This window comes from Lactuca serriola, chromosome 2, assembly GCF_051521515.1.
Source record: "Lactuca serriola cultivar US96UC23 chromosome 2, Lser_US96UC23_V15, whole genome shotgun sequence".
Taxonomy (NCBI): domain Eukaryota; kingdom Viridiplantae; phylum Streptophyta; class Magnoliopsida; order Asterales; family Asteraceae; genus Lactuca; species Lactuca serriola.
The window spans coordinates 90,414,111-90,486,199 of NC_136409.1; the positions used below are offsets into that span (position 1 = coordinate 90,414,111).

Genomic DNA, 72,089 nt, shown 5'->3' on the forward strand with positions numbered 1-72,089 from the left:
TAGTTTTCTGAATTAAATTAATTCATTATTCACAATTCCAAATAGAGAAAAGCCATATTCTCTCTGACAGATCTTCGGGTTTTCATCCCAGATTGTGAGTCTACTTTTCTATATGTGTTTCAATACTTGTTTAATGCTTGTTAACAACAATAACATGTTTAGATATCAAGATCCGGGAGTTTACCGCCCAAGATCGTTCTTGGGGAGTAAACTCCAAAATGGAACATTATGGCTTCCTAGTCCCGATACCTTGTTAGACAACTTGTTTAGGAGATAGGGTATGATCTTTATAGGCCAAAAAGCATCCAAGAAACACGAGTTCTAGGAGTTTACGGCCAAGGAACTCCCTTGGGCCGTAAACCCCTTTTCAAGGGCAATTAGTGCCCTAAACTCCCCCTTATGCTTAAAGACCTTTACCCTAAATTGCTTGTGCTTATTTTAGGCATCAAAAGACATCAAATACATAAGTTTCTAGGAGTTTACGGCCAAGGAACTCCCTTGGGCCGTAAACCCCTTTTTAAGGGCTTAAGTGCCCTAAAACTTTCCCCAAATGCTTAAGGACTTTAACTACTAGTACTTGTGCTTGTTTAGAACACCAAAAGCTCATCAAAATCACAAGTTAGTAGGAGTTTACGGCCAAGAACTCCTCTTGGGCCGTAAACCCCTTTTTGTGGGACAAAAAGCATTCCAAGCTACCCTTAAGCCTTTAGACAATTTACCTTGCACCTTTGGGACTAGAATGGAGAGTAGAACACATCTAAACCACTCCTTGAAAGGAGTTTACGGCCAAGGAACATGACTTGGGCCGTAAACTCCAAGTGAAGGCACCAAAGTGTGCCTCTTGTCCCCATTAGCCTTAGATAAATTCATGGATGCCATTCTTGATGTTTAAGTGCCTCAAATCAATTAAATTCCTAGAGTTTACGGCCGTAAACTCTAAGGTGAAGGACCTTAGGCCGTAAACTCCCATATGGAGTGTTCTAAAGCCTTAAAACTACTTCATGTGTTATTCCAATAAAGCTAGGAGTGTTCTAGGATCAAGATAGCACCACAAAACACCCAAAAACACCATTTGAGGAGTTCACGGCCATAAACCCATGAGTTTACGGCCGTAAACTCCAAGGTGTGGGGTTTGTTGGATGGTGAACTCCTATACAAGGCTATTTGATGTTTCAAACCCTTTTGCCTTGTCCCATAGCAACTTAGATGCAACCATTTGGACCATAAACACTCATAAAAGTGTTTAAATGTTTTCTAAGTGTCTTAACTTATTTATTTAAGTTATTATATGTCTAATTAGTTATATATATGTTTATTATATGATAACTAGGCTCGTGCGTGTAAACCAGTCTCCGTTTGTCACCTAGCACGGTAGCCGACCCTGCAAATCAAACGACTCACCACAAGTGAGTTCATACCCCTTGAATCAACCTTTGAAATGATTTTAAGTGTTGTAAATACTTTATGGGGGGGAATACAAGTCAAATACTTATAGTTATTGCTTCAATCACATGTGATTGCATTTAATCACATGTGATTAATAACTAGGAAAACAACGATTTTTACCACTGTTCAAACTGTTTTTCAAACTGCTTTATTATTGAAATGTTTTACAAACTGTTTTACTATCCAAACTTATTTATAGACTGTGATTCAACAAATGCTTCTTATACTTAAACTGTTTTATCAACTTATGCCTTCAAAATGTTTTATAGGTCAACATCAAGTCGATCTTCTCTTGAAATTATATTACTGCTTCAAATGTTTTATGAAAACTTATTTATGCCTTTATATATCCAATTGCATGCCCATATATGTATAGATGTATAAATAATGTTTAAAGGACTTAGGAAGGCCATCCGCCCTATTTCCTTTTCGCGCCTTGAGATGTGGTCTGGTGGGATTTCGGGTGACCATCCGAAGGTCGTTTCCATATTACTTATATATCATATATACATGTATAGACATAAAAGTACTTCTATATTCATACTCATCAGTACATCATTAGCTGGTTACCATCGGGGTAACGCAGGATCATAGATATACAGATATACTAGAAACAATACATATACAGATATACTAGAAACAATACATATACAGATATACTAGAAACAATACATATACAGAAATACTAGAAACAATACATATACAGATATACTAGAAGCAATACATATACAGATATACTAGAAACAATACATATACAGATATACGAGAAACAATACATATACAGATATACGAGAAACAATACATATACAGATATACGAGAAACAATACATATACATAAATACGTAATAATTGTGATCCACTGTATCGGGCATGCCTTAAATGTCATGGCCCGAGTTGTAGCCAGAATTCTCTTGGAGGGAGAGCGTGAGTTTGCGTATAGATCTATACTGGATTGACTATCCTACACCTTGCTGCTAGCTACAGCCGGACCTGCAGGTCTGCGGGTGCCAAACGTCATTTCTTATTACGACCGTTCATTATGTCGTTGATTATCAGTCGATAGCATGGTGCAATTAATCACAATATACCTTAATATAAATCCGGTTTAAGGTAGTAGTATTTAGTACAGCAGTAGTCTTAATATACGAAGCTACAGTACTACAATGATTTACCCATTACATATTTTAGTGATAATCTCACTTAAGCATTAATGTACAAACTATATTTTAATAAATGATAGTTATATTTGGGTAATCACACACGTTACAACAGAAAAGTTTACAAAACAGCCTAGCCTTGGTAGAAGGTTACTTTTATAGAAAATATAGGATTTTCTGAGTGATTCAAACTTTTACAAACACTTTCAAACATTTACTTACATTTTTACAACTTATACATTGAGACAGGTTCAAACGTTTTTACAAGAAACATTGACACTAAAATACTTATGAACTCACCAGCTTAATGCTGATAAACTCTTTCAAAATAACTTGTATTCTCAGGTCATCAGTAGACAGGTACCGAGGCCAGCTTTTGAGAAGATGGTGTGCATTCAAGACTCATCTCATATTATTTTGTGTTTCATTATTTTTGGTGTCTATAACTGTACAGAACACACTTGTATTAAAATTATATATTTAATGCAATGGATGATGTTGTTTGCTTATTTACATTTACTGTGTTGTGATACTGTACATGACGTCCTCCGCCCCGGAACGTTTCCGCCGTTCTTGGTTTTGGGGTGTGACACTTGCTAACATTTTCGTTGTTAGCATTCAGGTGAGCCATGACGGCTGCTACGGCTGCCGAGACCGCAGCTTGGAACATAGCTTCATCGAATAAGAGAGTAGGTTTCTTGCTTGTGGACTGGTTACGCTTCTTCGGGGGCATGGTTTTTCCTACACGAAAAGGAATACAAGATAATAAGAGACGATGGATAACCCTGGACATAGCTGTCCTGACTGTATTAGGGATAAATTTTTCCCGTGCCTCGGGGACTGGTTGTTTGAGTGTCGACCTACATCCCTATGATGTAGTCCTGGTGTACAAGGTAAGAGTATGAGTAGCAGAAAAAGGCCATAAGGTGCGTGTCGTTCCTACTAAGTTACCTTTATACTAGGAAAGGTTTCACTCTCCGGCCTGGAGAGATTTGAGAACAGTTCGGAACGAAGATCGCGGGAAGAAAGGCTCATGAAGGCTTATGGCTAAATACTCTCAATAGAGGTGTGGGGATCCGCTCTAATCGTGTGACTGGCAATGGGAAACGACGATTTACCTAACACATAGCGTGAGTAGTGTAACCACTAACTCACTAAATTGTATTATTTTACGGGTGTATTAGCATGACGAACACGAGGAAAAGACACTTCTCGGGTTCCATGTACTGGCTCCCTCTGTCTGCCTCGTATCTTTAGCTGGTATCGACGTTGGTTTCCTTCGAGTAGTTACCTAGGGTTCTTCTCTTGTGAAGACATATTGAATTTCTACTCCTCCTCACTTCCGAATCCGACTCCGGGTGTCATCACTTCATGATGGATGACTGGAAATTTCGGAAGTTTAGGCGAATTCTAATATCCCTAAAAAGATATAAGCACTTGGTGAATTCAATAGTCTCAACCCAGTTCATTTATTTCCGAACAGGAAATCTTCTCAATGAACCTCTTCTGGGTCTGCATCAACTCTTCTGTCAAGCACTGAAGTGGATAGGGTTGTCTACAGGGTTCGTGCGAGAATGGAAATGTCTAAAGAATCCTAAGAGATTATTAACATTTCACTGGATGATCCATATCGAGTCCTGCTACGATTACACAAGGTATACAAATCATATATAGCTTAGATCCGATAGGCCTTCGAATATGTGATACTACTCTATATCCACATCCCAACGAGGAAAAGGAAGTAGGGAGAAACCACACATTCTTAGCCTATGGGATCCTTATTACATATAACCTCGGGAGTATACCCTCTGTAGTTGTAGGTATATCAATGGATCCTATGGATCCTAAAATACCCTTATGGTATTTTAATTTCTTGTTTGTGTTCTTATCTTCTGAACGTGGTTCTGGGATTAGTGTGGGTCTTTTAGTGTTCTAAAATACTCCTATAGTATTTTAACTTTATGTTTGGCTCTAGCAATCCTAGTTGGTAAGTTTCAGACCTGTTGCAACACCACTATCACTCTCAAGCACATGTTCATCGCATCTCGAATAAATGTAGTTCATCAGGTTACATTTATTCCAGCTTACGATTACATAACTGCCTAGGTTTGACGGTAATGCTCAACATCCGAAGACTTTTATTATTGTTCTTCTTGTGATACTTGTGTTCGAGTGTTTAGATTTTGGATATTCTTATACTTTGGTGAAATATGGTTATATTTTAAAGTATAATTCTTGGTCAGAGTGTTTTATCCCTTTTGTATTTATAGGTTGTATATCTTTTATGAATTGATATACTTAGCTCACTATAAACAATGCTCTGATACCAATCTGTTACACCCCAAAACCGGAACGGCAGAAACGTTCTGGGGTGGATGACGTCATGTCAAGTATCACAACACATGCATTATAGTAATCAAAGTACAACAAAACATTGCATTACTAGTAATAGTTTTACATGGTTTACATTACAATATATCAAACTAATACAAGTAAATAATATAGGTGCAACTTGGTACTAAACTGTCTTCGCCAGACGCTCCGGGGATGTACCTGTCTAATGCTGACCTGAGAATACAAGTTATTTGAAAAGCGAGTATCGACATTTTTACAAATGCTGGTAAGTTCATAAGCATTTAGTGTCATTTTATCCAAATAACTTTAAATAAAGTTGTAGTTTTAGAGTGTCCATTTCATTAGTGTCTTCTCTAGAAAATCCTATATTTTCTTTAATAAAAGCAGTCTTCTACCAAGACTGGACGGAGTTATGTGGTAAAAAGTAGTTTTCCCTTAATCGCTATCATTATCAAAATACATAATTTGATTATTAAAGAAAGCAAGAGAAATCAGGGAAATAACATATGCCTCAGCAGTGAAGACTGCTGACTAAGGCAAAGGAATCATAGACTCCAGGAGAGTATCGAACAAACGACACGCCTAGCTCAGTCTAAGAAAGAGAGACACAGATCCCAGACGGTACCAAATGAAAGGTACAGCTAGCAAGGTCTAAAAACAGAGGATACCGACCCCAGACAGTATCAAATGAAAGATACAGCAAGCAAGGTATAAAAACAGTGTGACTCTGAGAGTGGGTTTCCAGCATATAGTGTAAATTGCTGGTGAAATACCGTTACCTTAAGGCCATGAATTATAAGGTAACCTGGGATACTCGCAACCATACTAACCGACACTAGAGTACCTGACGCCCTGCAAGCGTCTATAAAATGTGACATTTGTCACCCCTTGGCTCGGTAGGCCATGGACTGTAGCTAGCAGTCAGGGTGCGGGGGTGTCAATCCCGTATAGATCTATACACACAATGTCCGTTCTCCCTACAGGAGACTCTGGTTACCAACTAGACGACGGAGAAGGCCGTGTCCCGAAGATGCATCCCAAATAGTGGGTAGTGGGTTTCCAATATAAGTGTTGAACTAGAGGTAGAGACTCATAACTGAACTGACTGGTGCAAACCTATATGTCTATGCTTGTATACAAAATATATAACTAATGAATCAAACGACCTTCGGACGGACATCCGATCCCACCAGACCACATCCCGACGAAGAAAAGGAAATAGGGCGAACAAGCCTTCCTAAGTCCTTCAACCATTATTTATATGCATCTATACTAGCAGAGGCATACATCCAACTACGTTTGAGTGTGTAACAAGTGGGAAACATATCGTGAAGTATAATCAAATTGTGATGTATAACCAAATCGTATGGAATAATCAAATCGTGGGGTGTAAACAATCTGTGTGGAATAACCGAATCATGAAGTATAAGCGTACAGTGTGGATTATTCGAGTCGTGAAGTATAAGCGTACGGTGTGGAATAATCGAATCGTGAAGTATAAGCGTACAGTGTGGAATAATCGAATCGTGAAGTATAAGCGAACCGTGTGGAATAACCGAGTCGTGAAGTATAAGCGTTACCAAATATAAGTGTATCACGAAGTGGAAGCGTTATCGAGTAGGAGTTTAAACTAAGTAAAAGCGAAGCAGCGGTAACTAACAAGTAAAAGTAAAAGTATACGACATGAAAGAGAACTTTGATCAAAACCTTGGAAAAACCTTTATACTTAAGAAAATCACAACTTGGTATTTGTTGGTAAAATAAGTTGTAAACCTTTAGAAACTCTTTGGAAACCTTTCATAAACCAGTTTAAAAATGAACTTTGGTAAAACAGTATAAGTAAAAGATTTGAATAAGTGAAAACATTTTAGAAAATCATTTATAGTATCATACTCGGTAAAACAGTTTACAGTGTGGTAAATCCTTGTGCATGCGGGTTATCAATCACATGTGATTGATATGATAACTGGCATGTTTAACTTGTATTCCCCCCTATAAAACATGTAAAACATTTAAAAGGTTCATTCAGGGGTATGAACTCACCTGGTGTAAGTGGATCCGACGAAGGTGCCGGTTGGGTGCTCGGTGTCAAGTAAAGACTTGGACACACTTAGTGACCTATTTAACACATGATAACATGTGTTCACATACAATTAGTACATTTAATACTAATTAAACAAGTATATGCACTATAAGGAGCGAAAAACACTTTGGTTAAGTGTTTGGTGTGTCCTGGGTAACATCTAAGGGTTTGAATGACTTAGGAATGGAGTTTACTCTTCAAGAGTAAACTTTATACACTTAGTTTACGGCCCTGGGACAACTCACCATGAGTTTACGGCCGTAAACTCATGGTGAGGGTGTTCTAGGATGCTTAATGGTCTCATATCAATTGTGGAATTTTCCTAAGTTCGAATCTAAAAGGTATGAATGGATTTAAGGCATCATATGGACCATTTGAGGAGTTTACGGCCCTAAGCAAGGGAGCTTACAGCCGTAAGCTCCTATACACTCATTCTTTTGATGTTTTGAAGTCTTAAATGGTAGAGGATAAAATTCTAAGCATTTTTCCAAGTCAAATGGGGAGTTTGGGTACCTTTTAACCCCTTTATAGGAGTTTACGGCCCAGGTACCCTTTCATGAGGGGTTTACAGCCGTGAACTCCTTATGGAGTTGTTTTAATTGAGTTTAAGGTCCCTAGCTTGTTGGTGGTTGATTCTAGAATTTAATCCAAGGCCATTGGTGTGTTTAAGGACATTTTTAACACACAAATGTGAGTTTACTCCCCATGAAGAGGAGTTTACGGCCCAAGCATGTTCTTGGGCACTAAACTCATGTTTACTCTTCAAAAACTCGTTTCAAGGTGTTCTAAGTCCGAATATGTAAGCCTAAAAGTCATATCAGAGCCTTAGGGGCAATTTGGGTGGGTGGGGGGGGGGGTTTGGGGCTTAAAAACCCCATTAAATGGTGTTCACGGCCCAAGAGTGTTCTTGGGCCGTAAACACATGATTTTGTCCCTATTTTATGTTTTAAACTCGAATTTGCAGGCTAGATAAGTTATACAACGAGTTAAAATAGTTTACCTACTCGTTTGGGGCTCGAAACGGACGATTTTTGGCTCGAATTTAAGTTGTAGAGAGAGGGAAAGAGTGGGGAGAGTGTAAAAAGTCTCTAATGGACTCCACTCACCCTTATATAGGGGTTGGAGTTGGGGCTCAGTGGGATTCTACCCGATACTGCCGTTAGACGGGGCTTTTGGTCGCACCCGATTTAGTGGTCGTAATAATAAAAACTAACTTTTTCCAATTAAATGGAAATGTATATTATGTGTTTTTATTTATCTTATCACGACGTTAACGACATAAAATATAAATAAATAAAATATTTATTTATTTTACGACCTCAAATTAACGGAATTTTTATACAGTGGAATATTCCGTCAACAGAAATGGGGTAATGTAACGGAATGAACTTTGGGTTGTCACATTAATGATGATGGATTTGTGGAGGTCAGTTATAAGAAAGTGGCAGGTAACAATAATGGAGAGGGCACCAGCAAATCAAAGGAAGGCTATTCTCAATTGAATAATCAGAGATATAATGGGAGGAATGGTATTTATAACAGGGGTAATAGTTTTAGAGGCAATAATGGGTATAGAGGTGATAATGGATGAGGGTAGAATGGGAATTGGAATAATAAAGGGGTAGGCCATTGGAATTTAGAAAAGAATAGAAGATATGAGAAGTTTGTGTATGGTCAGAATATGGTGGGTAATCAGGGGATAAAGGAGAACAAGAAGCAAGGGTATGCTATAAGAATGACAGTAATAAAGAGGAAGGTAAGATGAGTAGTGATAGTAAGATCAATTGTAATGAAGATTGCAGTACTAAAAACAGCTTTGAAATTCTGGGAATGATTGATAAGGAAGTTATGGATAGAATGGAAGAAGATACTAAGGGGGATAAAAATGGTGTTTTTCAGGATGGAGATAAAGTTGTTTCAAATGATGATGTTGCTGGGAAAATGAAGAATAAGCAGGAGCCTTCTAAGTTTATTGGGAAGGGTAATGAAGGGAACGATAATAATAAATTGAAGGAAAACATGAAGAATCAGGGGAGTAGTAAAAGCAATGTAGGGAATTCTCAGGCATTTGAGGAGGATGATGCCAAAAATTCTACTTGTTTCCAATGATGTCATTAGGGTGCTGGAATGTCAGAGGGTTGAATAAGGCTATTAAGCAGAAGAAGGTTATTGATGTTATCAGAAGTTATAACCTTGGTATTTGTGCTGTGGTGGAATCACATGTTAGGGTCTTAAATCTTAAAAGTGTTTGTGCTAAGACCTTTGGTCAATGGGATTGGGTTTCTAATAATAGTTGTTGTGAAGCTGGAACTAGGATAATTGTTGGTTGGAATCCCCGAATTTTTGATGTGATGGTGATATCACAATCTAGACAAGTTATTCACTGATATGTTAGACTCTGTGAGTCTAATTACTGCATGTATTTGTCCTTTTATATGCTGCTTCGAATTATCTTGATAGAAGATCTTTATGGGATAATTTGAAGAAACATAGTTTGGTGGTTAAGAAGGAAGCCTGGGGAATTTTAGGTGATTTTAATGTTGCTTTAAAGCCTTCGGAATATTCTGAAGGATGTTCTAAAACTCCTAAAGGAGTTGAGGATTTTATTGAGTGCATTAACTTTATAGAAGTGGAGGATCTGAATTCGTATGGGTTTCAATTTACTTGGAATAAAGCTCCTGCTGGGAATATGGGTCTTTTGAAGAAATGAGATAGAGTGATGGCCAATCTGAAATTTGTTTCTGATTATCCTTTAGCTCATGCTGTCTTTAAGCCATATCGAATTTCGGATCATTGTCCTGCCATTTTAAATATCCCTAAGGGTAAAATGAGATGGAGACCTTCTTTCAGATTTGCTAATTTCATTACTGAGAAGGATGAATTCTTACCTTCGGTCAAAGAAGTTTGGGATGTGAATATTGATGGTTTTTTTATGTTTAAGGTTTGCCAAAAGTTGAAGAACCTTAAAAAGCATTGTAGGGAGCTTTGCAATAAATACAGGGGTTATGGGAAGAGAATTCAAAAGTTAAGAAAAGAGCTGGAAAGTAAACAAACTGAAATTGATCTTAATCCTTTTGATGGTAAGATTAGGGAGGATCATGCTAATATTCTTTTTAAATTTAATGTTGCTTGTAATGATGAAGAAAAGTCGCTTTTCCAAAGGTCTAAAATCAAATGGATTCAGGAAGGGGATAATAATACGAAATTTTTTCATAGTATTGTGAAGAGAAGGGGCAATAGAAATCAAATTAGGATGATTCTGGATGAAGATGGAAGTTGGGTTAGTGGGATTGCTATGAAGAATAAGTTTGTTTCTTATTTTAATAATTTCTTGGGCTATAAAGATATTGATGTTGTGCCGGATTTAAATGATGAATTTTTTCAAAATAAATTGGACAGAAGTGTGGCTGTTAATATGATTAGAGTTGTGACTGATGAAGAGATTAAAATTGCGATGTTTGAAATTGATGACAATCGTGCCCCTGGGCCTGATGGATACTCCTCAAAGTTTTTCAAAAGTGCTTGGAATATAGTTGGGCCGGAGGTTTGCAAAGCAGTGAGAGAATTTTTTTGGATGAGCAAACTGTTAAAGGGGATAAATGTTACGAGAATTGCATTGGTTCCTAAAGTGGATATCGGAAGGTTTCAGATTTTAGACCTATAGCTTGCTGTAACACTTTGTATAAGTGTATTAGTAAGATTATAGTGAATCGAATCAGAAACTGTTTGGGTGATATTGTTAGTAAGAATCAATCAGCTTTCATTCCAGGAAGATCGATTTTGGATAATATTCTTCTTGCTCAGGAGCTGATGGTGGGATATAAAAATAAGAGGGGAATTCCTAAATGCACCTTAAAAATTGATATTCAAAAGGCATATGATACGGTGGATTGGGATTTTCTTAATAGAAGTCTACAAGGATTTGGATTTCATCCGATAATGGTTCAGTGGATTATGGCTTGTGTTTCTTCTCCGTGGTTTATGATTAATTTTAATGGTGAAGATCATGGGTATTTTGAAGGAAAGAGGGGTCTTAGGCAGGGAGATCCTCTTTCTCCTTACTTATTCACTATAGTTATGGAGGTGTTTAATATGATCCTTGGAAAGCATATAGGAGAAAGCCAGAACTTTAAATATCATAATAAGTGTGAGACTCTCAAAATTTCTCATTTATGCTTTGCAGACTTGCTTGTCTTTTCTTATGGTAATGGGAATTCGGCTAGAGTTATAAAGAATGCTCTTGATGAATTTAAAACAGTTTCAGGGCTGAAGGTGAGTATGGAAAAAAGCCAGATTTACTTTAGTTGTGTTAAGCCGAATATGAGAAGGATTATCTTGGGTATTCTTCCTTTTGATGTTGGGAAATTTCCATTTAAGTATTTGGGTGTTCCTATGTGTGTTACTAAGCTTTTTGATAGAGATTGTAAAAAGTTGATTGGAAAGATTAAAATGAGAATTTTCAATTGGAAAAGCAAATCATTATCGTTTGCTGGTAGGTTGCAGCTCATTAATTCTGTTTTGACATCTATTCATGTGTATTGGGCTTCGATTTTTAAAATTCCCATTGCTACTATCAAAGAGATTGAAAAGATGTGTAGAAGCTTCTTGTGGGCAAATGGTGAAAAAGTTAAAGGGAAAGCTAAAGTCAAATGGAATGATATTTGTAAACCTAAAGCTTATGGCGGATTGGGGGTTAAGAATTTAAGGAAATGGAACGATGCTTTGTTAGCTAAACATGTGTGGAACGTTGTTAATAACAAAAATTCTTTATGGGTTCAATGGGTGAAATCTAATTATATTGGAAACAGGAATTTCTGGGATATTTTGCAGAAAAAGAGCATGAGCTGGACTTGGAAGAGATTCTTGGAGATTAGGAAAATTGTTAGACCTCAAATTGTTGCTTGTGTGGGAAATGGGCGGAACACTTCTTTATGGCATGATTGGTGGCATCCTTAAGGTATTCTATGTTCTATCATTTCGAGAAGTCATACGTGTATGGGATGTTTTGTATTGAGATTGAATAGTGTTTGAGACAAAAACAATAAAAGGATAGATTTGATAAACAAAATAGACCTATAGCTTGTAAATCTGAAGACAAACTAAGACCTATTAGTTTGAATTCAATCAACTCAAGGATCACGTCTAAAAGATGATAATTTGTGAACTATGACAATAATTCAAAGTGACAAAAGGGTTCTTTGATTAAAATCCGTCTATTATCTTTCCCATGCATAAACTTGGCTTTATATGAAGCCTTTATTACAAACTTGGTGGTTACAAGCCAACCAACCAATTATTCATTAAAACTAGTAAATGAAATTTAAGGAAACTCTTGAAATAACACAAAAAAAACGACCAAGACACTTGAGAATAAAAAAACGTCTATGCTTCATTAAGGACTCATAAGAAGCATTAAGGAGCCATAAGAAGCATTAAAGTGTAACCCTAATCCACCAAAGAGTGCTAAAAACGGCCAGGAGGCTTTATGAAGCAAAAAAGTAACGTTTTTAGGACTTATGAACCCTTAAAAATGTTGCCCTAGCCTTCGTGCAACCCTAATTCAATTTGTGGGTTACCATGCATAACCCAACCATTGAGCCCAAGCCACCTTCTAGCCCACTAATAATCACTAATCCGTCACCTTTTAGGCTTTCATAATCCATGCATGGATCATCCCCTCCCCCTTTGAAAGGAATTGACCTAAATTCATCAAGTCCATCATCATCAAGATAAGGTGAAAGATCTCCCACATTGAAGGTAGCATGCATTCCATGGTCTCCTCCAAAATCCACATTGTAACCATTATCATTTTCAAAATTTGTCACTTCCACACATGTATCAAGAAGAGATTGGGTTAGCAATGGGTTTAATGACTCGTCTTTGGTTAGTGATGTTCTTGTTTATGATACATATTTTTGGCCGGTTGATTGGGTTGATAAATTTCCTGGTCTGAAGGATGCTCCTATGTTTTGTATTGAGCCAAATTTGGGGATGTTGTTGGATGGAGAGATAAGGATGGTAATTGCAAACAATTTTCTTGCAAACAGGTGTGGGGTGATATTAATAATTTTGGAAGTAAGGTCCCTTGGCATGATATTGTTTGGTATGGTAATTGCATTCCTAGAAATTTGTTTATTTTATGGATGGCCATTTTGAATAGATTGAAAACTCAGGATCGAGTGAGAGGTTGGGAAATTTCAGGTAACCTTCTTTGTCCTTTTTGTAATGTTATGCCTGATTCACATAATCATCTCTTCTTTAAATGTGAGTTTTCATCTTATTTGGAGGTATTTTTGTGATAAGATGAGTATTAATCTTGTGATGGATAACTGGAATGACCTGATCCTGAAATTATGCAAATTGTTTTATAAGAATTCTGCTGCGAATTTGATAAATAAATGTGTTCTGACGAGTTGTGTTGCCCATATTTGGAAGGAAAGGAACTCCAGAATTTTTAGTAACAGGAGAATAACGGCTGAGGGATTGATTGCTTGTGTTGAAAATGAAATCCAGATGAAGCTGTTGGGATTAAGGAATAAGGCCAAGTTGGTAAATGATAAAGTCTATAAGGTATGGGGTATTTCTGGAATGAATAAAACATAAGTGATGGAGGTCAGAATCTGGATTGTAAAGTTGCTGATTGGCAAGTTTTTTCTTTGGGGATGGCAGCGAAGGAATTCTAATGAGGGTAATCTTTTTGCTGGAACTTGGTGGGGGCAATTTTGGAATAAATGTTTATACAAAGGAATTGACGGAATTTGTCAATGGTTGGAGAGTTTACTCTCTAATCATGAGACTTGTACCTATGGGATTTTCTATTTGGATATGATCTTTTATGAGATTATTCAAATAGAGAATCCTAGACATGTGATTGATGCCATGTCTAGTATGAAACTTATTCGTAAATTCCGATGGTTTGGTGTTAGTTTGTGGTTTTTTGGTTTATGTATATTATGCAGGAAGTTGCTGCATTGGATGGAGATGGACATCAATTATATGAAGAAGGAGAATTTCCTGTTGAAGACTAAGTGGAGGATGAAGGAGTGGAAAAGGGATAGAAGAATTGGGATTAATTTTTTCTTGGGTGTTCTTTGTTTTTGCAATTTTGAGTTGTTTAGTACTATTATATATTTGTGGTTTTATTTTGTTTATAGTCGTATGAGGATTGTGGGTTTAGAGGGTTTTTTTAAGGGCCTTACCCCTTGCTTTGGTTCTTATATTTTTTGGCGTTTTTGGTGGAGCAAGGGGGTGAAGTTACCTTTTTTCCCTCTTTCAATAAGTCTTTGGGCTAGCTTTAAGGATTTTAGGATTTATTGGGCTTTTGGGTGGTTATTTTTAGTCATTAGGAAGTGGCTTGGAAGTTGGTTATGGATAGGTTGGTTAGTTTTGTATTTTGCTTGATTTTTGTTTGCTTTGTTTTGTATTCTTTTATTCTTTTTAATAAAGTTTGCTGAGCTTTGGCTCTTTCAAAAAAAAAAGTGTTCAACAATGCTCATCAATGCTTTGCTAAATTGCATAGACTTGTAATGTGGAACCCAAGAATGAAACAATGCTCATTAAAGCTTTGCTAAATTGTATAGACTTCTATTGTGCAACAAAAGAATCAAACGATGCTCATCAAAGCTTTGCTTAAATTGCATAGACTTCTATTGTGAAACTCAAGAATTAAATGATGCTCATCAAAGCGTTGTTAAATTGCATAGCCTTCTAATGTGGAATTCCATAATGAGACAATGCTCGTCAAAGCTTTGCTGAAATTGCATAGAGTACTATTGTGGAACTAAAGAATAAAGAAATGCTCATCAAAGCTTTGCTAAATTGAGAAGACTACTTCTATTGTCGAACTCAAGAATAAAACAATGTTCATCAAAGCTTTGCAAAATTGCATACACTTCTAATGTGGAACTCAAGAATTAAACAATGCTCTTCAAAGCATTGCTTAAATTGCATAGACTTCTATTGTGGAACTCAAGAATTAAACAATGTTCATCAAAGCTTAGCTTAAATTGCATAGACTTCTATTGTGGAACTCATGAATGAAATGATGCTCATCAAAGCTTTGCTAAATTGCATAGACTTCTAATGTGGAACTCAAGAATGAAACAATGATCGTCAAAGCTTTGCTTAAATTGCGTAGACTTCTATTTTGGAACATAAGAATGAAATAATGCTCATAAAAGCTTTTCTAAATTGCATGGACTTCTATTATGGAACTCAAGTATCAAACTATGCTCATCAATGCTTTGCTAAAACTGCATAGACTTTTATTGTGGAACTCAAGAATTAAACAATGCTTATCAAAGCTTTGCTAAATTGCGTAAACTTCTACTGTGGAACTCAAGAATGAAACAATCCACATCAAAGCATTGCTTAAATTGTATAGACTTCTGTTGTGGAACACAAGTATTAAACAATGCTCATTAATGCTTTGCTAAAATCAATAGACTTCTAATGTGCAACTCAAGAATGAAACAATGCTCTTCAAAGCTTTGCTTAATTTTCATAGACTTCTATTGCATAACTTAAGAATGAAACAATGCTCATCAAGGCTTTTCTAAATTGCATGGACTTCTATTGTGGAACTCAAGTATCAAACCATGCTCATCAAAGCTTTGCTAAAATTGCATTGACATTTATTGTGGAACTAAAGAATTAAATGATGCTCATCAAGGCTTTCCTTAACTTGCATAGACTTCTATTTTGGAACACAAGAATTAAAAGATGCTCATGAAAGCTTTGATAAATTGCATAGACTTCTATAGTGGAGCTCAAGAATAAAACAGCGCTTATCAAAGCTTTGGTAAATTGCACAGACTTCTAATGTGGAACTCAAGAGTGAAATAATGCTCATCAAATCATTGTTTAAATTGCATAGACTTCTATTGTGGAACTCAAGAAGAAAACAATGCTCATCAAAAGTATGCTAAATTACAAAGGCTACTTCTATTGTGCAACTCTAGAATTAAACAATGCTCATCAAAGCATTGTTAAATTGCATAGACTTCTAATGTGGAACTCAAGAATGAAACAATGCTCATCAAAACTATGGTAAATTACGAAGCCTTGTTTAAATTGCATAGACTTCTATTGTGGAACTCAAGAATATAACAATGCTCATCAAAACTATGCTAAATTACAAAGGCTACTTCTATTGTGCAACTCTTGAATTAAACAATGCTCATCAAAACTATGCTAAATTACGAAGGCTACTTCTATTGTGCAACTCTAGAATTAAACAATGCTCATCAAAGCATTTCTAAATTGCATAGACTTATAATGTGGAACTCAAGAATGAAACAATGCTCATCAAAGCTTTTCTATAATTGCACTGGCTTTTATTATGGAACTCAAGAAGTAAACAAGGCTCATCAAACTTATACTAAATTACAAAGGCTACTTCTATTGTGCAACTCTAAAATTAAACAATGCTCATCAAAACATTCTTAAATTGCATAGACTTCTAATGTGGAACTCAAGAATGAAACAATGCTCATCAAAGATTTGCTTAAATTGCACAGACTTTTATTGTGGAACACAAGTATTAAACAACGGTCATCAAAGCTTTGCTAAATTGCGAAGACTACTTCTATTGTGGAACCCAAGAATTACACTATGCTCATCAAAGCTTTGCTAAATTGCATAGACTTATAATGTGGAACTCAAGAATGAAACAATCCTCATCAAAGCATTGTTTAAAGTGTATACATTCGTATTGTTGAGCTCAACAATTAAACAATGCTCATCAATGCTTTGTTAAATTGCATAGACTTCCAATGTGGAACCCAAGAATGAAACAATGCTCGTCAAAGCTTTGCTAAATTGCAAAGACTTCTATTGTGGAACTCAAGAATCAAACACTGTTCATCAAAGACTTGCTTAAATTGCATAGACTTCTATTGTGGAACTCAAGTATTAAACAATGATCATTAAAGCTTTGCTAAGTTACATATACTTCTATTGTGGAGCTCAAGATTTAAACAATCCTCATCAATGATTTGCTTAAATTGCATAGAATTCTATTGTGGAACACAAGATCTAAACAATGCTCATCAAAGCTTTGCTAAATTGCGTAGACTTCTATTGTGGAACTCGAAAATTAAACAATGCACACAAAAGCTTTGCTTAAATTGCATAGACTTCTAATGTGGAACTCAAGAGATAAAGAATACTCATCAAAGCTTTGCTAAATTGCATAGACTTCTATTGTAGCAAGAATGAAACAACGCTCATCAAAGCTTTGCTTAAAGTGCATAAACTTCTATTGTGAAACTAAAGAATTAAACAATGCTCATCAAATCTTTGCTAAATTGCAAAGGTTACTTCTATTGTGGAATTCATTAAACAATGCTCATCAACGCTTTGCTAAATAGCATAGACTTCCAATGTGGAACTCAAGAATGAAATAATGCTCATCAAAGCTTTCCTAAATTGCATAGACTTCGTGGAACTAATAAATCAAACAATGCTCATCAAAGCTTTTCTTATATTGCGTAGACTTCTAATGTGGAACTCAAGAATTAAACAATGCTATCCTGATTCTTTCTGACGGTGGTGCGATCTAGCTTAGATTCATCGGCGCTGCTTTTCCGACGAATTTCTTTTAATCGGTGAAGCAATTTCTTTCCTAATTCTGTTGATTTAATGGGAGCATCTTCCAAGTCGGATAGATTGAAGGACGTGAAGGTTAAACCTCCGGATAAAAGTGCTGCAGTTCGTTATACAAAAACTGAAATGGAGGTGAATGATCTTGTTCCTCCTGGGGTAATTGAACAATCATCTGCCACGATCTATAAAGCTCGTCGCAAACCAAGTGTGACTGGAGCTGTTGCATCTGGGATTAGCAAAGCGGGATGGAAAATGGAGGGGAAATCTTTCAGGATTAAGAACAGAGCTAGGAAGAAGGTGGATAAATTAGCTCCGATGGATACTGAAGAGTTCTTCAATGAAGATGGTTCAGAAGAGGAAACGGGAGAAGAATCGGAATCTGTCTCAGTTTTTGAGTCGGATTCTAACATTTCTATACCGGGATCTGATGGGAAGGAGAAGGAATTGAAGAAAGGGTTGTCTGGTGATTCTAAAAAGGTAAGTTCTCATGTTATTTCTATCCCAACTGGTAATACTGCTAATTTGATGAAAAATTGGGATGGGTTGATAATGAATAATGAAGTTTTGAGTCCAATCTCTGAATTGAAGAATGTTACTAGTGAAATGGTTAATGTGAACCCTACCATATCGGTGATGGATGTTAAAATTCAGAATAACTCTAATAGGGAAGATAATGAAGTTGTGAAGATAATAACTGATGGGAAGAAAAGGGCTAATAATAATGAAGATTTCATTCCAGGAGTGGGATTTCAGTTTCTGAATGAATTGAAGGAAGAAGGACAGGTGGGAAAGGGAGTTGATAAGGGTATAATTCAGAATATGGATATGGATGATTTGAAAGTGGATAAGACGGAGAATAAGTTGGGAGATGATAATGAAGAAGAGAGTTCAGAAGATGAAGAGGGGGAAGTTAATTCAAGTGAGGAGGAAACTAGTGAAGATGAGGAAATAATGATGGAAGAGGAGGATATTAATAATATTAGTAATGATAATAATGGGAATTTGGTTGCAGGCACTGTTATTAATAGTATTAATACCTTTCCTTCTATTTTGGGAGCAGCTAAAATTGGAAATTCGATGGAGAAGGATGTGCAGGGGAATTTAAAGAACTCTTATGCTGGTGTGTTAAAAGGGAATAGGCATAAGGGTAAGATTGATGTTAGATATATTCCAGGGGAAAAAGGTGAAGAAGATGGTCCTGTTATTATCCCAATTGAAAATCTAAAAAATGCGAGTATTCCTTATGTGAATACTTTATATGGATATATGATTGATAAGAAATTGGCTTTTCCAGTGATTCAAAAGGAGGTAAGAAGGCTATGGAAGAATGTGGGTCTTGAAGAGGTATTCATGAATAATAAAGGATTCTTCTTTTTTAAATTCAGTGATGAACAAGGGATGTTATCTATTCTTGAAGGAAGTCCATGGCTAATGTTCAATAATATGCCTTTATTTCTACAAAGATGGAGACCAGGTTTGACTTTAACTAAAAATAGACATAATAAGATTCCGGTTTGGGTCAAGATTTATGACTTACCTTTGGAGGTTTGGAGTGGGGATAATCTGTGCATTATTGCTAGTAAATTGGGAATTCCTCTTGCGTTTGATTCTTTTACTGAGGAGATGTGTTTGGAACATAAAGGGAGAAATGCTTATGCCAGGATCCTTATCGAAATATCAGCTGATAAAGAATGGAAAAGAAACATTGATATCTCAACGTGGGATTTTGTTACTAATTCTGCTGTTATTCAAAGCTTTGATGTGGAATATGCTTGGATGCCATCTAGATGCAGTCATTGTAAAGTGTTTGGGCACATAGATAAGGTCTGTATGGCTAGTATGATGGGTGCTAAATCTATGCAAAATGGTGGCAGTGGGATTAGCAAGGAAGATAAAGGGAAAAATGTGATTGATGATGAAGGATTTACAGAATTTACTAATAGGAAAAATAAAATTATTAAAGATGGAGAAGGTACTAGCAATTCTATGTGGAAAGCTGCTAATATAGGTAATCAGAAAAATAAAGGGAAGAGTAATTTCTCAAGAGTGGGGAATAAGTTTAGGGGACAATATGGGAACAAAAGTGGAAATGGTTGGGGACAAAATGGGAATTGGAATAACAAAGGAGTGGGGCATTGGAATTTGGAGAAGAATAAAAAATTTGAGAAGGTGGGTTCTGGACAGTATAATAATAATGATCAGGTAAATAAAGGAGACAAAAGACAGGTGACTATAAAGAAGAATGTCAATGATATGGCTGAGATTAAGAAGAGTGATAAGGAAACTGATAGCAGCAATAAAAATAGCTTTGAAGTTTTGGGATTGATTGATGAGGAAGCTATAATTGGAATGGAAGAGGATGATAAAAGAGATAAAATTGGTGTTCAATTTGATGATCTGAATTGCACTCTCTCTGCTACTGATGACAACAGATTGAAATATAATGAGATTCATAACATGGGCATTAGCAGTGAAGATCTTGTGATGGTTAATGCTGAAAAGAAGATGGATAGCAAGAGGAATAATGATAGCAGTAGTATTAGTGGATTATCTCAGGCATTTGAGGTGGTAAATGCCAAAAATCATGTTATTAGTCAATGATGTCGATTGGTGTATGGAATGTTAGGGGGTTAAATAAAGCTGTTAAGCAAAAAGAGGTTATGGATGTTATAAGGGATAATAAGCTGGGAATGTGTGCTGTTGTTGAATCCCATGTCAAAATTTCAAATTTAAAGAATGTGTGTAGTAAATCTTTTGGAAACTGGGATTGGGTTTCTAATAACAAACAGTGTGATGTTGGTACTAGAATAATTGTTGGATGGGATCCAAAATTATTTGATGTTATGGTTTTATCTCAATCGAAACAGGTGATTCATTGCTTTGTCAAATTTTCTGGTTCTAATTATAGCATGTTTTTTTCCTTCATCTATGCTGCTTCCGGTTATATTGAAAGAAGGGTTTTATGGGAAGATTTGAAAAAATTCAGCTTAACTGTGAAAAAGGAAGCTTGGTGTATTTTGGGTGATTTCAATGTTGTGTTAAAAGATTCCGATTATTCAGAAGGATGCTCGAGATGTCTGAAAGGAGTTGATGATTTTCGAGAATGTATCAATTTTATTGAAGTTGAAGACTTGAATAGCACTGGGTTTCAATTCACTTGGAATAAATCGCCTTCTGGGAATAAAGGAATTTTAAAGAAGCTGGATAGGATTATGGTCAACACGAAATTCATTTCTGATTATCCTTCAGCTTATGCTGCATTTAAACCATACAGAACTTCTGATCACTGTCCTGCTATTCTTTTCATTCCTAATGATAAATTGAGATGGAAATCTTCCTTTAGATTTGCTAATTTCATTGCGGATAAAGAAGAATTTCTGCCTATGGTGAAGGATATCTGGTCCTCAAATATTGAAGGCTTTTTTATGTTCAAAGTTACTCAGAAACTGAAAATGTTGAAGAGTCAGTGTAAACAGCTGTGTAGTAAATTCAGAGGGTCGGGAAGGAAAATTAAGGATCTAAGGGAGCAATTGGGAAATATTCAGTTGAAAATTGATCAGGAGCCGTTTAATGCTTCATATCGGGAGGAGCATGCTAATATTCTTTTTGAATATAATGTTGCTTGTAATGATGAAGAAAAGCTGCTTTCTCAAAGATCTAAGATCAAATGGCTTTCTGATGGGGATAATAACACTAAGTTTTTTCACAGTTGTTTGAAAAGCAGGATTAACAGGAATCGAATTTTGATGGTGCTTGATGAAGACGGAAGATGGATCAGGGGGAAGGCTATGAAAGAGAAATTTATTAATCATTTTAAGAATTTCTTGGGATGTGAAGTTGCCACTGATTTGTCTATACTTAATAATGAGTTTTTTATTAATAAGTTGGATAAAAAAGTGGCAATGAATATGATAAGAGTGGTCACAGATGAAGAAGTTAAAGTAGCTATGTTTGATATTGCTGACAATCATGCTCCTGGTCCTGATGGGTTTTCCTCTAAGTTTTTTAAGAGTGCTTGGAGTATTGTTGGGACAGATATTTGTAAAGCTGTGAGGGAATTTTTCTGGACAGGAAAATTATTGAAGGGTATTAATGCTACTAGGATTGTGTTGATTCCTAAAGTGGAAGAACCAAGGAAAGTTACTGATTTTCGGCCTATTGCCTGCTGCAACATTTTTTATAAATGTATCAGTAAAATAATAGTAAACAGAATAAGGGGCAGCTTAAGTGATATAGTTAGTCATAACCAATCTGCTTTTATTCAAGGAAGATCAATTCTTGACAATATTCTCCTTGCTCAAGAATTGATGGTGGGATACAAAAATAAAAAAGGAATGCCTAAATGTACCTTAAAGATTGATATACAAAAGGCCTATGATACTGTTGACTGGAAATTTCTTAATAGAATTCTTCTTGGATTTGGATTTCATCCTGTCATGGTTAATTGGATTATGGCATGCACTTCTTCCCCTTGGTTTATGCTGAATTTTAATGGTGAAGACCATGGATATTTTGAAGGAAAGAGGGGGTTAAGGCAAGGAGATCCTCTATCTCCCTACTTATTCACGTTGGTTATGGAGGTTTTTAATCTAATCCTGGTGAAGAAAATTGAAGAAAGCCAATGTTTCAAATTTCATTGCAAGTGTGATTCTCAGAGGATTACACACTTATGTTTTGCAGATGATTTGTTGGTGTTTTCTTTTGGTAATGGCAATTCTGCTAGAGTCATAAAAGCTGCCCTTGACGATTTTAATTCTGTTTCTGGTTTGAAAGCTAGCATGGAAAAAAGCCAAATTTTTTTTAGCTGTGTGAAGCCAAACATGAGAAGGATTATTTTGGGAATTTTACCTTTTGACATTGGTAAAATTCCTTTCAAATACCTTGGGATTCCCATGTGTGTGAATATGCTTTTCAAAAGAGATTGTTTTGCTCTTGTTGATAAGATTAAATTGAGAGTGTGTAATTGGAAAAACAAGATGCTTTCTTTTGCTGGAAGATTACAGCTCATAAATTCTGTCCTGACTTCTATTCATGTGTATTGGGCTTCAATTTTCAAAATTCCTATAGCTACTATTAGGGAGATTGAAATGATTTGTAGAAACTTTCTGTGGGCTAATGGAGAAGTGGTTAGAGGAAAAGCTAAAGTTAAATGGAGTGATGTTTGTAAGCCAAAAATAAATGGGGGGCTGGGAATTAAAGACTTAAGATTCTGGAATGATGCTTTATTAATTAAACACATTTGGAATCTGATTAGTAACAAGAATTCTCTGTGGGTTCAGTGGGTGAGAGAAAACTACATTGGTGATGGAAATTTCTGGGAGATTTGGCAGAAGAAAAGTATGAATTGGACTTGGAAAAGATTTTTGGAATTGAGAAAAACTGTTAGACATCATATTGTCTCATGTGTTGGTGATGGTAGAAATACTTCTTTATGGCATGATTGGTGGCACCCAATTGGCATATTAAGTACAATTATATCAAGGAGGGATTGGTTTAGAAATGGATTTAGTGAAAATTCTTTAGTCAGTGATGTTTTGACTAATGATACTTATAGATGGCCTGTTGATTGGGTAATTAAATTTCCTGGTCTGAAAGATGCTCCCATGTTTTGTAATATTGGTAATCAAAAGGATATTACTGTTTGGAGGGATATGAATGGTGTGAATAAAAAATTTTCTTGCAAGCAAGTTTGGAGAGATATCAATAATTTTGGAAGTAAAGTCAATTGGGTTAGCTGTGTTTGGTATAGTAATTGTATTCCCAGGAATGCATTTATTTTATGGCTTGCTGTTCTGAATCGTCTGAAAACTCAAGATCGAGTTAAATGCTGGGAGAAATCAGGTTCTTTACTATGTCCTTTCTGTTTAAAAATTCCTGATTCTCATGACCATCTTTTCTTTCAATGTGAATTCTCGCATAGTATATGGAAACATTGTTGTTCTAAGGCTGGAATTGACATATCTTATTCTAATTGGAATGATCTTGTTCTTAAATTGTCTTCAGTCTTAAATTCGAGATCTATTGAGATTTTGATCAAAAAATGGGTGTTTGCTAGCTGTGTTTCTCACATTTGGAAAGAAAGAAATTCAAGAATTTTTAGTAAATTGAGAAAATCGAATGAAGGAGTTATTTTGTGTATTGAGAAAGAAATTCAATTGAAGTTATTAGGGTTGAGGAAGATGAATGTTATGGTCAGCAGGGAAATTTTACAGATATGGGGTATTTTTGGAAAAAATTGATGGGTTTTTTGAATTTTTTTGTTAGGAGTAGCTGTTGTGATCCTGTTTGTTTTGAGGATTGGGATAATATGGAGATGTTGAATTGTTTGACTGTTCTTATGGGAGGTTTGTATTGGGGGTTTTTTCGGAATGATAGGTTCAAAGGAATTGACGGGTTTCAAGGAATTGACGGATTAATTCACTGGTTTAAGAGCTTGCTCTTGAATTTTGTGATATGTACCTTTGGGATTTTTTGTTTGGATATGATCTTAATTGAGATTATTCAAATGGAAAATCCTAGACATGTGATTGATGCCATGTCAAGTATGCAACTGGGTTTGATAATATGGTGGTATTGTGTAGTCCAGTGTGGGTTTTTTTTATGTTTGCAGAAAAGGAGTTATGAAGCTGATTATGAAGCTGTTTGTAGTGAATTTGGATAGTACGAATGTTTATAGCAGGAAGGCCATTATGTTGAGTCACATTTGGAGGATGAAGGATATGATGCGTGTATGGGCTTGATTTGGTGAGTAGGGTGGTGTTTAGGTAAATTAAGAGAGAATAGTAACCACGAATGATATGTGAATGGAAAGAATTGGATAGATTAGTAACAACTCAAGACCTATTAAGTTGTATACCGGTGAAAACAATCCAAGACCTATTGGATTGAGTTCGTATCAAGTCAAGAACACGTCCTAACAAGATAATTCGTGAATTATAACAATAATTCCAATTGAACAAAGGCTTTTTTTCTTAAAAATTCGTCTATTACTTTTTCCATGCATAATTTGGCTTTATATGAAGCCTTTATTACAAATTTGGTGGTTACAAGCCAACCAACCAATTATTCATTAAAACTAGTAAATAGAAATTAAGGTAACTCTTGAAAGAACACAAAAACAACGTCCATGAGACTTGTAAATGAAAAAAAAACGGCTATGCTTCATTAAGGAGCCATAAGAAGCATTAAGGAGTCATCATAAGCATTAAAGTGTAACCCTAATCCACCAAAGAGTGTCAAAAACGGCTAGGAGGCTTTATGAAGCAAATAGTAACGTTTTTAGCACTTATGAAGCCTTAAAAATGTTGCCCTAGTCTTCATGCAACCCTAATTCAATTTGTGGGTTACCATGCACAACCCAACCATTGAGCCCAAACCACCTTCTAGCCCACTAGTAATCACTAATCCATCACATTTTGGGCTTTCATGATCCATGCATGGATCATCCCCTCCCCCTTTGAAAGGAATTGACCTCAATTCATCAAGTCCATCATCATCAAGATAAGGTGAAAGATCTCCCACATTAAAGGTAGCATGCACTCCATGGTCTCCTCCCAAATCTACCTTATAAGCATTATCATTGACACGTGACACCACTCTGTAAGGACCTTCAGCTCTTGGCATCAACTTGTTTTTCCTTTTGTTAGGAAAACGTTCTTTCCTCATATACACCCACACCAAGTCACCATCTTGAAAGACACGTGGTTTCCTATGCTTGTTGGACTTCTGTTTGTACAACTCATTCACGGCTTCAATCTTCTCACGAACTTGTTGGTGTAGTTTCATCATAGCCTTCAACTTGTCATTAGCATCCTTGTGAACCAATTCATCCTTTGGCAATGGAATCAAATCCAAAGGCATGTAAGGATTCACACCATACACCACCTCAAAAGGAGAGTGACCTGTAGCATAAGTAGGAGAACGATTATAGGCAAATTCAGCATGTGCAAGTTTGATGTCCCAATCTTTTTGAGTTTTGCTAACCAACCCTCTCAACAAAGCACCCAAAGTTCTATTAGTCACCTCCGTTTGCCCATCCGTTTGTGGATGATGGGATGTACTAAAAAGTAACTTAGTACCGACTTTCCTCCACAAAGTGTTCCAAAAGTAACTTAGAAACTTGGAATCCCTATCAGAAACAATTGTTTTAGGAATACCATGCAAACGAACCACCTCTTTAAAGTACAAATCAGCCACGTTAGATGCATCATTTGTTTTATGACATGGCACAAAGTGAGCCATTTTTGAAAACCTATCCACCACCACCATAATGGAATCCTTCCCCCTTTGAGTTCTAGGCAAAGCCATAATGAAATCCATGGACACATCTTCCCAAGGACGAATAGGAACCGGCAAAGGAGTGTAAACACCATGCTTGAAAGTTGTTTTTGCCATATGACATGTAACACACTTGCCCACTATGTTGGTTACATCCCCCAACATCTTCGGCCAAAAGAAATGTTCTTTAAGCACCTGCAAAGTTTTGGTAATGCCAAAATGACCAGCCAAACCACCGCCATGAGCTTCACGAATCAACAACTCCCGTATTGCATGTTTTGGGACACAAAGGCGATTGCCTTTGAATAGAAAGCCATCTTGAATCACAAATTCACCATTAGGAGCACCTGCACATTTCAAAAACATATCTCCAAAGTCCATATCAGATTGATAATGGTCCTTTAGAGTTTCAAATCCCAAGAAACGAACATCCAAAGTCACCAACAACGAGTAACGCCTCGAGAGTGCATCAGCCACCACATTGCTTCTACCATCCTTGTATTTGCATGAGAAATGAAAGGATTGCAAGAACTCCACCCACTTTGCATGTCTTGTGCTCAACTTTTGTTGCCCATTGATGTACTTTAAGGATTCATGATCAGAATGCAAAATAAAATGATTTGCACGCAAATAATGACTCCAATGATCTAAAGCACGGACAATAGCATAAAACTCCTTATCATAAGTGCAATAATTCAAACGAGCACCACCCAACTTTTCAGAAAAATAAGCAATAGGACGTTTGGATTGGATCAAAACAGCCCCAATACCAACTCCACTTGCATCACACTCCACTTCAAATGGTTGAGAAAAATCAGGAAGAGCCAAAATAGGAGCATCACACAACAATGCCTTGAGTTTCTCAAATGCCTTTTGAGCTTCTTCTCCCCATGCAAAGACTCCTTTCTTCAAACAACCTGTTATGGGACTTGCAATGGTGCTAAAATCACGAACAAATCTTCTATAGAAAGAAGCAAGACCATGAAATGATCTAACTTCAGAAATATTAGTAGGAATAGGCCATGACTTGATGGCTTCAGTCTTGGATGGGTCCACAGACACGCCATTTCTTGACACCACAAAACCCAAAAATGCCACTTCTTCCACCAAAAACGAACATTTTTCTTGCTTCCCATAGAGTTTTTGAGCTCTAAGCGTCTCGAAAACCTGTTTTAAGTGCACCAAATGATCCTCCAAGCTCTTGCTATATACCAAGATATCATCAAGGTACACAACCACAAACCTGCCCAAAAAAGATTTTAGCACTTCATTCATTAGTCGCATGAAAGTGCTAGGTGCATTAGTTAGACCGAAAGGCATCACGGTCCATTCATACAAGCCATGTTTAGTTTTAAAGGCTGTTTTCCATTCATCCCCTTCACGCATACGAATTTGATGGTAACCACTTCTCAAATCAATTTTTGAGAACACAATAGAACCATGCAACTCGTCCAACAAATCATCAATTCTAGGAATAGGAAATCGGTATTTTATGGTGATGTTATTAACGGCCCTACTATCAACACACATCCTCCAAGAACCATCTTTTTTTGGAACCAACAAAACTGGAACAGCACAAGGACTTAGGCTTTCACGAACATAACCCATTTTCATGAGTTCATCAATTTGTTTTTGCAACTCTTTTGTCACCTCCGGATTACATCTATAGGCAGCTTTATTGGGCAAAGGAGCACCCGGAATAAGGTCAATTTGGTGTTCGATACCACGGATTGGAGGCAAACCCGGTGGTAATTCGCTTGGAAACACATCTTGAAACTCCAAAAGCAAATCAGCAATAGCGTTTTCTCCATGCACCATCTTCTCCACCTTTGCATGCTCTTTGGCCACAAGCATGTAGATAACATCACCTTTGTCAAGAACTTGCTCCACCTCCCTTTCACTAGCAAACATAGAAAGATTAGGTTTTTTTACTTGTTTAGAATTCATGGACCTTATGGCCGTTGGGGACATGGGTTTTAACACAATTTTTTTATTATTGTGTTTCAACTCATATTCATTGCTCCTCCCTCTATGTAACACGTCCCTATCAAATTGCCAAGGACGCCCCAACAAAATATGACATGCATCCATAGGAATAACATCACACAACACTTCATCTTCATAAGACCCCATAGTTAGACCAACTCTAACCTGTTTTGTCACCTTTATTTTGCTTCCATCATCCAACCAATGAAGAACATATGGTTTTGGGTGGTTTGTAGTAGACAAACCCAATTTGATCACCATTTCATTAGAAGCAACATTAGTACAACTTCCACCATCAATAATCAAACTACACCACTTGTCTCTAACCAAACATTTGGTGTGAAACAATTGGTCTCGTTGATCCATATCAGCCACGGTTTGAACCCCTTGAGTTTTAAGGGTTCTAAGCACCAAAACTGTATCATACACCGGTGCTTCATACTCTACCTCCTCCTCTTCTTCCTCTTCTTGTTGTGTATCATAAAAAATACCCGCCAACCTCTCTTCTTCCTCCAACTCTTCACGACATTCAATGGCCTCCCTTAAAGTCACCACCCTTTTGTTTGGACAAGCATTTTGGTAATGACCAAAACCTTGACACTTGAAACATCTAATTTTCGCCAAACTAGTTTCTTTGGTACCACTAGTAAGTTTAGGAGCAACGGGAACACTACTAGAACCAGAAGGAGTAGAAACAGAATTTTGTCTATTGCTAGACTCGGGCTTGGACCACGACTTTGACTTGGGACTTTCGAGACTTGAACTTGAACTCCCACCATAACGTGCTTTGGCCTGCCCCTCCAACTTCAAACACAAACCACAAAGAGTTCCAAAATCAGCATAAGGATACAACTCCACAACATTGGCAATGTTGTAGTTCAACCCTTTTAGAAAACGAGTCATTTTTTGTTCTTCAATTTCTTCAATATCCCCCATCAAGGTCAACTTCTCAAATTCATCAATGTATTCTCCAACACTCATTTTTCCTTGCCTCAAATCAGCAATCTTCTTGTAAGTGGCAATTCTATGAGTAGAAGGAACATATCTCTTTCTTAGCTTTCGTTTTAGAGAAAGCCAAGAACAAATTTTTTCTTTGCCTTCACGGGTTCTCTTGGCCTTAAGCCCTTCAAACCACAATGAAGCACCACCACTTAGCTTGAGAATGGCATACTTGCAGCTTTTTTCATCATCCACTTCTTTGAACTCAAACATTCTTTCAATCTTCCTTTCCCACTCCAAGTAGCGTTCAGGATCAGTTCCACCAACAAATTCAGGCAATTCAGACACCTTGAATTCTTCCACAACCCTATGTTCACCACGGCGGGGTTGCCTTCGATTTCCACCTTCTTGGATGTTTCTTAATGCTTCACGAAGATTTTGTAGGAACTCCGGATCATCAAAATCCATTATGCGCTCTGATACCACTTATGATGCGTGTATGGGCTTGATTTGGTGAGTAGGGTGGTGTTTAGGTAAATTAAGAGAGAATAGTAACCACGAATGATATGTGAATGGAAAGAATTGGATAGATTAGTAACAACTCAAGACCTATTAAGTTGTATACCGGTGAAAACAATCCAAGACCTATTGGATTGAGTTCGTATCAAGTCAAGAACACGTCCTAACAAGATAATTCGTGAATTATAACAATAATTCCAATTGAACAAAGGCTTTTTTTCTTAAAAATTCGTCTATTACTTTTTCCATGCATAATTTGGCTTTATATGAAGCCTTTATTACAAATTTGGTGGTTACAAGCCAACCAACCAATTATTCATTAAAACTAGTAAATAGAAATTAAGGTAACTCTTGAAAGAACACAAAAACAACGTCCATGAGACTTGTAAATGAAAAAAAAACGGCTATGCTTCATTAAGGAGCCATAAGAAGCATTAAGGAGTCATCATAAGCATTAAAGTGTAACCCTAATCCACCAAAGAGTGTCAAAAACGGCTAGGAGGCTTTATGAAGCAAATAGTAACGTTTTTAGCACTTATGAAGCCTTAAAAATGTTGCCCTAGTCTTCATGCAACCCTAATTCAATTTGTGGGTTACCATGCACAACCCAACCATTGAGCCCAAACCACCTTCTAGCCCACTAGTAATCACTAATCCATCACATTTTGGGCTTTCATGATCCATGCATGGATCAGGATAAAAGAGAGTACAATAAAGGAGGGATACAAGGGCTGAAAGTTGACAGAAGTTGCTGGAATGAGTTCTTGATGCTTTTGCAGTGGATTTTGGGTTATATTTTTTGTATTTTTTGGTACTTTAATTTTGTATGTAGGATGTTTGGGTTTGATCTTTTATGGGGTTATTTGTTAAGTTTTCACTTTTGGACTGTGGGTTTTTTTAAGGGCCTTACCCCTTGCTTTGGTCTTAATGGTGATTGGTGGGATGGTTTTTGCAATGGGGTGAAGTTACCTTTTTTCCCACTTCTAATAAGTCCTTGGTGTAAGCATATGAACATTAAGGTTTTTTGGGACTTTTGGAGCTTAGTTGATATGTTTAAAAAGTGGATGGGGAGTTGGTTATGGCTAGGTTGGTTTGGTTAGGGGTTTGTTTGTTTTTAATTTTTTATATGTATTTGTATTCTTTTATTCTTTTTAATAAAATTTGCTGAGCTTTGGCTCTTTTCAAAAAAAAAAAAAAAGAGTGAAATAATGCTCTTTAAAGCTTTGCTTAAATTGCATAGAGTACTATTATGGAACTCAAGAATAAAGAAATGCTCATCAAATCTTTGCTAAATTGCAAAGACAACTTCTATTATGGAACTCAAGAATTAAACAATGCTCATCAAAGCTTTGCTAAATTGCATAGACTTCTAATGTGGAACTCAAGAATGAAACAATGCTCTTCAAAGCATTGCGAAAACTGTATAGACTTCTATTGTGGAACTCAATAATTAAACAATGCTCATCAAAGATTTTCTAAATTGCAAGGACTACTTCTATTATGGAACTCAAGAATTAAACAATGCTCATCAAAACCTTGCTAAATTGCATAGACTTCTAATGTGGAACTCAAGAATGAAACAATGTTGATCAAGCTTTGCTTAATTTGTATAGACTTCTATTGTGGAACTCACAAATTAAACAATGCTCTTTAAAGCTTTGCTAAATTATGAGGACGAATTTTATTGTGGAACTCAAGAATTAAACAATGGTTATCAAAGCTTTGCTAAACTGCATAGACTTCTCATGTGGAACTATAGAATGAAATAATGCTCATCGAAGCTTTGCTTAAATTGCATAGACTTCTATTGTGGAACTCAAGAATTAAATAATGCTCAACAATGCTTTGCTAAACTGCGAAGACTACTTCTGTTGTGGAACTCACCAATTAAATAATGCTCATTAAAACTTTGCTAAATTACATAGACTTCTAACGTGGAACTCAAGTGTTAAACACTGCTCATCAACGCTTTGCTAAATTGCATAGACTTGTAATGTGGAACCCAAGAATGAAACAATGCTCATGAAAGCTTTGCTAAATTGTATAGACTTCTATTGTGTAACACAAGAATCAAACGATGCTCATCAAAGCTTTGCTTAAATTGCATAGTCTATTGTGGAACTCAAGAATTAAATGATGATCATCAAAGCTTTGCTTAATTGCATAGCCTTCTAATGTGGAATCCCATAATGAGACAATGCTCGTCAAAGCTTTGCTTAAATTGCATAGAGTACTATTGTGGAACTTAAGAATAAAGAAATGCTCATCAAATCTTTGCTAAATTGAGAAGACTACTTCTATGGTTGAACTCAAGAATAAAACCGTGTTCATCAAAGCTTTGTTAATTGCATACACATCTAATGTGGAACTTAAGAATGAAACAATGCTCTTCAAAGCATTGCTTAAACTGCATAGACTTCTATTGTGGAACTCAAGAATTAAACAATGTTCACCAAAGCTTTGCTTAAGTTGCATAGACTTCTATTGTGGAACTAATGAATGAAACGATGCTCATCAAAGCTTTGCTAAATTGCATAGACTTCTAATGTAGAACTCAAGAATGAAACAATGATCGTCAAATCTTTGCTTAAATTGCGTAGACTTCTATTTTCGAACATAAGAATGAAATAATGCTCATAAAAGCTTTTCTAAATTGCATGGACTTCTATTATCGAACTCAAATATCAAACTATGCTCATCAATGCTTTGCTAAAATTGCACAGACTTTTATTGTGGAACTCAAGAACTAAACAATGCTTATCAAAGCTTTGCTAAATTGCATAGACTTCTACTGTGGAACTCAAGAATGAAACAATCCTCATCAAAGCATTGCTTAAATAGTATAGGCTTCTATTGTGGAACTCAAGTATTAAACAATGCTCATTAATGCTTTCCTAAAATCAATAGACTTCTAATGTGGAACTCAAGAATGAAACAATGCTCTTCAAAGCTTTGCTTAATTTTCATAGACTTCTATTGTGTAACTTAAGAATGAAACAATGCTCATCAAGGCTTTTCTAAATTGCATGGACTTCTATTGTGGAACTCAAGTATCAAACCATGCTCATCAAAGCTGTGCTAAAATTGCATAGACATTTATTGTGGAACTAAAGAATTAAATGATGCTCATCAAGGCTTTCCTTAACTTGCATAGACTTCTATTTTGGATCTCAAGAATTAAAAGATGCTCATGAAAGCTTTGATAAATTGCAAAGACTTCTATAGTGGAACTCAAGAATTAAACAACGCTTATCAAAGCTTTGCTAAATTTCACAGACTTCTAATGTGGAACTCAAGAGTGAAATAATGATGTTCAAAGCTTTGCTTAAATTGCATAGAGTACTATTATGGAACTCAAGAATAAAGAAATACTCATCAAATCTTTGCTAAATTGCAAAGACTACTTCTATTGTGGAACTCAAGAATTAAGCAATGCTCAATAAAGCTTTGCTAAATTGCATAGACTTCTAATGTGGAACTCAAGAATGAAACAATGCTCTTCAAAGCATTGCTAAAACTGTATAGACTTTTATTGTGGAACTCAAGAATTAAACAATGCTCATCAAAGATTTTCTAAATTGCAAGGACTACTTCTATTGTGGAACTCAAGAATTAAAAAATGCTCATTAAAACCTTGCTAAATTGCATAGACTTCTAATGTGGAACTCAAGAATGAAACAATGTTGATCAAGCTTTGCTTAATTTGTATAGACTTCTATTATGAACTTACAAATTAAACAATGCTCTTCAAAGCTTTGCTAAATTGCGAAGACGGATTTTATTGTGGAACTCAAGAATTAAACAATGGTTATCAAAGCTTAGCTAAATTCTATAGACTTCTAATGTGGAAGTAAAGAATGAAATAATGCTCATCGAAGCTTTGCTTAAATTGCATAGACTTCTATTGTGGAACACAAGAATTAAATAATGCTCAACAATGCTTTGCTAAACTGCGAAGACTACTTCTGTTGTGGAACTCACCAATTAAACAATGCTCATTAAAATTATGCTAAATTGCATAGACTTCTAACGTGGAACTCAAGTGTTAAACGATGCTCATCAATGCTTTGCTAAATTGCATAGACTTGTAATGTGGAACCCAAGAATGAAACAATGCACATTAAAGCTTTGCTAAATTGTATAGACTTCTATTGTGTAACACAAGAATCAAACGATGCTCATCAAAGCTTTGCTTAAATTGCATAGACTTCTATTGTGGAACTCAAGAATTAAATGATGCTCATCAAAGCTTTGCAAAATTGCATAGCCTTCTAATGTGGAATTCCATAATGAGACAATGCTCGTCAAAGCTTTGCTTAAATTGCATAGAGTACTATTGTGGAACTCAAGATTAAGGAAATGCTCATCAAATCTTTGCTAAATTAAGAAGACTACTTCTATTGTCGAACTCAAGAATAAAACCATGTTCATCAAAGCTTTGCTAAATTTCATACACTTCTAATGTGGAACTCAAGAATGAAACAATGCTCTTCAAAGCATTGCTTAAATTGCATAGACTTCTATTGTGGAACTCAAGAATTAAACAATGTTCATCAAAGCTTTGCTTAAATTGCATAGACTTCTATTGTGGAACTCATGAATAAAACGATGCTCATCAAAGCTTTGCTAAATTGCATAGACTTCTAATGTGGAACTCAAGAATGAAACAATGATCGTCAAAGCTTTGCTTAAATTGCGTAGACTTCTATTTTGGAACATAAGAATGAAATAATGCTCATAAAAGCTTTTCTAAATTGCATGGACTTCTATTATCGAACTCAAGTATCAAACTATGCTCATCAATGCTTTGCTAAAATTGCATAGACTTTTATTGTGGAACTCAAGAACTAAACAATGCTTATCAAAGCTTTGCTAAATTGCATAGACTTCTATCGTGGAACTCAAGAATGAAACAATCCTCATCAAAGCATTGCTTAAATTGTATAAACTTCTGTTGTGGAACTCAAGTATTAAACAATGCTATCCAAGGAACTTTTTCGCTTTCTCTCTCTTCTTTCTCTCTCTTCCCCTGATTCTCTCTAACGGTGGTGCGATCTAGTTTTCGGTTCATCGGTGCTGCTTTTCCGACGTATTTCATTTAATTGGTGAAGCAATTTCTCTTCTATTTCCGTTGTCCTAATGGGTGCATCATCCAAAGCGGATTGATTGAAGGAAGTGAAAGTTAAACCTCCGGATAAAAGTGCTGCTGTCCGGTATGTTAGGACTGAAAGTGGATGTGAATGAGTTAGTTCCTCCTGGGGTTATTGATCAAACTTCAGCTACGATCTATAAAGCTCGTCGTAAGCCAAGTGTGTCTGGAGCTGTTGCGTCAGGGATTGGTAAAGCTGAATGGAAAATGGAGGGGAAAGCTTTCAGAGTTAAGAACAGAGTTCGGAAGTTGGTGGATGGGTTATCATCGATGGATGCTGAGGATTACGACAATGAAGAAGGTTATGAAGAGGTATCGGGAGATGATATGGAATCTATATCAGCCTGGGATTCGGATTCTAACATTTCTATTCCTGGATCTGATTGTAAAGTGAAGGGATTGAAGTATGGTGGTGCTGGGGAGGTGAAAAATGATGGAGCTCAAGTTGTGTCTATTCCTTCAGGTAACACTGCTAATTTGATGAAAAATTGGGATGGGTCGAAATTGAGTAATGATTTACAGGATCCTAATTTGGAATTGAAGAATGTTACTAGTGAAATGATTAGGGTGAATCCTAATATTGCGGTGATTGATGTCAATAAACATGATAGTTCTAAGTTGGTTGAAAATGAAGTTGTGAAGTCTAGAGCTGATGGGGATAAGATTGTTATCAGTAATGAAGAATTTATTCCGGGGATTGGCTTTCAATTTCTTAATGATTTGAAGGTGGAGAAGTCTATGGGGAAGGATTTAGACAGTGAGAAGAATCAGGAAATGGATGTTGATATGTCAAATTTGAAAAAGCAAGTCAATGAAAAGGAAAGTAATACTGATGATGGTTCTTTTGAAGAGGAGGGGGAAAATGATTCTAGTGAGGATGAAACTAGTGTAGATGAGGAAATTGAAATGGAAGAAGAGGCTAATGCTAAGATAAATATTGAAACTAGTTGCAAGATTAAGTCTGGTACTGTTATCAATAACATTAATATGCTTCCCTCTATTTTGGGGGATGCTAATAATTGCAAAAGGGTGGAAGGTGAAATGCAGGGGAATTTGTTGAATTCTTATGCGGGTGTGCTAAAGGGTAATAGACATAAGGGTAAGATTGATGTTAGATTCATTCCAGGGGAAAATGGTGAAGATGTTGGACCTGTAATTATACCGATTGAGAATCTGAAGAATGCGAGTGTTCCATATACTAATACTCTATATGGATATATGATTGATAAGAAGATGGCGTTTCCTGTGATTCAGAAAGAAGTTAGAAGGTTGTGGAAGAATGTGGGTCTGGAAGAGGTATTCATGAACAGCAAAGGCTTTTTCTTTTTTAAATTCAGTGATAAGTAGGGGATGTTATCTATTCTGGAGGGTAGTCCATGGTTATTGTTTAATAATATGCCATTATTTCTTCAAAGGTGGAGACCAGGATTGACATTAACTAAGAATAAGCATGATAAAATTCCGGTGTGGATTAAAATTTTTGATTTGCCTTTGGAAGTATGGAGTGTTGAAAATTTATGTATAATTGCTAGCAAGATAGGGATTCCACTGGCTTTTGACTCTTTTACGGAGGAAATGTGTTTGGAACATAAAGGAAGGAATGCTTATGCTAGAATTCTTGTTGAAATGGCAGCAGAGAAGGAATGGAGAAAGAAGATAGATATTTCTACATGGGATTTTGTTTCTAATTCTGCTGTGATTCAAAGTTTTGATGTTGAATATGCTTGGATTCCTTCTAGATGTAATCATTGTAAAGTTTATGGGCATATGGATAAAGTTTGTGCTGCAGCTATGAATGTTGAGAAAGTGGTTAAGAATGGGGATGAGAGGAACTTAAAGAACAATAAAGGGAAGGAAGTGGTTAGTGGGGATGGATTTACAGAAGTCAGTCATAAGAAGGTGATAGGTAGCAATAATGGTGAAGGCACTAGTAAGGCTCAGGAGGGTTATATTCAATCGTATAGTCAGAGGAATAATGGGAAGAAGGGGAATTGGAGCAGGGGTAATAATTCAAAAGGCAATAATGGGTATAGAGGTGGTAATGGTAAAGGGCAGAGTTGGAATTGGAACAATAAAGGAATAAGTCATTGGAATTTAGAAAAGAACAGAAATTATGAGAAGTTTGCTAATGGGCAGAATTTGTTTGATAGTCAGGGGTTAAAGGAGAATAAAATGCAGGAGTATGTTATTAAAAAGGATAATAAAAGAGAGGAGGGTAATAAAAGTCTAGTAAGTGTGACAAAAACAGGTGATGGCTTTAGTAATAAAAATAGATTTGAAATTTTAGGAGAGATTGAAGAGGAAGTTTTGGATAAAATGGAAGAGGATGCTAAGAGTGAGAAGATAGTTATCCATCGGATTGAAGATTGTGGTGGTGCTGATGTGGGTGCTAAAGAAATAGTGAATAATAAAATGCTGCCATCAATTAAGGGGGAGGGGGAGAAAAAAGGAAATGAAAGTAATAAAATGAAGAAAGGCAGAATGGAATTGGAAAACAATAACAGCAAAATGGGGATTTCTTCGGCATTTGAGGAGGTAAATGCCAAAAACTCTATTATTTCCCAATGATGTCTATAGGTGCTTGGAATGTTAGGGGTTTGAATAAATATGTTAAGCAGAAGGAGGTTATTGATGTTATTAGGAGTAATAACCTTGGTATTTGTGCTGTGGTAGAATCTCATGTTGTAACAACCCGAAATTTCATATCACTTCTTGTAAATCAAATTGTAATCCAATTCGATCAACCAAACGCCGTTTCCAAATCCGTTTCCGATTTCGCCATTTAATTAAGTCGTTAACTCGTATTGATCTAAAATGACTTAATGGGTGTCTTAATACCATTTGAAATCATTCTAACACCCCATAATAGTTATCGGAATGATTCTAGAATCGACCGTATCGGGTTACGGCAACTTGGTCGGGTGCGACCAAAAGCCCCGCCTAATGCCGATATCGGGTAGAATTCCGTCGTGCCCAATTCCCGAGCACTATATAAGTGATTCAAAGCTTTCATTTGAATCTTTTGGCCATTTCTTCCATAAACACTTCCAACCTCTCTCCTCATCCAAAATCAAAGGTCCAAAAACAAAGAATTAAGGCTCCAAATCAAAGAGGTAACATCCCTAACTTGTTATCTAACCTCTTTAGCCTTCAATTTGATGTTTAAATTGAGTTTTAGGACCTAGAACATGCGTTTACTGCCAAGGATCAAGCTTGGGCCGTAAACACCTAAAAATGGGGTTTTTAAGCCAATTAACCCTTCCAAATCATTGTTGGGACTTAGATACGACCTTAAGGCTTGCAAATTGGGACTTGAAACAATTAAAACATGAATTTTGTGGAAAAAAAGAGAGTTTACGGCCAAGGCTTGTTCTTGGGCCGTAAACTCCTCAAAAATGGGGATTTAACACCTTAAAACATGTCAAAATGCCTGGTAACTCAACCAATAGCCTTGTGGTAAATCCTAGATCCATCTAAAAATAGTTTAGGGGTTTGTAACACATCAAAATACCACATATATGAGTTTATGGCCTAGGCACATACCCTTTGGCCGTAAACTCATGAAACTATGTCAAAAGATGCATCTAATTCACCCCAAAGGCTTGGATAAATTTCTAGAATCACATGTGATTGTTTTAAGTGTCAAAAGTTGATTATTCATGAGCATAGGAGAGTTTACGGCCATAGAACATGCTTCTAGGCCGTAAACTCCTAAAAGTATGTTAAATGGTGCCATAAATTCATATCAAGGCTTGGAAAATTAACTAGAATCACATGTGATTGTTCTTTGTACCTCAAATGAATTATTCTTGACCATAGTAGAGTTTACGGCTGTAAACTCCAAGTTTAAGGCCGTAAACTCCCTTTTAAATGGTATAAATCCAAACAAATTAATCCAAGGCATTTTAGAAGTCAATTCCAACAATCCCCATGTCCATTCAAGCCATTAAACCCTCAAAATCACACCAACATGAGTTTAAGGCCGTAAACTCAAGTATGTGTGTTATGTGGCCGTAAAATCCATTAAATGTCTACTCTTGGGGAGTAAACTCAAATCCTAAAGTCCCTAGTGCCAATACACGTCCGTAGATGTCACCCGGGTCACTCCAAACGCTCGTTTTGAGGTGTTTAACCTCGTTGGAGTGTAATGTTCCATAAGATTAGTGATTGTAAATCTAATTAGTTACATATGGACATTATTACATTTTACATAGGGACATCGCAAGTAATCAAGCCCTGAACTAACGTCTAGTGTCCAAAACCGTCGCATTCCCGAGTCTAGTGAGTTCATACCCCTACCTTTTTCCATTGTTTTCACTGTTTTCAGGGGGGACACAAGCAAAGTACAAGGGTTTCTTGTACTCAAACATTTGTTTTCGTGTGTGTGTTTCATACTTTATATGCTTTTAATACTGATTGATACAACTGATAACCATTCGAGCATGCAGATCACGTAAACATTTATTTGTGAAATGAGTTTTATAAACTGTTATGTTATATATATTTCACAAATGTTTTCCACATTTTATCAGTTAAAAGCATGACATTAGAACACATGAACAATATAATTTGTACACTGTCTTGTCCTTGGTAACATTCCACATAGATACGCGAATGGAGGATTATCATTTTATTACTAGTAAATTTGTTATTCCTGTATGATTGGAGACACGTCCTCGGCGAACACTCCACAGAGATACGCGAGTGGAGGACTACACCCGTAACCAGAATCTCTGGGATTTAGAGAGCGTGACTTGAGTGTATAGATCTATACGGGGCTGACTACCCCCACCTGGCTGCTAGCTACAGCCGAACCGAAATGGTTCAAGGGTGACGAAAGTCATAAGGATGTGGACTACTTATTGCCACAGGTTAAGTCCATCGTATGGTTATGGAACTCGCAATTAGGATAACAGAGATTTACTTATAGTAATAATGAATAACTTTATACATCTTTTACATTGAAAACCAACATTCAGGAAAGCATGAGGCCTTCCTGGGGAACATATACATAACTAGAAAAGTGTAACTAAATAGATAACATTACATCTTTTACAATTGATAACTCACAATCAGGAATGTATGGGACTTTCCTGGGGATACATTGGAACTCAAACAGAACAGTTTAACAAACCGGATAATCAAACTATACATTTTTCACATGAGTAAACGTGTTTTCAGTGTACAAACCTACTATACCTTGTAATTGTGAGACAACAATCAACTTTTAAGAAAATGTGGGATTTTCTTGGCGTGTGTTACATTTTCAGAAACAGAAAGGAAACATAAACATTTTCATAAAACAAAACTACTTATGAACTCACCAGCGTTATGCTGATTTTCAAAACCGCTTGTGTTCTCAGTTCAACGTTAGAACAGGTACTGAAGATCCTTTTTGCTCAAAGTCGGAATGCTCAGAAGACCCGTTTCATTTTGTTCATATATATATATATATATATATATATATATATATATATATATATATATATATATATATATATATATATATATATATATATATATATATATATATATATACTATGTAACACAACTGTACAAGTTTACTTTTGAAAAAAATTGTAAAACTTTTATATGTAATGTAATGGTTGTTCTACTTTACTTACTATGTACATTGGATTTGATACTCAACGTGGAGTCAACCCCGGAAATGTTTCCGCCTTCGGTTTTCGGTGTGTGACAGATTGGTATCAGAGCCCTTGTTTATAGTGAATAAAGTATACCAAACCTTACATGGTATAAAACTATAAACATTAAAGGGGCCTAAGTGCTCTGAAATAAAAGTATCTTCAAACTATAAGTATTTTCAAAAAAATATATAAGTATTCCGAGCAGTCAAGATCCGTAATTACAAGTAGAACAAAACATAAGTAAATTGGTGTTGTGTACTGTGGTTAAACCTGGGCAGTTATGTAGTTGTGTCTAGGGTCAATATAGCCCTGCCAACTATATTCATTCGAGACACGGCCAACATGTGCTTGGGAGTGACTGTAGTACGCGACATGCCTAAAACTTACCCTAATACCACAAACGTCGCGCCAGTGTAGTAACGAATCATGAAATACTATGGGAGTATTTCTCGAGCTAATTCCTTGTAAAAATCCTCGTTCACGTAAAGATCCTCGATCATTCCATTAGCGATAGTTTACTTGCTTCGATTACTCTTTCCTGTTTTATCGCTTATTTGGAATTAATATCTGTCATATCTCTCGACTCAATTCAGAGGACTTATCATCCTCTCTTTCTTGATCTTATTAGATCAAGATGCCTCCTAGAAAGATACCCAGCTCAAAGACCAACAACCCTCCGCCGCCACCTCCTCCTGAAATTGATCCCGTGTTATTCCAAACAGTTGTTACCGCCGCGGTGGCAGCTGCTATGTCCCAATTAAACACCCGTGGTTCAGGAGGTGGTACTCAAGATCAAGAAAGTAATCAGGAATACCGAAAGGAGGGTTCCTACAAGGACTTCATGAATGCGAAGCCTTCATCCTTCGATGACACTGGTGGTGTCATTTCCTTGTCTCGATGGTTCGAGAAAATCGAATCCATCTTCGAAATCTGTGCCTATGTTGAGTCCGATAAAGTCAAATTTGCAGCCTGTACCTTCAGTGATAAAGCCTTGACTTGGTGGAATGGCCGAGTCAAATCCTTGACCCTACCTGTAGCCAATGCCATGGGCTGGGACGCCATGAAAGAACTCCTCCTTGCTGAATATTGTCCCCGTGGTGAAATGCAGAAGCTAGAGCACGAGCTCTGGAACCTGAAAATGAAAGGTTCTGACATTGCTGCATACGTTTCCCGATTTGATGATCTCGCACTCCTTTGCCCTAGTTTGGTCACTCCTGAAAGCAAAAAGATCGAGAGGTTTATTTGGGGGCTAACTAATCCAACAAAAGCTCATGTCTTAGCTGCTCACCTGGACACATATGATAGTGCTAAGACTTTAGCCCAAGCCATAATTGACCACCGTGATGATGTCGAGGAAACCACCACCGCCCCTGAGTCGACTAAAAGCAGTGGTGAGAAAAGAAAATTCTGGAAGAAGAAGAAGGGTCAATCTTCCCAAGGCTCCTCCAAAAGACAACAAACAGTAGCAGTCCATGCTGCTACTACCCTTGTTGCTGCTGCTTCTGTTGTGGGAACCACAACTCCAACTCCTACCAGCCGGTATGCTGGTAATCTTCCCCTATGTGATAAGTGCAAGTATCACCACAATCCTGGCCCCTTGTCGAGAACTTTCCTGTACCAATTGTGGTAAGAAGGGGCACTCAGTCCGATTCTACAAAGCTCCGGCCCAATCGGCCAATCAATCTTCGGGAGCAGGCGTTGGTCAAGCCTGCTACAACTGTGGTGAGGCTGGGCACTTTAAAAGGAACTGCCCCAAAAAGTCTACTGCTGATAACACCGGAAGGGTCCTCGCTATGGGACGGGAGGAAGCGGTCGCTGATCCCACTATTGTCTCGGGTACGTTCCTTCTCGACAACTCATATGCTAATATTCTTTTCGATTCGGGTGCTGAGAGGAGCTTTATTAGTCATGCATTCAAACATAACCTAAAACATAATTCCCGACCTTTAACCGAAACGTTTACCGTCGAAATGGTGAACGGTGAGAAAGAAAGCGCGAGCGAAGTATTCGTAGGTTGCACCCTTACCCTGAATGACCATTCGTTTCCTATCGATCTTATGCCGATATCCATAAAGAGCTTTGATGTCATCATTGGCATGGATTGGTTGAGTCCAATCATGCGGATATCCTTTGTTTTGAAAAAGCCATCCGTCTCAACCTTCCTTCGGGTCAAACTCTCATAATCTATGGCGATAAACTCGGTTCCAACCTTTGTATCATCTCTTGCATCAAAGCTCAGAAACTTTTGCGAAAGGAGTGTGTTGCATTCTTGGCCCATGTAATCAACGAGAAGCAGGAAGTTAAAGACCTCGCGAGCATCCCCGAAGTCTGTAACTTTCCTGATGTGTTTCCCGAAGAGCTTCCAGGAATCCCTCCCGAGCGTCAGGTCGAGTTCCGTATTGACCTAATTCCTGGAGCTACTCCCGTAGCGAAGTCTCCGTATCGCTTATCTCCAGTAGAGATGCAGGAGTTATTCAGTCAACTCAATGAGTTGCTCAGTAAAGGATTCATTAGACCGAGTTCCTCACCCTGGGGAGCTCCGGTTTTGTTTGTCAAGAAGAAAGATGGATCCTTTCGTATGTGTATTGATTATCGCGAGCTGAACAAGTTGATTGTCAAAAACCGATATCCTCTTCCGCGAATAGATGACCTCTTCGATCAACTCCAGGGAGCCAGTTACTTTTCCAAGATAGAACTTCGGTCAGGGTACCATCAGTTATGAGTTCATGAAAGTGACGTTTCCAAAACAGCTTTCAGGACTCGATATGGACACTACGAGTTCGTAGTGATGCCCTTTGGTTTAACCAACGCACCGGCGGTGTTCATGGACCGGATGAACCGGGTGTGTCGTCCTTATCTAGACAAGTTTGTCATTGTGTTTATTGATGACATACTCGTCTATTCCCGAAGCGAAGAAGACCACAAACAACACTTGAGGCTAGTGTTGGAAACCCTTCGATCCGAGAAGCTGTACGCGAAATTTTCCAAATGCGAGTTCTGGATTTGGAAGGTAACTTTCCTCGGTCACGTGGTAAGCGAGGAGGGTATTCATGTAGATCCTTCCAAGATAAAGGCGATAGAGAATTGGTCAGCACCGAAGACACCTACAGAAATCTGACAATTTTTGGGTCTCGCTGGCTATTATCGAAGATTCATCCAGAACTTTTCCAGAATCGCTAAACCTCTAACCACCCTAACACAGAAAGGTGTACCCTTTTGTTGGAGTGATAAACAAGAAACCACATTCCAGACGCTGAAGAAAGCCTTGTACAGCGCGCCCGTTCTGTCCCTACCCGAGGGGACAGAGGACTTCATTGTCTACTGTGATGCGTCTACTCAAGGCTTAGGCTGTGTGCTTATGCAAAGAGGAAAGATGATTGCTTATGCCTCTAGACAATTGAAAGCACACGAGGTTAACTATACCACACACAACTTGGAGTTAGGAGCCGTGGTCTTTGCATTGAAGATTTGAAGACATTACCTCTACGGAACCAAGTGCACGATCTTCACCGATCACAAGAGCCTGCAACACATCTTTGACCAGAAAGACTTAAACATGAGACAAAGGCGATGGGTAGAACTACTCAGTGATTACGAGTGTGAAATCCGTTACCATCCCGGCAAGGCCAATGTGGTAGCAGATGCCCTTAGCCGCAAGGAGAGTGCAGGTGTAACAACCCGGAATTCATATTCCTAAATGTAACCCTTTTCGCGACTCGTTCCAATCATCCAAACGCCGTTTCCGATTTCGTTTTCGTTTCCGACATTTTATTAAGTCGTTAATGAAAATTTTATTTTATGACTTAAAAAGTGTCTTAATACCCTTAGAACTCATTCTAACGTCTCGCATTAATGATCGGAACATTTTTAGAACCAACCATATCGGGTAACGGCAAATTGGCCGGGTACGACCAAAAGCCCCGTTTAAAGCCGGTATCGGGTAAAATTTCATCGTGTCCAAATCCCGAACACTATTTAAAGTGTTCTAAGACTTCATTTTGAAGCTTTTGCTTCATTCTACAACTTCACTCCAACCTCTCTCCTCAAACTAGATTTAAGGGTAAAATCTCATAGTTTAAGGCTTCAAATCATCAAGGTACCTTCCCTAATTTGTTTTGGAACCTCTCTAGCCTTCAAATTCGAGTTTAAACCATGGATTATGGCCATTACCATGAGTTTAGGTCCCTAGAACTATCCCAGGCCGTAAACTCATATAAAAGGGGTTTTTGGAGCAACAAAACCCTTCCAAACCTCAATTGGACCTTGAATATGGCTAGATGACTTTATGAAATGAAATTAGAATGCCTCAAACCAAGATTTAAAGCCTTGTATATGAGTTTACGGCCCTGGAAGGTGCCTAGGCCGTAAACACATATTTAAAGGGGTTTTAAGCCCTTAAACCCTTCCATGACTCAACCAAGCCTTAGATATGATTTTTAGAAATTGGACTATGGACTTAGAACACATTTAACATGAATTTTGAGGGACTTATGTGAGTTTACGGCCAAGGCATGAGCTTGGGCCGTAAACTCCTCAATATTGGGTGTAAACTCAATTTCAAAGTGTTAGAAAGCCATCCAACACCACCAAAAGCCTTGGAATAAATCATAGGGTCTACCAAAAATAGTTTAAGGACTTTAAACTCATCAAAACCCCACATTTGAGAGTTTACGGCCATAGAACATACCCCATGGCCGTAAACTCCTAAAAGTGTGCCAAATGGTGCCCAAAACTCATTTCTAGGTTTGTAGGAATTTTTAGAATCACATGTGATTGATTTTGGGACCTTAACAACAATTATTCTAGGGGATATGAGAGTTTACGGCCATAGACCCCATGCCTAGGCCGTAAACTCCTTTAAGTGTTGCATTTGGTGAATTTAATCCATCCCAAGCCTTAGGTAAAATTAATCCAAGCATTTCCAAGTGGTATTGACCCTATGTGACCCATTAAACACCATAAACCACCCCCACCATGAGTTTACGGCCGTAAACTCATGGGGAATGGGTGTTTAGGCCATAAACTCAATTAGGAAGTTTACTCTTGGGGAGTAAACTCAAATCCCAAGTCCCTCGCTTCATTTCCCGTCCGTAGATGTCACCCGGGTCACTCCAAACACCCGTTTTGAGGTGTTTTCATTCGTTGGAGTGTAACTTCGTATCTAATTAGAGTTTGTAAATCTAATTAGATATATTTGTATGCCATTTCATTTTACATAGGAACCTCGCTTGTTATCAGGCCTCGATTCGACGTTTAGCATCCGAAATCGTCACGTTTCTCGTCCGGTGAGTTCATACCCCTACCCTTTTTCAATAGTTTTTCAATGTTTTTAGAGGGGAATACAAGCAAAAGTACAAGAATAGCTTGTACTTAAACTTATGATTTCAATCAAATGGTTTCGTAATTGTACATTTTATGAATTGAAAACCTTTTAACAAACTGTTTTAACTTGCAGGGTTGTTTGTTTTAATCCGATTTTCAATTCTTAATATATATTGATATGTAGTATTCTTTAGATTGATTGTTCTCGTTTAAATCGATAAAGCACATAAACCATCGTAATGTCTGTAATAAAACACTAAGGTTCGAGTGTAAAAGTCAGACACCATTAGAAAACATAAAACATCTGTATATCCTTAACAATACACCTAGGTTCGAGTGTGATAGATAAATACCATCACAACACTCAAATCAATTGTAACGTCCTTAATAAAACACCTAGGATCAAGTGTAAAGGACAGGTACGTAGAACATAACTAGTCGTAAATACTACTTTCCTAGTCGAAAAGTAAAGAATAATCTTAATGGTTGGAGACACGTCCTTGGTAACACGTCCCTTGGCACGAGATAGTGGAGGACTAACCCTGTAACCAGAATCTCCGTTTGCAGGAGAGCGTGGCTTGAGTGTATAGATCTATACGGGACTGACAATCCCGCACCTGGCTGCTAGCTACAGTCGAACCGAAAGGTTCAAGGGTGACGAAAGTCATAAAAAGGATACTGGCTCCGACGCGAGTCATATCTAGTCTGAGTATGGTTAAGGACTCGCAATCTAGATTATTAACACTTTAGACTCTTTTACTAGCTTTATGTACGTAGTAAAGCTAACGTACATTTAGGGATATCAGGTACACACACATTAAGGAAAACATGGGGTTTTCCTATGAATAATAATGAACATAACTAGAACCAGTAAAGACACACACACACAGTCAGGGAAACATGGGGTTTTCCTGGGAAGGACACCGAACATAATCAGAACTGGTAACAGTTCACACACACACAGTCAGGAGAACATGGGGTTCTTTCTGAGTAATAGTAGTACTTAATTAGAAAAGTGTAATAAATTAAACAATTGAACTACATTTCTCAAGAACAATCATGTTTTTATTTTACATTGTTTTCTTTACTTTCGGATTTGGAAACTAACTTTACATAAGAAAATATGGGATTTTCTTGGATAACCACTTTTTCAGGAAAACAAAGGAACTCGTACATTTTCAGAAAAACTAACCGCTTATGAAAGCACCAGCTTTATGCTGATTTTCAAACCGCTTGTATTCTCAGGTCCGTGTTAGACAGGTACCCGAAGATCCTTTTGTGCGAAGACGGAGTTTTCAGAAGACTCGTTTCGTGTTGTTCATATATACTATGTATCACTTGTATAACTTATGCTTTTGAAACAAATGTAAAACTTTTCTATATGTAATGTAATGGTTGTTTACTTTACTTACTATGCACATTGGATTTGATACTCAACGTGGAGTCAACCCTGGAAATGTTTCCGCCTTTGGTTTTCGGGGTGTGACAGATTGGTATCAGAGCCAGGGCACGGGTCGATGTGTTCGACGGGGACGTCGAACCCTATAATGGGGGGTGAAAGTGGGTTAGATCTGATCCCACATCGGCTGGGAAGGAGAACTAAGCATTCCTTATAAGGGGTGTAGATACCTTCCCTATCACAACGCGTTTTAAAGCCGTGAGGGCAGCAGATCCCATAAGAACTCTGCAGTTAAGCGTGCTCGGGCGGGAGTAGTACCAGGATGGGGAAGTCCTCGTGCCAAGTGGCCCAAAGCGGACAATATTGTGATACGTGCCAGAGGGGGATGTTACAAATCTCTGAACTAAAAGTATCCTTCAAAGTATAAGTATTTTCGAAAGTATATAAGTATACCGACTCGTCGAGATCCGTAACTACAAGTAGAACAGAACATAAGTAAATGGGTGTTGTACGCTGCGGTTAAACCTGAGAAGTTATGTAGTCGTGTCTAGGATCAATATAGCCTGGCCAACTATATTCATTCGAGACACGGCCAACATGTGCTTGGGAGTGACTGTGGTAAGCGGTATGCCTAAGACTTACCCTGATACCACAAACATCGAGCCAGTGTCGTATCGAATCATGAAATACTATGGGAGTATTTCTCGAGCTAATCCTTGGTAGAAATTCTTGTTCATGCCTTGTTCTTTGATTATTCCCTTAGCGATAATTTCCTTGCTTTATCGCTTATTCAGCATATATCTGTTATATCTCTTGATTCAGTTCAGGGGACTTATCATCCTCTATTTCTTGATCTTATTAGATCAAGATGCCTCCTTGAAGAAGATCCAACTCCAACAACCCTCCGCCACCACCGCCTCCCCAAATTGATCCAGTAGTATTCCAGGCAGTTGTTACAGCTGCAGTAGCAGCTGCCATGTCTCAACGGAACTCCGACGGTTCCGGTAGTTCAGGAGGTGGTACCCAAACCCAAAACCAAGATAGCAACCAGGGACGCCGGAAAGAGGGTTCCTATAAGGATTTTATGAATGCCAAACCCACGTCTTTCGATGGCACTGGGGGTGTCATTTCCCTTACCCGATGGTTCGAGAAGATCGAATCCATCTTTGAAATCTGCGCTTGTTCAGAATCAGACAAGGTGAAGTTTGCCGCCTGCACCTTTCTCGACAAAGCTCTGACTTGGTGGAACGGCCGAGTCAAATCCTTAACCTTACCTGTAGCCAACGCCATGGGTTGGGAAGCCATGAAGGAACTTCTGCTGGCTGAGTACTGCCATCGGGGCGAAATGCAGAAGTTAGAACATGAACTGTGGAACTTGAAGATGAAAGGTTCCGACATCACTGCTTATACTTCCAGGTTCGATGACTTGGCACTACTTTGCCCGGGAATGGTTACCCCGGAGAGTAAGAAGATAGAGAGATTTATCTGGGGGCTGACTCAGCCAACGAAAGGAAACGTCATAACTGCGAGGCCGGATACGTACGATAGCGCCAAGTGCTTAGCACAAATCCTAATCGATCATAGTGATGACCTTGAAGAGGCAGCTATCACTCCCGAGCCGACAGTGAGGAGTGGTGTGAAAAGAAAACTTGGGAAGAAAGAGAAAAGCCAGACATCGCACGAATCTTCAAAGAGACAGCAAACGGTGGCAATTCATGCTGTCACTTCCTCTGCAACTGTTTCTGTTGATGGATACTCAAATCGAAAATCTGCTAATAGGTATGCTGGAACCCTTCCTAGTTGTGGCAAGTGCAACTATCATCATCTTCCGTCCGGTCCATGTATAGAGGTAATTTGCAACAAATGTGGCATAAAGGGTCACATGGCGAAAAACTGTAAGACACCAACTCAATCAACGAGTCAAACTTCCGGAGTGGGCATCGGTCGGGCCTGCTATAGTTGTGGAGAAGTAGGGCATCTCAAGCGAAACTGCCCCAAGGCTGCAACACCTGGGAACACCGGAAGAGTTCTAGCGATAGGACGAGAGGAGACAGTCACCGATCCCGCCGTTGCCACAGGTATATTTCCCCTCGTTAAATTTATATGTCTGTGATTCTTTCCGATTCTAGCACCGAAAGAAATTCGTTAATCACCCATTTGAACATTTTCTAACCCCGTCGTTTGCGAGTGACCAAAAATGTGTACCTTCGAGATGGTTATCACGTGAGAACGAGAACGCTTGTGTCGTCTCCATAGACTGTATTCTAAATCCGAGCGATTATTCTTTTCCATCCGATCTATTGGCAAACTTTCTATGAAATGCTTTGATGTCATCTTTAGCATGTAATGACCGAGCCTCATTTATGTTGTCTTTTCTAGTTTCGAGAAAGCTATTCGTTCTAACCTTTTCTCCGACTCGTCATGATCCTCGTACATCAAAGCTTAAAAAGTTTTCCCATGTATCTCTCGTCCGAGAAATCATCGAGAAACGAGTAGTCTACGATTCTTTCCCCGATACTATTTCCAAAGAATTCTTGAGAATTCTTTCCAAACGCATAGCTCAGTCTCACATCGACCTAATCCCGATAATTTCCTCGTAGATAAACCTCAGTAAGCACGATGTGTGCAAGTCAGCAATCAGGGCATGATACGATCACCACGAGGTACTAGTGGCACCCTTCGGTCGAACCATCATCTTGATCGTGTAGATAAGTAAAGCAGCCATACTCGTAGATCCTTCCAAAAGCTAAGGCAATAAGGAATTAGTAGACACCGGGAACACCCATGGAAACCTGTCGATTCTTGGGTTCCGTCGACTATAATCATAGATTCATGTAGAAGTTTCCCTTAGAACCATCGGACCCTTAGTTACTCTGTCATGTGAAAGTGTACCCACTTGTTGGATGTCTTATCCTGGAAAGACATAAAAGCTTAACTTGTCGAACCTTAGACACTTCGTGATCTTTGTTCGAATCTTTGAATTTCGGGACGAAATTCCCTCTAACGGGGGGATAATGTAACAACCCGAAATTCATATTCCTAAATGTAACCCTTTTTCGCGACTCGTTCCAATCATCCAAACGCCGTTTCCGATTTCGTTTCCGACATTTTATTAAGTCGTTAATGAAAATTTTATTTTATGACTTAAAAAGTGTCTTAATACCCTTAGAACTCATTCTAACGTCTTGCATTAATGATCAGAACATTTTTAGAAGCAACCATATCGGGTAACGGCAAATTGGCCGGGTACGACCAAAAGCCCCGTTTAAAGCCGGTATCGGGTAAAATTTCATCGTGTCCAAATCCCGAACACTATTTAAAGTGTTCTAAGACTTCATTTTGAAGCTTTTGCTTCATTCTACAACTTCACTCCAACCTCTCTCCTCAAACTAGATTTAAGGGTAAAATCTCATAGTTTAAGGCTTCAAATCATCAAGGTACCTTCCCTAATTTGTTTTGGAACCTCTCTAGCCTTCAAATTCGAGTTTAAACCATGGATTATGGCCATTACCATGAGTTTACGGCCCTAGAACTATCCCAGGCCGTAAACTCATATAAAAGGGGTTTTTGGAGCAACAAAACCCTTCCAAACCTCAATTGGACCTTGAGTATGGCTAGATGACTTTATGAAATGGAATTAGAATGCCTCAAACCAAGATTTAAAGCCTTGTATATGAGTTTACGGCCCTGGAAGGTGCCTAGGCCGTAAACACATATTTAAAGGGGTTTTAAGCCCTTAAACCCTTCCATGACTCAACCAAGCCTTAGATATGATTTTTAGAAATTGCACTATGGACTTAGAACACATTTAACATGAATTTTGAGGGACTTATGTGAGTTTACGGCCAAGGCATGAGCTTGGGCCGTAAACTCCTCAATATTGGGTGTAAACTCAATTTCAAAGTGTTAGAAAGCCATCCAACACCACCAAAAGCCTTGGAATAAATCATAGGGTCTACCAAAAATAGTTTAAGGACTTTAAACTCATCAAAACCCCACATTTGAGAGTTTACGGCCATAGAACATACCCCATGGCCGTAAACTCCTAAAAGTGTGCCAAATGGTGCCCAAAACTCATTTCTAGGTTTGTAGGAATTTTTAGAATCACATGTGATTGATTTTGGGACCTTAACAACAATTATTCTAGGGGATATGAGAGTTTACGGCCATAGACCCCATGCCTAGGCCGTAAACTCCTTTAAGTGTTGCATTTGGTGAAGTTAATCCATCCCAAGCCTTAGGTAAAATTAATCCAAGCATTTCCAAGTGGTATTGACCCAATGTGACCCATTAAACACCATAAACCACCCCCACCATGAGTTTACGGCCGTAAACTCATGGGGAATGGGTGTTTAGGCCATAAACTCAATTAGGAAGTTTACTCTTGGGGATTAAACTCAAATACCAAGTCCCTCGCTTCATTTCCCGTCCGTAGATGTCACCCGGGTCACTCCAAACACCCGTTTTGAGGTGTTTTCGTTCGTTGGAGTGTAACTTCGTATCTAATTAGAGTTTGTAAATCTAATTAGATATATTTGTATGCCATTTCATTTTACACAGGAACCTCGCTTGTTATCAGGCCTCGATTCGACGTTTAGCATCCGAAATCGTCACGTTTCTCGTCCGGTGAGTTCATACCCCTACCCTTTTTCAATGGTTTTTCAATGTTTTCAGGGGGGAATACAAGCAAAAGTACAAGAATAGCTTGTACTTAAACTTATGATTTCAATCAAATGGTTTCGTAATTGTACATTTTATGAATTGAAAACCTTTTAACAAACTGTTTTAACTTGCAGGGTTGTTTGTTTTAATCCAATTTTCAATTCTTAATATATATTGATATGTTGTATTCTTTAGATTGATTGTTCTCGTTTAAATCGATAAAGCACATAAACCATCGTAATGTCTGTAATAAAACACTAAGGTTCGAGTGTAAAAGTCAGACACCATTAGAAAACATAAAACATCTGTATATCCTTAACAATACACCTAGGTTCGAGTGTGATAGATAAATACCATCACAGCACACAAATCAAATGTAACGTCCTTAATAAAACACCTAGGATCGAGTGTAAAGGATAGGTACGTAGAACATAACTAGTCGTAAATACTACTTTCCTAGTCGAAAAGTAAAGAATAATCTTAATGGTTGGAGACACGTCCTTGGTAACACGTCCCTTTGCACGAGATAGTGGAGGACTAACCCTGTAACCAGAATCTCCGTTTGCAGGAGAGCGTGGCTTGAGTGTATAGATCTATACGGGACTGACAATCCCGCACCTGGCTGCTAGCTACAGTCGAACCGAAAGGTTCAAGGGTGACAAAAGTCATAAAAAGGATACTGGCTCCGACGCGAGTCATATCTAGTCTGAGTATGGTTAAGGACTCGCAATCTAGATTATTAACACTTTAGACTCTTTTACTAGCTTTATGTACGTAGTAAAGCTAATGTATATTTAGGGATATCAGGTACACACACATTCAGGAAAACATGGGGTTTTCCTATGGATAATAATGAACATAACCAGAACCATTAAAGACACACACACACAGTCAGGGAAACATGGGGTTTTCCTGGGAAGGACACCGAACATAATCAGAACTGGTAACAGTTCACACACACACAGTCAGGAGAACATGGGGTTCTTTGTGAGTAATAGTAGTACTTAATTAGAAAAGTGTAATAAATTAAACAATTGAACTACATTTCTCAAGAACAATCATGTTTTTATTTTACATTGTTTTCTTTACTTTCGGATTTGGAAACTAACTTTACATAAGAAAATATGGGATTTTCTTAGATAACCACTTTTTCAGGAAAACAAAGGAACTCGTACATTTTCAGAAAAACTAACCGCTTATGAACTCACCAGCTTTATGTTGATTTTCAAACCGCTTGTATTCTCAGGTCCGTGTTAGACAGGTACCCGAAGATCCTTTTGTGCGAAGACAGAGTTTTCAGAAGACTCGTTTCGTGTTGTTCATATATACTATGTATCACTTGTATAACTTATGCTTTTGAAACAAATGTAAAACTTTTCTATATGTAATGTAATGGTTGTTTACTTTACTTACTATGCACATTGGATTTGATACTGAACGTGGAGTCAACCCCGGAAATGTTTCCGCCTTTGGTTTTCGGGGTGTGACAGCAGGCCGTAAAGTGAAGAACTAGACGATGATCATCCATTCCAACCTACCCATGCAAATCCGAGAAGCTTAGTTAGAAGCCCTCAAACCCGAGAATATGTCGGCCGAAGCCTTGAGAGGAATGGAAAAGAAACTTGAGATCAGAGGTGACGGAGTCCACTGTTTCATGGATCGAATCTGGATTCCCAAGTCCGAAGGATTCAGAGAGTTAGTCATGGAGGAAGCGCACAGAACCAAATACTCTGTTCACCCAGGCTCTGACAAGATGTACTTAGATCTCAAGAAGCAAAAGTTGAGCACCAAAAACCTTTGGGTCTGCTCCAGCAACCTGCGATACCCGAATGGAAATGGGAGATGATCACCATGGATTTCATCACCAAACTACCCAGGTGTCCGAGTGGGTATGATACCATTTGGGTAATTGTTGACCGTTTAACCAAGTCCGCTCACTTCGTTTCAATCAAAGAATCACACAAGATGGAAAAGCTCGCGCGGATTTATATCCAAGAGGTAGTCCGACTGCACGGTGTACCTGCGTCCATTATCTCTAATCGAGATAGCAGGTTTACCTCCTGATTTTGGCAGTCTCTTCAGAAAGCTCTTGGAACCAAACTAGACATGAGCACAGCGTATCATCCTCAGACTGATGGACAAAGTGAGAGAACAATCTAAACCCTAGAGGACATGCTTAGAGCATGTGTCATTGACTTTGGAAAGTCGTGGGACACACATCTACCTTTGATCGAATTCTCATACAACAACAGTTACCAAACCAGCATTAGGGCTGCTCCGTTCGAAGCCCTATACGGTCGTAAGTGCAGATCCCCTCTGTGCTGGGCCGAGCTGGGGGATACCCAGCTAGCCAAGAGTCGAGTCCCGGACAGTGCTCTCATTGGTCCTGAAATCATCCGTGAAACCACCGAGAATATCATTCAAATCCGAGAACGACTAAAAGCTTCACGTGATCGCCAGAAGAGTTACGCTGATAACCGTCGGAAACCACTGGAATTCCAGGTTGGAGACCATGTCCTGTTGAAGGTCTCTCCCTGGAAAGGCACTGTACGCTTTGGTAAGCGTGGGAAACTTAATCCGAGGTACATTGGACCTTTCGAGATCCTCGCTAGGATTGGTCCGGTAGCCTATAAACTTTGTTTACCTCACGAGTTCAGTAACATCCACCCCGTCTTCCATGTTTCAAATCTCAAGAAGTGCCTATCCGATGAAACCCTAGTGAATCCTTTAGACGAGATCGAGATCGATGAAAACCTCAACTTCGTGGAGGAACCGATCGAAATCATGGATCGAGAAGTTAAACGTACGAAGCAAAGTCGCATCCCGTTAGTGAAGGTTCGCTGGAATGCCAAGCGGGGACCGGAGTTCACTTGGGAGTGGGAAGACTCAATGAAACAGAAGTATCCACAACTCTTTCTAGATCCATGATTTGTAATTTGTCTTGTATCTTGTCTTGAATTTCGGGATGAAATTCCCTCTAACGGGGGGATAATGTAACAACCCGAAATTTCATATCACTTCTTGTAACTCAAATTGTAATCCAATTCGATCAACCAAACGCCGTTTCCAAATCCGTTTCCGATTTCGCCATTTAATTAAGTCGTTAACTCGTATTGATCTAAAATGACTTAATGGGTGTCTTAATACCATTTGAAATCATTCTAACACCCCATAATAGTTATCGGAATGATTCTAGAATCGACTATATCGGGTTACAGCAACTTGGTCGGGTGCGACCAAAAGCCCCGCCTAACGCCGGTATCGGGTAGAATTTCGTCATGTCCAATTCCCGAGCACTATATAAGTGATTCAAAGCTTTCATTTCAAGCTTTTGGCCATTTTTCCATAAACACTTCCAACCTCTCTCCTCATCCAAAATCAAAGGTCCAAAAACAAAGAATTAAGGCTCCAAATCAAAGAGGTAACATCCCTAACTTGTTATCTAACCTCTTTAGCCTTCAATTTGATGTTTAAATTGAGTTTTAGGACCTAGAACATGTGTTTACGGCCAAGGATCAAGCTTGGGCCGTAAACACCTAAAAATGGGGTTTTTAAGCCAATTAACCCTTCCAAATCATTGTTGGGACTTAGATACGACCTTAAGGCTTGCAAATTGGGACTTGAAACAATTAAAACATGAATTTTGTGGAACAAAAGAGATTTTACGGCCAAGGCTTGTTCTTGGGCCGTAAACTCCTCAAAAATAGGGATTTAACACCTTAAAACATGTCAAAATGCCTTGTAACTCAACCAATAGCCTTATGGTAAATCCTAGATCCATCTAAAAATAGTTTAGGGGTTTGTAACACATCAAAATACCACATATAGGAGTTTACGGCCTAGGCACATACCGTTTGGCCGTAAACTCATGAAACTATGTCAAAAGATGCATCTAATTCACCCCAAAGGCTTGGATAAATTTCTAGAATCACATGTGATTGTTTTAAGTGTCAAAAGTTGATTATTCATGAGCATAGGAGAGTTTACAACCATAGAACATGCTTCTAGGCTGTAAACTCTAAAAATATGTTAAATGGTGCCCTAAATTCATATCAAGGCTTGGAAAATTAACTAGAATCACATGTGATTGTTCTTTGTACATCAAATGAATTATTCTTGACCATAGTGGAGTTTACGGCCGTAAACTCCAAGTTTAAGGCCGTAAACTCCCTTTTAAATGGTATAAATCCAAACAAATTAATCCAAGGCATTTTAGAAGTCCATTCCAACAATCCCCATGTCCATTCAAGCTATTAAACCCTCAAAATCACACCAACATGAGTTTACGGCCGTAAACTCATGTATGTGTGTTATGTGGCCGTAAACTCCATAAAATGTTTACTCTTGGGGAGTAAACTCAAATCCTAAAGTCCCTAGTGCCAATACACGTCCGTATATGTCACCCGGGTCACTCCAAACGCTCGTTTTGAGGTGTTTAACCTCGTTGGAGTGTAATGTTCCATAAGATTAGTGATTGTAAATCTAATTAGTTATATATGGACATTATTACATTTTACATAGGGACATCGCGAGTAATCAAGCCCCGAACTAACGTCTAGTGTCCGAAACCGTCGCATTCCCGAGTCTGGTGAGTTCATACCCCTACCTTTTTCCACTGTTTTCAGGGGGAACACAAGCAAAGTACAAGGGTTTCTTGTACTCAAACATTTGTTTTCGTGTGTGTGTTTCATACTTTATATGCTTTTAATACTGATTGATACAACTGATAACCATTCGAGCATGCAGATCACGTAAACATTTATTTGTGAAATGAGTTTTATAAACTGTGTAATAAACATTGGGGTGCTGGGAAAAGAATTCAGAAGTTAAGAAAAGAGTAGGAATGTAAACAACAAGAAATTGATAGTAATCCTTTTGATTGCAAGATTAGGGAAGAGCATGCTAATATTCTCTTTGATTTTAATGTTGCTTGTAATGATGAAGAAAAACTTCTTGCTCAGCGTGCTAAGATTAAATGGTTACAGGAAGGGGATAATAATTCTAAGTTCTTTCATAGAATTGTGAAGAGCAGGGGTAATAGTAATCGTATTTAGATGGTTCTGAATGAAGATGGAAGATGGGTGAGTGGGAAGGCTATGAAAGATAAGTTTGTTTCTCATTTTAATAAGTTTTTGGGCTGTAAGGATGTTACTGATCTGTCGGGATTAAATTATGATTTTTTTCCTAAAAAATTGGATAGTAGGGTGGCTGTTAATATGATTAGAGTGGTTACTGATGAAGAAATCAAAGTTGCGATGTTTGATATAGATGACAATCGTGCCCCTGGCCCTGATGGGTATTCTTCAAAAAATTTTAAAAGTTCTTGGAACATAGTTGGTCCGGAGGTGTGTAAGGCTGTAAGGGAATTCTTTTGGTCTGGAAAATTGTTGAAGGGGATCAATGCTACGAGAATAGTTCTGGTTCCTAAAGTGGAGGTTCCGAAGAAAGTTTCTGATTTTAGGCCTATAGCTTGCTGTAATACTTTTTATAAGTGTATCAGTAAGATTATAGTGAACAGGATCAGAAATTGTTTGGGTGATATTGTTAGTAAAAATCAGTCAGCTTTCATTCCTGGTAGATCTATTTTGGACAATATTCTCCTTGCTCAAGAGCTGATGGTGGGGTACAAAAAAAAAGAGGGGAGCTCCTAAATGTACCATAAAGATTGATATACAAAAGGCATATGATACGGTGGATTGGAGTTTTCTTAATAGAATTTTGCAGGGATTTGGGTTTCATCCAGTTATGGTTAAATGGATTATGGCTTGTGTTTCTTCTCCGTGGTTCATGCTCAATTTTAATGGTGAAGATCATGGATATTTTGAAGGAAAGAGAGGTCTTAGGCAGGGAGATCCTTTATCTCCTTACCTATTTAATATAGTTATGGAGGTGTTTAACATCATTATTGGCAAGCTTATTGAAGAATCCCAGAATTTTAAGTTCCATAGTAAGTGTATGGCCCTCAATATTTCCCATTTATGCTTTGCTGATGATCTGTTGGTTTTCTCTTATGGTAATGGGAATTCGGTCAGAATTATAAGGGATGCCCTTGAAGAATTCAAAAAGGTTTCAGGGCTGAAGGTGAGTATGGAAAAAAGTCAGATTTATTTCAGTTATGTTAAGCCTAATATGAGAAGGATTATCTTGGGTATCCTTCCATTTGATGTTGGGAGATTTTCGTTTAAATATTTGGGCATTCCTATGTGTGTTACTAAGTTGTTTGAAAGAGATTGTAAAAAGTTGATTGAAAAGATTAAGATGAGAATTTTCAATTGGAAGAGTAAGACCTTATCGTTTGCTGGCAGGTTGCAACTCATTAACTCTGTCTTAACTTCCATTCATGTTTATTGGGCTTCGATTTTTAAAATTCCCATTGCTACTATTAATGAGATTGAAAAGATGTGCAAAAGTTTCTTATGGTCTAATGGTGAGATAGTCAAAGGGAAAGCTAAAGTCAAGTGGCATGATATCTGCAAACCTAAGGAGTATGGTGGGCTGGGAATCAAGAATTTAAGGAGATGGAATGATGCTTTACTTGCTAAACATATTTGGAATGTGATTAATAACAAAAATTCTCTGTGGATGCAGTGGGTGAGAATCAATTATATAGGCAGCAGGAATTTTTGGGATATTTTGCAGAAAAAGAGTATGAGCTGGACATGGAAGAGGTTTTTGGAGATAAGGAAAACTGTTAGGCCTCATGTTGTTTCGTGTATGGGAAATGGGAGGAATACTTCTCTATGGCATGATTGGTGGCATCCAATTGGTATTCTTTGTACAATTATTCCTAGAAGAGATTGGGTAAGTAATGGGCTTAGTGATTCATCTTTAGTCTGTGATGTTCTTGATTTTGATACTTATTCCTGGCCGGTTGAATGGGTTAATATATTCCCCGGATTTGAAAGAAGCTCCCATGGTTTGTATTGATTCTAATATGAATGATGTTGTTGGATGGAGGGATAAGAAGGGTATATGTAGAAAATTTTCATGTAAACAGGTGTGGAGTGATTTAAATAACTTTGGAAACATAGTTCCTTGGCATGATATTGTTTGGTATAGCAATTGCATCCCTCGTAATTCTTTTATATTATGGATGGCTATTCTGAATAGATTAAAAACACAGGATCGGGTTAGAGGATGGGAAGTGGCTGGTAACTTGTTGTGTCCGTTCTGTGAAATGGTGCCTGATTCTCATAATCATTTGTTCTTTAATTGTGATTATACCTCCAGAATTTGGAGGTTTTTCTGCAATAAGGTGGGTATTAATTTGTTGGAGGATGAATGGAATGATCTGATCTTAAAGTTATGCAGCTTACTTAATTTGAAGACTGGTGAGAATTTGATCATCAAATGTATGATTGCTAGCTGTGTTTCTCATATTTGGAGGGAGAGAAACTCTAGACTTTTTAGTTCTAGTAGAAAGTCGGTTGAGGGGGTTATAGCTAGTATTGAAAATGAGATTCGTTTAAAGCTGCTGGGTTTAAGGAAAAGGCTAAAATGGTCAATAATAAGTTTTATATGATCTGGGGTATTTCGGGAATAGAGAAAGTTAAGTAATGGAGGGCGTTTTCTGGTTTGACAATTTGGTGATTGATAGTTTTTGGTTTTGGGTTTGGCAGTGGTGGCAGATTAAAATGGAAGATATTATTACTGGAATTTGGTGGGGGTATTTTTGGAATAAGTGCTTATACAAAGGAATTGACGGAATATGTTACTGGTTGGAGAGTTTACTCTCAAATCATGTGACTTGTACCTATGGGATTTTCTATTTGGATATGATCTTATTTGAGATTACCCAAAGAGAGAATCCTAGACATGTGATTGATGCCATGTCTAGTATGAAACTTAATTTGATTTGCTGGTGGTTTTGTATTATTTTGTTGTGTTTCGCTTTGTGTTTATGGTGCAGAATGGAGTGGCAAAGGATGGTGTTAGGCAATAGCTGCAAGAAGTTGAAGGATTCCTTGTTGAAGTCTTTGAGGAGGTCGGTGAATATGGATAGGGACAAAAGATGTGGGAAAAGCTATTTTATGGAGTTTTTTTGTTTTTTCTTATTTGAGATGTTTATTTGTGTTTCCTTTTATTGGGTTTGCTTTGAGTTTTGTGGTATGTGGGTTATGGGTTTCAGGGGTTTTTTCTTAAAGGTTAGCTTACGGACTGAGGGTTTTTTTAAGGGCCTTTCCCCTTGCTTTGGATATTATGTTTATTGGAGTTTTGGGTGGAGCAAGGGGGTGAAGTTACCTTTTTTTTCCCTCTTTTAATAAGTCTTTGGGCTACATTTAAGGACTTTAGGGATAACTGGGTTTGTGAGTGGTTGTTTATTGTCATTAGGAAGTGGTTTGGTAGTTGGTTATGGATAGGTTGGTTATTTTTGTACTTTGTTTGACTTTCTGATGTTGTATTCTTTTATTCTTTTTAATAAAGTTTGCTGCGCTTTAGCTCTTTCAAAAAAAAGTATTAAACAATGCTCATTAATGCTTTTCTAAAATCAATAGACTTCTAATGTGGAACTTAAGAATGAAACAATGCTCTTCAAAGCTTTGCTTAATTTTCATAGACTTCTATTGTGTAACTTAAGAATGAAACAGTGCTCATCAAGGCTTTTCTAAATTGCATGGACTTCTATTGTGGAACTCAAGTATCAAACCATGCTCATCAAAGCTTTGCTAAAATTGCATAGACATTTATTGTGGAACTAAAGAATTAAATGATGCTCATCAAGGCTTCCCTTAACTTGCATAGACTTCTATTTTGGATCTCAAGAATTAAAAGATGCTCATGAAAGCTTTGATAAATTGCATAGTGTCACACCCCAAAACCAAGAACAACGGAAATGTTCTGGGGCGGAGGACGTCATGTACAGTATCACAACAATGAAAAGTAGTAAACATGCAACAACATCATCCATTGCATTAATAATATAATTATTAGACAAGTGTGTTCTGTCAAATTTTGATAAACACTAAAGCATAAATCAAAATGAAAGATGAGTCTTGAACGAGCTCCATCTTCCTTAATCCTTGCATCGGTACCTGTCTATGATGACCTGAGGATACAAGTAATTTTGAAAGCTAGTATCAGCTTTGAAGCTGGTGAGATCATAAGTATTTTCGTGTCTGTAGGTAAGAATTTGTATGTAAGAATTTGTATGTATTGAAAATGTATATGAACTGTAAGTGTAAAAATGTTTGTAAAACAACTGTAAACGTTTGAAAAACCCTAGAAATCCCTATGATTCCTACTATTATATAAAGGGTGTCTTTTACCAAGACATAAATGTTCTCGATGTAGTCTTCTACCAAGACTTATCTGTTCTAAATGTTCGTTTCTTGTAAAAGTGTGTAATTTTCCCAAGTGTAACTATCATTAACAAAATATAGTGTTTACATTTAATGTTTAAGTGAAATGATCACTAAATATATGAAAAGGGGAAATTAATGTAGTAATGTAGTGTTGTATTATAGGAACTACTGCTGTACTAACTACCTTAAACCGAATTTATATTAAGGTATCATGTAATTAATTGCACCATACTATTGACGGGTAACAACGACATACGTATGGTCGTAAAAAGAAATGACGTTTGGCACCCACAGACCTGCAGGTCCGGCTGTAGCTAGCAGCAAGGTGTAGGATAGTCAATCCAATATAGATCTATATGCAAACTCACGCTCTCCCTCTGAAAGACTCTGGCTACAACTCGGGCCATGACATTTAAGGCATGCTCCGATACAGTGGATCACAATTTTGTTAACGTATTCACATGAAGTATATGTACTTATGTAAGTGTAATCATGTAAAAGTATATGAATGTATGCCTTTGCTACCCAAAGGTACCGAACCGACTGAAAGGAACTATTATGTCCATATATGTATACATGATATATAACTAATATTTAAACGACCTTCGGACGGGTACCCGATATCCTATCAGACCACATCCAAATCGAGGAAAAGGAAACAAGGTGGATAGCCTTCCTAAGTCTTTTAAACATTACTTATATAACTATACATATATAGGCATGCTTATAACAGAATTTCTATGTAAACGTAATCATGTAATTGTATAGTAATGTACTGTGTGTACTAGCTGTAATGTATGTTCTCTCTATCTAGCAAGTATTGACTCATGAATGAAATGACTCATTGTATGATATCGCGTTCTAGTAATAGTTCTAGTATCTTCCTAAACTACCCATATGGTAGCTTACTAGTAATATAACTGGTACGTATGAACATGGATGTATACCCTTGCTACCCAAGGGCATTGGAGGAACTGGAAAGACCTTTTATGACTATATATGTACACATGATATATAACTAATATTTAAACGACCTTCGGACGGGTACCCGATATCCTATCAGACCACATCCAAATCGAGGAAAAGGAAACAAGGTGGATAGGCCTTTTATGACTATATATGTACACATGATATATAACTAATATTTAAAGACCTTTTATGACTATATATGCACACATGATATATAACTAAGTCTTTTAAACATTTCTTATATAACTATACATATAGAGGCATGCAATTTATAATATAAAAGCATAAATAAGTTTTGTAAAACCTTTGAACATAATTATTATTTTAAGAAAAGATCGACTTGATGTCAATCTATAAAACGGTTTGAAAGCATGGGTTTGATAAAACAGTTTAAGTATAAATAAACATTTGTTTGAAACACAGTTGTAAATGAGTTTGAAATGACACATAAAGAGTAAAATGTATAGTTTAATAAGGAGTTTTAAACAAATAAAGTGTTTATGAAAATCATTTGAAGGAAACTGTTTGGTAAAACGGCTAATGAGTAGTAAATCATTTGAATGTTGCTTATTAATCACATGTGATTGATATAATAAGTAGCATGATTCTACTTGTATCCCCCCCCCCATAAAACATTTAAAACATTAATTAAGGGGTATCAACTCACCTGTTGTGGGTGATACGAATGAACTGAAGAGGTAGGATGGCTAGGTGTCAAGTGAAGTCTTGAACACACTCTATGATCCTAGTTAACATATAATATCACATATATGTAACAAATTAGTCTATAAACAACTAATAAACAAGTCAAGACACCCTAGGACATGCTAAACACCTTTATCAAGTGTTATTAGCCTCTAGGATTGTATTTAAGTTGTTGTGGGACGAGGCTAAAGGGGTTTAGGGTTCCAAAAGACCTTATGTATGTGTTTACTTTTCATTAAACTCCACACAAAGAGTTTACGGTCGTAAACCCTTGTGTTTACGGCCGTGAACTCCTAGACTTAGTGTCATTTTGTGTTTTGAAGTCCTAAATGATTTGTAGAAGCAATTTGACTTGGTGGTTTAATACTTGGAAGGGTTCAGGGCATAATATAACTCTTTTTAGGAGTTTACGGCCCTGGGACCATATTCCCTTGGAGATTACGACCGTAATCTCCCTTGGGTCTGTTTATGGTGTTTTCAAGTCCCTAAATTAACTAGGAACTAAACTAGGCTTTTGTACTTGGCTTTAGAAGAGTTTATGGCACCATTTGGCACCATTTTATGGAGTTCACGGACCTAGAACCTTTTGGTCCGTGACCACCTTACTCTTGGTGTTCTAAGTGTGTTATCTAGTCCTAAACTCATTTAGGTACATGCCCAAATTAGTCTCTTGGCTTAAGGAGGGTTTTTAGGGCATTTTGGCACTTAAACATGGAGTTCATGGCCCAAGAACTTCCTTGGCCGTGAACTCACTTTCATCCTTGTTTCTAATTGATTTTGGTGTCCTAAACATGTAATGGTAGCTTCTAGTTTGAGTTCCAAGGCTTTGAGGGATATTGGGACACTTTTGGCCCTTAAAATGGAGTTTACTCTCCAAGTGTTCTTCGACGGTAAACTCCCAAATACTCCCGTTTTAGTTCTCAGGTATAACGTACTTATAGTGACACCAAATACTCCTATAGCATTTTAAGTTTAATGTTATGTTCTATTGTTCTCATTGTGGTAGGGTTGGTAAGATTTTAGACTTGTTGCAACCACACCATTAAACTTAGGCACATGCTAGTCAACCCTCGGATAATATAGGTGATCATGCTATATCTTCCCAGTTTCGACCATATGTCTCTAAGCCCACTTGTGTTGCCCAATAATCGTAATTCTTTTGTATTGTCCTAGTGACATTGATTTTAGTATGAATACAGGCACGTATACTTTATTAAATATTTTATTATTTAAGTATAAACTCTTGGTCAGAGTATTTTAATCCCTTATGTATTTATAGTTAGTATATATGTTATGGGTTGATATACTTAATTCACTATAAACAATGCTCTGATACCAATCTGTCACACCCCAAAACCAAGAACGACAGAAATGTTCTGGGGCGGAGGACGTCATGTACAATATCACAACAATGAAAAGTAGTAAACAAGCAACAACATCATCCATTGCATTAATAATATAATTATTATACAAGTGTGTTCTGTCAAATTTTGATAAACACTAAAGCATAAATCAAAATGAAAGATGAGGCTTGAACGAGCTCCATCTTCCCTAATCCTTGCATCGGTACCTGTCTATGATGACCTGAGGATACAAGTAATTTTGAAAGCGAGTATTAGCTTTGAAGCTGGTGAGATCATAAGTATTTTAGTGTCTTAATTTGTATGTATTGAAAATGTATATGTACTGTAAGTGTAAAAATGTTTGTAAAACAACTGTAAACGTTTGAAAAACCCTAGAAATCCCTATGATTCGTACTATTATATAAAGGGTGTCTTCTACCAAGACATAACTGTTCTGGACGTAGTCTTCTACCAAGACTTATCTATTCTAAATGTTCGTTTCTTGTAAAAGTGTGTAATTTTCCCAAGTGTAAGTATCATTAACAAAATATAGTGTTTACATTTAATGCTTAAGTGAAATGATTACTAAATATATGAAAAGGGGAAATTAATGTAGTACTGTAGTGTTGTATTATAGGAACTACTGTTGTACTAACTACCTTAAACCGGATTTATATTAAGGTATCATGTGATTAATTGCACCATACTATTGACTGGTAACAACGACATACGTATGGTCGTAAAAAGAAATGACGTTTGGCATCCACAGACCTGCAGGTCCGGCTGTAGCTAGCAGCAAGGTGTAGGATAGTCAATCCAGTATAGATCTATACGCAAACTCACGCTCTCCCTCTAAGAGACTCTGGCTACAACTCGGGCCATGACATTTAAGGCATGCTCCGATACAGTGGATCATAATTTTGTTAACGTATTCACATGAAGTATATGTACTTATGTAAGCGTAATCATGTAAAAGTATATGAACGTATGCCTTTGCTACCCAAAGGTACTGAACTGACTGAAAGGAACTATTATGTCCATATATGTATACATGATACATAACTAATATTTAAACGACCTTCGAACGGGTACCCGATATCCTATCAGACCACATCCAAATCGAGGAAAAGGAAACAAGGTGGATAGCCTTCCTAAGTCTTTTAAACATTACTTATATAGCTATACATATATAGGCATGCTTATAACATAATTTCTATGTAAACGTAATCATGTAATTGTATAGTAATGTAGTGTGTGTACTAGCTGTAATGTATGTTCTCTTTATCTTGTAAGTATTGACTCATGAATGAACTGACTCATTGTATGATATCGCGTTCTAGTAATAGTTCTAGTATCTTCCTAAACTACCCATATGGTAGCTTACTAGTAATATAACTGGTATGTATGAACATGGATGTACACCCTTGCTACCCAAGGGCATTGGAGGAACTGGAAAGACCTTTTATGACTATATATGTACACATGATATATAACTAATATTTAAATGACCTTCGGACGGGTACCCGATATCCTATCAGACCACATCCAAATCGAGGAAAAGGAAACAAGGTGGATAGCCTTCCTAAGTCTTTTAAACATTTCTTATATAACTACACATATAGAGGCATGCAATTTATAATATAAAAGCATAAATAAGTTTTGTAAAACCTTTGAACATAAAACGGTTTGAAAGCATGGGTTTGATAAAACAGTTTAAGTATAAATAAACATTTGTTTGAAACACAATTGTAAATGAGTTTGAAATGAAACATAAAGAGTAAAATGTACAGTTTAATAAGGAGTTTTAAACATATAAAGTGTTTATGAAAATCATTTGAAGGAAACTGTTTGGTAAAACGGCTAATGAGTAGTAAATCATTTGAATGTTGCTTATTAATCACATGTGATTGATATAATAAGTAGCATGATTCCCCCCCCCCCCCATAAAACATTTAAAAATAGTTAAAACATTGATTAAGGGGTATGAACTCACCTGTTGTGGGTGATACGGATGAACTGAAGAGGTAGGATGGCTACGTGTCAAGTGAAGTCTTGAACACACTCTATGATCCTAGTTAACATATAATATCACATATATGTAACAAATTAGTCTATAAACAACTAATAAACAAGTCAAGACACCCTAGGACATGCTAAACACCTTTATCAAGTGTTATTAGCCTCTAGGATTGTATCTAAGTTGTTGTGGGACAAGGCTAAAGGGGTTTAGGTTTCCAAAAGACCTTATGTATGTGTTTACTCTTCATTAAACTCCACATAAAGAGTTTACGGTCGTAAACCCTTGTGTTTACGGCCGTGAACTCCTAGACTTAGTGTCATTTTGTGTTTTGAAGTCCTAAATGATTTCTAGAAGCACTTTGACTTGGTGGTTTAATACTTGGAAGGGTTTAGGGCATAATATAACTCCTTTTAGGAGTTTACGGCCCTGGGACCATATTCCCTTGGAGATTACGGTCGTAATCTCCCTTGGGAGGATGTTTATTGTGTTTTCAAGTCCCTAAATTAACTAGGAACTAAACTAGGCTTTTTTACTTGGCTTTAGAAGAGTTTATGGCACCATTTGGCACCATTTTGTGGAGTTCACGGCCCTAGAACCTTTTGGTCCATGAACACCTTACTCTTGGTGTTCTAAGATTGTTAGCTAGTCCTAAACTCATTTAGGTACATGCCCAAATTAGTCTCTTGGCTTAAGGAGGGGTTTTAGGGCATTTTGGCACTTAAACATGGAGTTCACGGCCCAATAACTTCCTTGGCCGTGAACTCACTTTCATCCTTGTTTCTAATTGAATTTGGTGTCCTAAACATGTAATGGTAGCTTCTAGTTTGAGTTCCAAGGCTTTGAGGGACATTGGGACACTTTTGGCCCTTAAAATGGAGTTTACTCTCCAAGTGTTCTTGGGCTGTAAACTCCCAAATCTTGGGGTTTTGGTCCGATTTTGATGTTATAAAACACAATCTAAGCTATATAATATAACTAGATCGAAATACTCACAATTTGGGATAAAAACCAGAAGATCCGTGAGAGAGAATTTTGGCTTTTCTCTAATTGGAAATGTAACTAATGAATTATTTTGGTTTAGATTTCTATATATAGTCCTGGGATTTTTGGCAGAAAATATTTTTATTCCCGGAATGAACTCTAATGTTCTAGAGTATTGGAATAACAGTGTTGCACAAAACCTTAGTGCATCCACTCTCCTGATATCTCCTTAAGTGTAAATCCTGAAAACTGTCAAACTTATACCCGAAGTCTGGAATTTTACTGTAACTGTTCTAACTTCTATCGGCCTGATATGGTTTATTAAGAATGTAAATTTCGGGTTGTCACATCATCCCCCTGTTGAAGGGAGTTTCATCCCGAAATTAGAATTTAGATAAGGAAGTAGGTACGAATGATCGAGTCGTGAGGAGGAAACTTCCTAATCGATTGGTTTTAGCGCTCCTAAGTGAAATGGGGTCCTCGGTTGGTATCCCAACGAACCTTCACTAAAGGGAGACGGCGTTGCTTCGTCCGCTTGACCTCTCGGTCGAGGGTCACTACGGTTCTAAATACGAAGGCGAGGATCTCGACGAGCGGACTTACAAGAGTCCTAACGGAAAGGTATGGTTTCACGATCGAGACGCGAAGAGTAGAATGTACGTTACTGAGTTCGCGGAGTAGGTCTAGTTGGTGCGAGGTACAGGACCGATTCTTGTAAGAATCTCGGAGGTCCTATCTATCTTGGATTTAGCTTTCCACGCTTAACGAAGCGTATTAAGCCAATTCCAGAGTGAGTTTTCTTAAAGAACTTGGTCTCTCACTTGGAATTCCAAAGGTTTCTTTTCTTGCTAAACTTCCCAGTCAAGGGCCACTCCTTGCTGGGTCAAGGTCGAAATGGTTTCTGTGATTTGCGAGGGGTTCTGGATGAACTATGACAGTAGGTCTGTAAGACCTAGAATTTGGCGAATGACTATCGGCGTCTCTGGTGTCGACAAATTCTCAACGGTTTTGACAAATTGTAGGAGTACTCAAAATTTCCCACATCACTAACAGTGTTTCATAGAAATTTAACTCTTCAATTTCAAAACTCGTGCCTAGAGAACTTCGCGAAAAGTTCTTCTGAAGGAAATGTTTCCATGGGTTTCTTCTTACTACGAGGGTAGTCTTCCGGAGAAAGACGTACCCTACTTATTTAGCTCATGAAAACTATGGGCGTATTGGTCCTATCTGAAAGGTATCACTACGGGCTCGAAGTGTCCGCATCGAGTTCGGAAGATAGTCTTCCGGACATCCTTCCTGAAAGTAATTCTTTCCTTGCGTTTGCTCAACCATTTCATCTATGCGAGGCAGAGATAACGATTTCTAATGAAAAATCTTGACGGAGTACTCGATATCCGAGGCACATACGATGCAATCCGTCGATCTCTGGAAGAATAAGACCGGGGTTCTCCAGGGTGAGAAGCCTAGTCTTCTTATTCTATCACTGTGTGGTTTGCTAAGTTGTCTGCACTGTTCTTGTGTCTCCGTAGGTGTTTAGGCTGTAGGGCGATCCGTTTATGGGAGTCATACCGGGTTCTAAGTTTGTTCACATGACGATGTGATTACTCGTAGTCTTGAGCAGTTCTCCGTCCTGAAGTTCATATTAGAATTCATACATGGTTTCACAATCAGAATTTCGTGTATACGAGTCGTATATAATTAAGATTGAAAAGGTAGTCGAGTAACTGATTCTTCTTTAAGCTCACATCCCATCGAGGAAAAAGAAGTTAAAGTGGAATCATCAATTCTAAACCTGTAGAACCTTGATTATATATCACTCTTATGTATACACTCCTCAGTGATATATCAACCGCATGAATCCTTGGATTAAACTTGACGTACTGCACGAGTGGTACTTCGGGGATTTCTTTGGAAAAGAGAAGAACTATGAGGTACTCCACGCATGAACACTTCGGTGTTCTGATGTGATGGCTTCGCTGGAAAAGTGATCTAGAAGAAAGAGATGTACGTATGAAGCTGATTGTTTCTTGATGACGACATGATTCTGTTAGCACGAATGATAAGGGTTTTGTGAGCGATTCTGATTGACCCTAGATGTACTTTGATTGCTCAAGAAAAGTAAGAGTATGCTCTCGAAAGGTTGACCTACATCCCTATGATGCGGTCCTAGTAATGGGTAGAAGTAAGTTTGTAGAATGGCCTCAAAATGTTTGTCGTTTAAGCCGAGGTATCGATGGTTGGCGAATAACATGATCCAACCACTAAAAGAGACTTGGAAATGTCTCCGGATCTAACTTGCTATAGTCCAATGACTTGACTAAAGCATGTTTCAGATAGACTCTAATGAAAGTATGATGAGAGTACTTGAATAAAGGAAATGACACAGAAGTTAGCCAACTGTCAAAATCTTTGATATTCATGACGTAAAAGTTCAGGAGACTGACCTTGTAAAAGGTCTTACATCATATCTAGAGAAGATAGTTCTTGACAGCATAAAGACCTAACCAAAAGTACTTACAGTAAAAGATAGTTTCATAGAAAATGCCTCATCGGGCATAGGCAGAAAAACGATTCCTTTTAATAAGGAAAATAAAGTAAAGCATCTACTACTAGCGACGTTCATCCCTCTGGTGAAATCTCAGTTCAGCCAGTCGACGTTCCACATCAAGTAGGTGCCTTTCATACACCCTCTGGCGTACTCGGAGCTCTATGACTTCAGCTTGTGATTCAGCAGTGCTTGCAGCAGGGTCTCATGGTTTCTCTCAGATCTCTCGCGAGCATCTTCTAGACGAATGGTGCGGAGGGTATGCATTCTCGCATTGGTGACAACTTTGGTGATCTGATGTAGGGCTGTCCTGCCTTGAATGTCATTTTGGGCCACTCTGCGGACCAAGATTGGCAAGATTCTGTCTGCTGAGCCCCCATTGCTCAGGTCGTAAAAGCTTTGGTCACCTTTAAATGGCATGGGCTGATCTTGTCCTTGGCTCCATGTTTCCAAGCATTCCACCCACTCAGGCGTCGGGCCATGAAAAGTCGGACGAGGGTTAGGAATTGGAACAGGAGCTGCCTGGGGTAGGTTCTCAACCTCGGGTTCGGAGTTAGCATCGTTCGAAAGGTCTTCATCATGGTGATCATTCGAAGGGATAGGATGATCATTCTCTGGTTCTTCTTCAAACCATCCAGCAATGACCTCATTCGGGAGGTACGGGTTGCCGTGGGGATGGAGTCCAGCCATGTTATTTATGCGAGAACTGGGGTATGAAAATAATTATTAGACGAACTATCTAGATAATTATTTAGAAAATCTTCATCAGTTACATCGCTATTTGTGAAGTGCATACCAGTTATATGTAATCGAAACAAGATAGGCCTTCGAATAAGTGATCTTAACTCCATATTCACACAGAATAGGGGTGAAGTAAAATTTTCATAGATTCTAAGTCTATAAAATCCTAATTACATATATCCTTAGTGTATCCACTTAGCAACTATCAACTTAGTAATGAAGATCCTGTTTTAGTTCTCAGGTATAACGTACTTATAGTAACACCAAATACTCCTATAGTATTTTAAGTTTAATGTTATGTTCTATTGTTCTCATTGTGGTAGGGTTGGTAAGATTTTAGACTTGTTGCAACCACACCATTAAACTTAGGCACATGCTAGTCAACCCTCGGATAATATAGGTGATCAGGCTATATCTTCCCAGTTTCGACCATATGTCTCTAAGCCCACTTGTGTTGCCCAATAATCGTAATTCTTTTGTACTGTCCTAGTGAAATTGATTTTAGTATGAATACAGGCACGTATACTTTATTAAATATTTTATTATTTAAGTATAAACTCTTGGTCAGAGTATTTTAATCCCTTATGTATTTATAGTTAGTATATATGTTATGGGTTGATATACTTAATTCACTATAAACAATGCTCTGATACCAATCTGTCACACCCCAAAACCAAGAACGACAGAAATGTTCTGGGGCGGAGGACGTCATGTACAATATCACAACAATGAAAAGTAGTAAACAAGCAACAACATCATCCATTGCATTAATAATATAATTATTATACAAGTGTGTTCTGTCAAATTTTGATAAACACTAAAGCATAAATCAAAATGAAAGATGAGGCTTGAACGAGCTCCATCTTCCCTAATCCTTGCATCGGTACCTGTCTATGATGACCTGAGGATACAAATAATTTTGAAAGCGAGTATTAGCTTTGAAGCTGGTGAGATCATAAGTATTTTAGTGTCTTAATTTTTATGTATTGAAAATGTATATGTACTGTAAGTGTAAAAATGTTTGTAAAACAATTGTAAACGTTTGAAAAACCCTAGAAATCCCTATGATTCGTACTATTATATAAAGGGTGTCTTCTACCAAGACATAACTGTTCTGGACGTAGTCTTCTACCAAGACTTATCTGTTCTAAATGTTCGTTTCTTGTAAAAGTGTGTAATTTTCCCAAGTGTAAGTATCATTAACAAAATATAGTGTTTACATTTAATGCTTAAGTGAAATGATTACTAAATATATGAAAAGGGGAAATTAATGTAGTACTGTAGTGTTGTATTATAGGAACTACTGTTGTACTAACTACCTTAAACCGGATTTATATTAAGGTATCATGTGATTAATTGCACCATACTATTGACTGGTAACAACGACATACGTATGGTCGTAAAAAGAAATGACGTTTGGCATCCACAGACCTGCAGGTCCGGCTGTAGCTAGCAGCAAGGTGTAGGATAGTCAATCCAGTATAGATCTATACGCAAACTCACGCTCTCCCTCTAAGAGACTCTGGCTACAACTCGGGCCATGACATTTAAGGCATGCTCCGATACAGTGGATCATAATTTTGTTAACGTATTCACATGAAGTATATGTACTTATGTAAGCGTAATCATGTAAAAGTATATGAACGTATGCCTTTGCTACCCAAAGGTACTGAACTGACTGAAAGGAACTATTATGTCCATATATGTATACATGCTACATAACTAATATTTAAACGACCTTCGGACGGGTACCCGATATCCTATCAGACCACATCCAAATCGAGGAAAAGGAAACAAGGTGGATAGCCTTCCTAAGTCTTTTAAACATTACTTATATAACTATACATATATAGGCATGCTTATAACATAATTTCTATGTAAACGTAATCATGTAATTGTATAGTAATGTAGTGTGTGTACTAGCTGTAATGTATGT

At 37.6% G+C, this 72,089-nt stretch overlaps 2 protein-coding genes across 2 annotated transcripts; one reads left to right on the forward strand and one right to left on the reverse strand.

Moving 5' to 3' along the window:
- Window positions 1-25,514: 25,514 nt before the first annotated feature.
- Window positions 25,515-29,316, reverse strand: LOC145089379 (uncharacterized). The gene is made up of 2 exons (XM_079027822.1): window positions 26,119-29,316; window positions 25,515-25,547 (listed from the first exon to the last, which is right to left on the reverse strand). The coding sequence occupies exons 1-2, from the start codon at window positions 29,314-29,316 to the stop codon at window positions 25,515-25,517; spliced, it is 3,231 nt and encodes a 1,076-aa protein (XP_078883948.1).
- Window positions 29,317-58,481: 29,165 nt separating this feature from the next.
- LOC145089380 (uncharacterized) lies at window positions 58,482-59,293 on the forward strand. The gene is made up of 2 exons (XM_079027824.1): window positions 58,482-59,047; window positions 59,167-59,293. The coding sequence occupies exons 1-2, from the start codon at window positions 58,482-58,484 to the stop codon at window positions 59,291-59,293; spliced, it is 693 nt and encodes a 230-aa protein (XP_078883950.1).
- Window positions 59,294-72,089: the final 12,796 nt, after the last annotated feature.

Bases quoted from the DNA above. Each gene is read 5' to 3' on its own strand.
- LOC145089379 (XM_079027822.1), bottom strand. From the start codon at position 29,316: ATGGATTTTGATGATCCGGAGTTCCTACAAAATCTTCGTGAAGCATTA. The intron at 25,548-26,118 runs GTGCTTAAAGAA...CTTATGCTACAG, and splicing joins GCATTACCAAAACTTTGCAG to GTCACTCTCCTTTTGAGGTG.
- LOC145089380 (XM_079027824.1), top strand. From the start codon at position 58,482: ATGAATGATGTTGTTGGATGGAGGGATAAGAAGGGTATATGTAGAAAA. The intron at 59,048-59,166 runs GTCAATAATAAG...TGGGTTTGGCAG, and splicing joins TTAAGGAAAAGGCTAAAATG to TGGTGGCAGATTAAAATGGA.